This window comes from Gossypium hirsutum, chromosome A03 (assembly GCF_007990345.1).
Source record: "Gossypium hirsutum isolate 1008001.06 chromosome A03, Gossypium_hirsutum_v2.1, whole genome shotgun sequence".
Classification (NCBI taxonomy): domain Eukaryota; kingdom Viridiplantae; phylum Streptophyta; class Magnoliopsida; order Malvales; family Malvaceae; genus Gossypium; species Gossypium hirsutum.
The window spans coordinates 16,977,371-17,049,459 of NC_053426.1; the positions used below are offsets into that span (position 1 = coordinate 16,977,371).

Here is a 72,089-nt window from a genome sequence, read left to right on the forward strand (position 1 = left end):
AGTGCCAAAAATATGTATGTAAAATTTCAGATCAATCAGAAAACGTTTACCCACTCAAATGAATTTTTTTCGAAAATTTTTCTGGGTAAAACTGCTGTTTGTAATTTAAAAAATAGAGATCAGTTTAGAAATCAACCAAGAACACCCAAAACGCCCAAAATCTGATACCAAATGATACGGGGTTGCGCGCGGACCAAGATCGAGTTGCTAAGTCACGGGAAACTCCTACGAAAACTCTAAACAATCAAATCCAAAACGAAATAGAAAAATTAAAAGATTAGAACTTTGAATTTCCAGATCTGAAATAAAATCCCCAAATCAGCAAAGAATCAAATTGAGAATAGAAATAAGTGTTAGGGTTCTTGAAACCCTCAAGGAGATTGTGATTTTGCCCAATTGAACACCAAGATAGTTTTCCCCAAATTTCGACAATCTAATTTCACCTAAAAAGAGTATGGAAAAACCCTAGAAATTGGGGATTTTTGGGCTGATTCCTTAAGATAGAAAAATGCTGAAAACACAATAAGAACAGAAAATAGATTAGATAATGATTCAGCACAAGTAGAAATAAAGAAAGAATTGACAGTAAGAAATTAAAAGATAAGTCCTAAGAAGCCTTAAAATCTCAAAAGATCTCACAACTCCCTTCAAACGGCTCTAATCTCCCCTCCAAAGAATATCAATGGCAAGAAGAAGGTTGAAGATGGCTCCCACAATCAAAAGATTGTTAAAACAACTTCTAAAGAAAACTCAAGAGAGAAATCTTGGAGAAAACTCAAAGAAAATTCTGCTCTCAACAAATCTGAAATTTTAATAATAATGATAAGTGTTTAACAAGGTGGACAGCCATGCCTTTAAATAGGCCTTATAACTAGTCCTAATCTAATTAGAAAACTAAAATAAAAAAACTCCTAATTATTTTAATATGGAAATTCGGTCAAAGGTCATTTTATCTGGGACTCTTGGACTGAATATTGACATAAAAATTTAAACTAAGTAAATAAATAAATAAATAAATAAAAATAAAAATAAAACTTTACAACTTGGGCCACTTTGACAATTTGGCCTGATTTTCAACTAAGTATGGATGGATTTCTTGATTGGGCTGGGAATTTGCTTATTGGGCCTCGCCTTCAAGAATTTGGGCTTTTGTGACTCGTATCATTCCCCCCTTCCTCAAAAAGATTCGTCCTCGAATCTGAAAAATCAAATGAACTCGACTTTCCTCTATCGAACGGGACTAATGGCAATTGAGTCCACTGAAAAGAATAGCCATGAGATAGTAAATAGCAACGGAAATAAGCTTGTAGTCCAATCATAAGCATAATAGAACAGGTATAACGCATGTGAATGGACAGATTCAGATTACCATGCAAACAATCTAATTTACTCACCACTGCCTCGTCAAATATTTGAAACAAAGATGGACATGTTTTAAGGCATTCAGTCGTCTCACATTGTTCCCACAAACCATAAATAAATTGCGAGTAATAAATCAAATGGTAAACATAATCGTCACAAGTAGGTATTTGAAAAGATTCACATGGTTCACAGAGTTGCATAATCATACCATGCATTAATCGACGGTCTATAGATTCACTCACACATGCATTATCAAAAACAAGAATCTTTTTATCAACCATCAAAACAGATAGATCATCAATAAATAAAATAGGACAGTCAAGCACGTTTCGATCTAAGTGTTCATCAACACGATCTTTATCACTATCCGAGGAGTACAAAACTGTTTCAAAGGTTTCAAGCATCTTACCTCGATAAGCAGAAGAATGAGGGTCGATTTTACCTTTTTCATTTAAAACAAACCTTCGCTCATCGGGGGCATAGTGTAGTCGAATCTTCGTTGTTGAGTTAACGTTTGTCAAATGGAACTCAAACTTCATGTACAACCACATAAACTGTTTAAGGCACGAATATAAATTGAAAACAAATTTGGAAAATTTCGTTACCTTATTCTCCAAAACAGATTTGGACAAATTCAAGGATTTTACACAAGGTAAATCAAGAGAATAACAAATCACGCTTCTTTTCGTAATGACTTTATCAACCACAATCGAAGAGTAACAATTAATCGGATCAAAATGAGGGGATCTTTTAAGAACTAAGTCACCAAAAGTTTTATCAATAATTTTCAAATCTGCACTGGACTCGGTTTCTAAAATTTCCTTACCTCGCTTACCTTCGGGATCATGTAGTGTGATTTCATCTTTGCCTAAGTTGATCGTATGAAAGCGTCTTTCATTTGAGAGGTATTGAAGTTGAAAGTTATCTTTCGATCTTTCGGGAACCTGAAAAGTAGCAACACAAGAAAAATTCATATCTTGGTTAGTGGAAACATTCCTCACTACCCTTTCCACGTCTTTTTCTTTTGTTTCTTTTTCTAATTCATTTTCTCTTCTTTCTTCAATTTCTTTTTCACTCTCAATCTCTTTTTGCCCTTTTTCATTCTCTTTTTCTTTTTCCTCACTTGTTTTAACAGAATTTTTCAGTTTGATTTGGTCCTCATGGACTTGTTTCAGAGTGAGCGGCACTAAGGTGAGTTTCTTTCCTTGATGCTTGAAAGAATACCTATTGGTACGACCATCGTGAGTGACTTTTCGATCCAGTTGCCACGGTTCTCCTAGCAACAAATGGCAGGCTTGAATAGGCATTACGTCGCACACAACTTCGTCTTGATACTTACCGATAGAAAAGGCGATGCGCACTTGTTGAGTGACCCTAAATTGGCCTTCGTTGCTAAGCCCTTGTAGTTGATAAGGTTGTGGATGCTTGGTAGTGGTTAAGCAAAGCTTTTCCACCATCGTCGTGCTGGCTATGTTCGAGCAACTTTCACCATCAATAATAACTCTACAAAGCTTACCTTGTACGTGGCAGCGAGTATGAAAGAGATGTTCTCGTTGCTGCTCGCTCTTTGGTTTTGCCAAAGATGATTGTCCATGATCATGACAATCATCATCCATTCTAGGGACACGTTGAGGGTTGCACCTATGGGGCTGGTTATCCCTATCTTCCTTAATTTGATCTCGATATTGATGTTTTTGATTCACTCGTACCTCATTCAAAGTAGTATTCAATGCTTGAAGTGTAACATTTATTTGTGTGATTGCAGCAGTATGTCTGTCTAACTGTTGTTGGACTTTCATAAGTGCATCATTATTATCACCTTTAGACATCTTCAAAACCTGTAAAAAATAAACACTCAACACTCAAAAATAAAAGTTAGCAAACCTCACCATTAATCACTCAAAAAGAAAAATCAAATTCTCAATGAGGTCGAATTCAATCTTGTGAGTTCTTTATCAGAGTTTATATCAACCAATTAGAGAGTGTGAACCAAACTACCAAAGAATCCTAATTTGCACTAGGATGCCAAAAACTGACGAGAAACCAAGTGATTCGTGTTGCACCGAGGAAGGATTGTGCACACGTTTAAATCCTACTAACACAAGAAACAAGAAGGTGTTAGATATTTTAAAAGGATAATAAAAAGCAAACAAATGAAAATCTACAGCTAAGAATCAATAAAAATTGCTGAAAACAGAAAACCCGAAAAACTGCGGAGTAACTTGACAACTTCGTTCGAGGTGTTCCCGATCTCCAAAAGTCACGAAATTAAATCTGGAATGTATTCAAATATTGAATTTTTGATCTGGAAAATTTGGGCACCAAATTCAACCCGCTGAATATTTTTTTAATTTTTTATTGGATTTCGTCTTTTTTCAATTTTTTGACTTTTTCGACTTATTTTTTTGTGGGAAATATTTTTGTATATTCAATAACAGTGCCAAAAATATGTATGTAAAATTTCAGATCAATCAGAAAACGTTTACCCACTCAAATGAATTTTTTTCGAAAATTTTTCTGGGTAAAACTGCTGTTTGTAATTTAAAAAATAGAGATCAGTTTAGAAATCAACCAAGAACACCCAAAACGCCCAAAATCTGATACCAAATGATACGGGGTTGCGCGCGGACCAAGATCGAGTTGCTAAGTCACGGGAAACTCCTACGAAAACCCTAAACAATCAGATCCGAAACGAAATAGAAAAATTAAAAGATTAGAACTTTGAATTTCCAGATCTGAAATAAAATCCCCAAATCAGCAAAGAATCAAATTGAGAATAGAAATAAGTGTTAGGGTTCTTGAAACCCTCAAGGAGATTGTGATTCTGCCCAATTGAACACCAAGATAGTTTTCCCCAAATTTCGACAATCTAATTTCACCTAAAAAGAGTATGGAAAAACCCTAGAAATTGGGGATTTTTGGGCTGATTCCTTAAGATAGAAAAATGCTGAAAACACAATAAGAACAGAAAATAGATTAGATAATGATTCAGCACAAGTAGAAATAAAGAAAGAATTGACAGTAAGAAATTAAAAGATAAGTCCTAAGAAGCCTTGAAATCTCAAAAGATCTCACAACTCCCTTCAAACGGCTCTAATCTCCCCTCCAAAGAATATCAATGGCAAGAAGAAGGTTGAAGATGGCTCCCACAATCAAAAGATTGTTAAAACAACTTCTAAAGAAAACTCAAGAGAGAAATCTTGGAGAAAACTCAAAGAAAATTCTGCTCTCAACAAATCTGAAATTTTAATAATAATGATAAGTGTTTAACAAGGTGGACAGCCATGCCTTTAAATAGGCCTTATAACTAGTCCTAATCTAATTAGAAAACTAAAATAAAAAAAACTCCTAATTATTTTAATATGAAAATTCGGTCAAAGGTCATTTTATCTGGGACTCTTGGACTGAATATTGACATAAAAATTTAAACTAAGTAAATAAATAAATAAATAAATAAAAATAAAAATAAAACTTTACAACTTGGGCCACTTTGACAATTTGGCCTGATTTTCAACTAAGTATGGATGGATTTCTTGATTGGGCTGGGAATTTGCTTATTGGGCCTCGCCTTCAAGAATTTGGGCTTTTGTGACTCGTATCATTCCCCCCTTCCTCAAAAAAGATTCGTCCTCGAATCTGAAAAATCAAATGAACTCGACTTTCCTCTATCGAACGGGACTAATGGCAATTGAGTCCACTGAAAAGAATAGCCATGAGATAGTAAATAGCAACGGAAATAAGCTTGTAGTCCAATCATAAGCATAATAGAACAGGTATAACGCATGTGAATGGACAGATTCAGATTACCATGCAAACAATCTAATTTACTCACCACTGCCTCGTCAAATATTTGAAACAAAGATGGACATGTTTTAAGGCATTCAGTCGTCTCACATTGTTCCCACAAACCATAAATAAATTGCGAGTAATAAATCAAATGGTAAACATAATCGTCACAAGTAGGTATTTGAAAAGATTCACATGGTTCACAGAGTTGCATAATCATACCATGCATTAATCGACGGTCTATAGATTCACTCACACATGCATTATCAAAAACAAGAATCTTTTTATCGACCATCAAAACAGATAGATCATCAATAAATAAAATAGGACAGTCAAGCACGTTTCGATCTAAGTGTTCATCAACACGATCTTTATCACTATCCGAGGAGTACAAAACTGTTTCAAAGGTTTCAAGCATCTTACCTCGATAAGCAGAAGAATGAGGGTCAATTTTACCTTTTTCATTTAAAACAAACCTTCGCTCATCGGGGGCATAGTGTAGTCGAATCTTCGTTGTTGAGTTAACGTTTGTCAAATGGAACTCAAACTTCATGTACAACCACATAAACTGTTTAAGGCACGAATATAAATTGAAAACAAATTTGGAAAATTTCGTTACCTTATTCTCCAAAACAGATTTGGACAAATTCAAGGATTTTACACAAGGTAAATCAAGAGAATAACAAATCACGCTTCTTTTCGTAATGACTTTATCAACCACAATCGAAGAGTAACAATTAATCGGATCAAAATGAGGGGATCTTTTAAGAACTAAGTCACCAAAAGTTTTATCAATAATTTTCAAATCTGCACTGGACTCGGTTTCTAAAATTTCCTTACCTCGCTTACCTTCGGGATCATGTAGTGTGATTTCATCTTTGCCTAAGTTGATCGTATGAAAGCGTCTTTCATTTGAGAGGTATTGAAGTTGAAAGTTATCTTTCGATCTTTCGGGAACCTGAAAAGTAGCAACACAAGAAAAATTCATATCTTGGTTAGTGGAAACATTCCTCACTACCCTTTCCACGTCTTTTTCTTTTGTTTCTTTTTCTAATTCATTTTCTCTTCTTTCTTCAATTTCTTTTTCACTCTCAATCTCTTTTTGCTCTTTTTCATTCTCTTTTTCTTTTTCCTCACTTGTTTTAACAGAATTTTTCAGTTTGATTTGGTCCTCATGGACTTGTTCCAGAGTGAGCGGCACTAAGGTGAGTTTCTTTCCTTGATGCTTGAAAGAATACCTATTGGTACGACCATCGTGAGTGACTTTTCGATCCAGTTGCCACGGTTCTCCTAGCAACAAATGGCAGGCTTGAATAGGCATTACGTCGCACACAACTTCGTCTTGATACTTACCGATAGAAAAGGCGATGCGCACTTGTTGAGTGACCCTAAATTGGCCTTCGTTGCTAAGCCCTTGTAGTTGATAAGGTTGTGGATGCTTGGTAGTGGTTAAGCAAAGCTTTTCCACCATCGTCGTGCTGGCTATGTTCGAGCAACTTTCACCATCAATAATAACTCTACAAAGCTTACCTTGTACGTGGCAGCGAGTATGAAAGAGATGTTCTCGTTGCTGCTCGCTCTTTGGTTTTGCCAAAGATGATTGTCCATGATCATGACAATCATCATCCATTCTAGGGACACGTTGAGGGTTGCACCTATGGGGCTGGTTATCCCTATCTTCCTTAATTTGATCTCGATATTGATGTTTTTGATTCACTCGTACCTCATTCAAAGTAGTATTCAATGCTTGAAGTGTAGCATTTATTTGTGTGATTGCAGCAGTATGTCTGTCTAACTGTTGTTGGACTTTCATAAGTGCATCATTATTATCACCTTTAGACATCTTCAAAACCTGTAAAAAATAAACACTCAACACTCAAAAATAAAAGTTAGCAAACCTCACCATTAATCACTCAAAAAGAAAAATCAAATTCTCAATGAGGTCGAATTCAATCTTGTGAGTTCTTTATCAGAGTTTATATCAACCAATTAGAGAGTGTGAACCAAACTACCAAAGAATCCTAATTTGCACTAGGATGCCAAAAACTGACGAGACACCAAGTGATTCGTGTTGCACCGAGGAAGGATTGTGCACACGTTTAAATCCTACTAACACAAGAAACAAGAAGGTGTTAGATATTTTAAAAGGATAATAAAAAGCAAACAAATGAAAATCTACAGCTAAGAATCAATAAAAATTGCTGAAAACAGAAAACCCGAAAAACTGCGGAGTAACTTGACAACTTCGTTCGAGGTGTTCCCGATCTCCAAAAGTCACGAAATTAAATCTGGAATGTATTCAAATATTGAATTTTTGATCTGGAAAATTTGGGCACCAAATTCAACCCGCTGAATATTTTTTTAATTTTTTATTGGATTTCGTCTTTTTTCAATTTTTTGACTTTTTCGACTTATTTTTTTGTGGGAAATATTTTTGTATATTCAATAACAGTGCCAAAAATATGTATGTAAAATTTCAGATCAATCAGAAAACGTTTACCCACTCAAATGAATTTTTTTCGAAAATTTTTCTGGGTAAAACTGCTGTTTGTAATTTAAAAAATAGAGATCAGTTTAGAAATCAACCAAGAACACCCAAAACGCCCAAAATCTGATACCAAATGATACGGGGTTGCGCGCGGACCAAGATCGAGTTGCTAAGTCACGGGAAACTCCTACGAAAACTCTAAACAATCAAATCCGAAACGAAATAGAAAAATTAAAAGATTAGAACTTTGAATTTCCAGATCTGAAATAAAATCCCCAAATCAGCAAAGAATCAAATTGAGAATAGAAATAAGTGTTAGGGTTCTTGAAACCCTCAAGGAGATTGTGATTTTGCCCAATTGAACACCAAGATAGTTTTCCCCAAATTTCGACAATCTAATTTCACCTAAAAAGAGTATGGAAAAACCCTAGAAATTGGGGATTTTTGGGCTGATTCCTTAAGATAGAAAAATGCTGAAAACACAATAAGAACAGAAAATAGATTAGATAATGATTCAGCACAAGTAGAAATAAAGAAAGAATTGACAGTAAGAAATTAAAAGATAAGTCCTAAGAAGCCTTGAAATCTCGAAAGATCTCACAACTCCCTTCAAACGGCTCTAATCTCCCCTCCAAAGAATATCAATGGCAAGAAGAAGGTTGAAGATGGCTCCCACAATCAAAAGATTGTTAAAACAACTTCTAAAGAAAACTCAAGAGAGAAATCTTGGAGAAAACTCAAAGAAAATTCTGCTCTCAACAAATCTGAAATTTTAATAATAATGATAAGTGTTTAACAAGGTGGACAGCCATGCCTTTAAATAGGCCTTATAACTAGTCCTAATCTAATTAGAAAACTAAAATAAAAAAACTCCTAATTATTTTAATATGAAATTCGGTCAAAGGTCATTTTATCTGGGACTCTTGGACTGAATATTGACATAAAAATTTAAACTAAGTAAATAAATAAATAAATAAATAAAAATAAAAATAAAACTTTACAACTTGGGCCACTTTGACAATTTGGCCTGATTTTCAACTAAGTATGGATGGATTTCTTGATTGGGCTGGGAATTTGCTTATTGGGCCTCGCCTTCAAGAATTTGGGCTTTTGTGACTCGTATCATTCCCCCCTTCCTCAAAAAAGATTCGTCCTCGAATCTGAAAAATCAAATGAACTCGACTTTCCTCTATCGAACGGGACTAATGGCAATTGAGTCCACTGAAAAGAATAGCCATGAGATAGTAAATAGCAACGGAAATAAGCTTGTAGTCCAATCATAAGCATAATAGAACAGGTATAACGCATGTGAATGGACAGATTCAGATTACCATGCAAACAATCTAATTTACTCACCACTGCCTCGTCAAATATTTGAAACAAAGATGGACATGTTTTAAGGCATTCAGTCGTCTCACATTGTTCCCACAAACCATAAATAAATTGCTAGTAATAAATCAAATGGTAAACATAATCGTCACAAGTAGGTATTTGAAAAGATTCACATGGTTCACAGAGTTGCATAATCATACCATGCATTAATCGACGGTCTATAGATTCACTCACACATGCATTATCAAAAACAAGAATCTTTTTATCAACCATCAAAACAGATAGATCATCAATAAATAAAATAGGACAGTCAAGCACGTTTCGATCTAAGTGTTCATCAACACGATCTTTATCACTATCCGAGGAGTACAAAACTGTTTCAAAGGTTTCAAGCATCTTACCTCGATAAGCAGAAGAATGAGGGTCGATTTTACCTTTTTCATTTAAAACAAACCTTCGCTCATCGGGGGCATAGTGTAGTCGAATCTTCGTTGTTGAGTTAACGTTTGTCAAATGGAACTCAAACTTCATGTACAACCACATAAACTGTTTAAGGCACGAATATAAATTGAAAACAAATTTGGAAAATTTCGTTACCTTATTCTCCAAAACAGATTTGGACAAATTCAAGGATTTTACACAAGGTAAATCAAGAGAATAACAAATCACGCTTCTTTTCGTAATGACTTTATCAACCACAATCGAAGAGTAACAATTAATCGGATCAAAATGAGGGGATCTTTTAAGAACTAAGTCACCAAAAGTTTTATCAATAATTTTCAAATCTGCACTGGACTCGGTTTCTAAAATTTCCTTACCTCGCTTACCTTCGGGATCATGTAGTGTGATTTCATCTTTGCCTAAGTTGATCGTATGAAAGCGTCTTTCATTTGAGAGGTATTGAAGTTGAAAGTTATCTTTCGATCTTTCGGGAACCTGAAAAGTAGCAACACAAGAAAAATTCATATCTTGGTTAGTGGAAACACTCCTCACTACCCTTTCCACGTCTTTTTCTTTTGTTTCTTTTTCTAATTCATTTTCTCTTCTTTCTTCAATTTCTTTTTCACTCTCAATCTCTTTTTGCTCTTTTTCATTCTCTTTTTCTTTTTCCTCACTTGTTTTAATAGAATTTTTCAGTTTGATTTGGTCCTCATGGACTTGTTCCAGAGTGAGCGGCACTAAGGTGAGTTTCTTTCCTTGATGCTTGAAAGAATACCTATTGGTACGACCATCGTGAGTGACTTTTCGATCCAGTTGCCACGGTTCTCCTAGCAACAAATGGCAGGCTTGAATAGGCATTACGTCGCACACAACTTCGTCTTGATACTTACCGATAGAAAAGGCGATGCGCACTTGTTGAGTGACCCTAAATTGGCCTTCGTTGCTAAGCCCTTGTAGTTGATAAGGTTGTGGATGCTTGGTAGTGGTTAAGCAAAGCTTTTCCACCATCGTCGTGCTGGCTATGTTCGAGCAACTTTCACCATCAATAATAACTCTACAAAGCTTACCTTGTACGTGGCAGCGAGTATGAAAGAGATGTTCTCGTTGCTGCTCGCTCTTTGGTTTTGCCAAAGATGATTGTCCATGATCATGACAATCATCATCCATTCTAGGGACACGTTGAGGGTTGCACCTATGGGGCTGGTTATCCCTATCTTCCTTAATTTGATCTCGATATTGATGTTTTTGATTCACTCGTACCTCATTCAAAGTAGTATTCAATGCTTGAAGTGTAGCATTTATTTGTGTGATTGCAGCAGTATGTCTGTCTAACTGTTGTTGGACTTTCATAAGTGCATCATTATTATCACCTTTAGACATCTTCAAAACCTGTAAAAAATAAACACTCAACACTCAAAAATAAAAGTTAGCAAACCTCACCATTAATCACTCAAAAAGAAAAATCAAATTCTCAATGAGGTCGAATTCAATCTTGTGAGTTCTTTATCAGAGTTTATATCAACCAATTAGAGAGTGTGAACCAAACTACCAAAGAATCCTAATTTGCACTAGGATGCCAAAAACTGACGAGACACCAAGTGATTCGTGTTGCACCGAGGAAGGATTGTGCACACGTTTAAATCCTACTAACACAAGAAACAAGAAGGTGTTAGATATTTTAAAAGGATAATAAAAAGCAAACAAATGAAAATCTACAGCTAAGAATCAATAAAAATTGCTGAAAACAGAAAACCCGAAAAACTGCGGAGTAACTTGACAACTTCGTTCGAGATGTTCCCGATCTCCAAAAGTCACGAAATTAAATCTGGAATGTATTCAAATATTGAATTTTTGATCTGGAAAATTTGGGCACCAAATTCAACCCGCTGAATATTTTTTTAATTTTTTATTGGATTTCGTCTTTTTTCAATTTTTTGACTTTTTCGACTTATTTTTTTGTGGGAAATATTTTTGTATATTCAATAACAGTGCCAAAAATATGTATGTAAAATTTCAGATCAATCAGAAAACGTTTACCCACTCAAATGAATTTTTTTCGAAAATTTTTCTGGGTAAAACTGCTGTTTGTAATTTAAAAAATAGAGATCAGTTTAGAAATCAACCAAGAACACCCAAAACGCCCAAAATCTGATACCAAATGATACGGGGTTGCGCGCGGACCAAGATCGAGTTGCTAAGTCACGGGAAACTCCTACGAAAACCCTAAACAATCAGATCCGAAACGAAATAGAAAAATTAAAAGATTAGAACTTTGAATTTCCAGATCTGAAATAAAATCCCCAAATCAGCAAAGAATCAAATTGAGAATAGAAATAAGTGTTAGGGTTCTTGAAACCCTCAAGGAGATTGTGATTCTGCCCAATTGAACACCAAGATAGTTTTCCCCAAATTTCGACAATCTAATTTCACCTAAAAAGAGTATGGAAAAACCCTAGAAATTGGGGATTTTTGGGCTGATTCCTTAAGATAGAAAAATGCTGAAAACACAATAAGAACAGAAAATAGATTAGATAATGATTCAGCACAAGTAGAAATAAAGAAAGAATTGACAGTAAGAAATTAAAAGATAAGTCCTAAGAAGCCTTGAAATCTCGAAAGATCTCACAACTCCCTTCAAACGGCTCTAATCTCCCCTCCAAAGAATATCAATGGCAAGAAGAAGGTTGAAGATGGCTCCCACAATCAAAAGATTGTTAAAACAACTTCTAAAGAAAACTCAAGAGAGAAATCTTGGAGAAAACTCAAAGAAAATTCTGCTCTCAACAAATCTGAAATTTTAATAATAATGATAAGTGTTTAACAAGGTGGACAGCCATGCCTTTAAATAGGCCTTATAACTAGTCCTAATCTAATTAGAAAACTAAAATAAAAAAACTCCTAATTATTTTAATATGAAAATTCGGTCAAAGGTCATTTTATCTGGGACTCTTGGACTGAATATTGACATAAAAATTTAAACTAAGTAAATAAATAAATAAATAAATAAAAATAAAATAAAACTTTACAACTTGGGCCACTTTGACAATTTGGCCTGATTTTCAACTAAGTATGGATGGATTTCTTGATTGGGCTGGGAATTTGCTTATTGGGCCTCGCCTTCAAGAATTTGGGCTTTTGTGACTCGTATCACTTTGGTTGTCCACCTTTTTCTGAAAAATTTTTATTTGTTGTTTGCGGCTTCCCATGAAGTTTCCAGCATCTTTCTTTAGTGTGACGGGCCTTTTTATAGTAGATGCACCATACAGAATCCCTGTTAATAGGCTTTGTATGTTCTTTCTATCTATTATCTTCACTATTTGGCTGCTCCAGGCCAAATCTCCTCTCACTTACAGCTTTTGTAACCAAGGCTGAACTATCCACTTAACTGTTCTCAACCATAACTCCTCTTCTTCCTTCCTCAGCACGAACAATTGCAATTGTCTCATTTAGTGATGGTAGTTCCTCTTTTCCAAGTACTTGAACTCTTACTGCATCAAACTCAACATTTAGTACAGCAAGAAAATCATAAATTCGATCCTTTTCAACGAACCTTTTCAGGAGTGCTGCATCTTCACTGCACTTCATCTGAATGCAGTGGTAATGATCCATCTCTCGCCATAAACTTTGCAACAGATTGGAATACTCCGTGATTAATCGACTTCCTTGCTTGGTAGATGAAATCTTAGTCTTGATTTCATAGATTTGAGCAGCATCTCAAACTTTAGAATAAGTCTGTTTCACAGCTTCCCATATTTCTTTGGATGTGTTAAGAAACATGCATGTATCACTGATTTCTGGCATCATAGAGTTCCATAACCAAGACATTACCATAGAGTCTTGTTCATCCCAAGCATCAAACTTAGGATCTCCTTCTTTAGGTCCAGTTCTGAGTAAGTGACTCAGTTTTCCTCTTCCCTTCAAGAACGTACAAACCAGTTGAGACCACTTCAAGTAATTTTTCCCATTTAGCCTGTAGGCTACTTGGATGTTCTGAAACTCACTTGTTGGGTTTGAGTTGTTCGCAGAAACTTCTGAGACATCCCCAGTGTTACTGATCTTGACAGTTTCAGTCATGTTTCGTTTGAACAAATTTTACAGGCTTGAAGGCTGGTTGGAATCAGGAAAAAAATCGCCACACAAAGAAAAAAAATCCCAAAAATTGGGCTAAAAAAGCTCTGATACCATGTTAAAAACAGGCTATTTCAATTATATTTTTCACAAGAAATTACATAAATATTTATAGACATAGTGAGCCTAACTTAGGAAACTTTACACTAGGAAACATACTAATTCCAGGGATGCTATACCTAAAAACAGCCTTAAAGTTAGGATAAAATATTTACAGAATCCTATTTGATACACTCAAATATTCCTTAATTAGGAAACTGAAATCTGACAATTTTCTTTTAATTTAAATGCATGAAACAGTAACAAATCTAAATTTCCTTGTACTCCAAATATTTAGATACACTAGTCATACCATAGCATCAGTGACCAGACACATGTTTACACCTTATTTTATTATTATCTACTTGCAGGAAGCATCGATATTCAGATACACCTTTGGCATATTTACAAACACATGGTCCAGTAAAATTGTTTGAATCCCAACTTATGACCCACAATGACCATCGAACATACGAGCAAACATTGAATTAACTTTTCCAGCTATCCCTTTTTTTGCTTCACCAGCAGACAACACATACTCCACATTCCTAACAATTTTCTATTCAACAATACTGCTATACAAAGTTAACATTTCCCATCTTTCATCATGGATAAAAGCACAAAGAATCCAACATGCTAACCATAAAATGACATCAATAAGAAAGTCAACACTTTCAGGTCCTCTTATGTTCTATCTATAGATATCATTTTAAATTTCAATGCATCAAATACTAGTGCCACAATTATTTCATAGATACTTTCAATAATCAGCCCTAAAAAATTCAATCAAACAATGCAAACAGTTATGAAGGGCTCAATAGAATAGAATAAATCAACAACACAAACCCAACAATCCAACATATTTTACAATCATAAACTGAAAACGTGTTACCCCAAACATAGTAGAATCTAAACAAAAAACACACGAAGCATGGGTCAAGACTAGTTACAACCGACATTTGAACAAAACCCAAAATAAATTTAGGAAAATTTCATCAATAAATTAAATAAACAACGCAATACACCACATTCCCGTATTTCACTGGCTATGCGCCTTTAAACGAAGCTGTCTCCTCGCCATAATGCTTTGTTGTATCCCTCACCACATCTTTGTTTACTATTGTCTCAATTCGTTTTCACCAAAGTTCCTTTTCCGCTTCAAAATTTCCTCCCAAATCACTATTTTTGCAACTAATTTCTCTTCTCCCAAATTGAAATGTTTAGGGTAATTTTTTCCACCAATTCAATAAAATTAAAAAAATTATTTCGATCCCAATAGCAGTAGGGGTTTAATTTTATAGGTTTTGTCGCTTTCTTCATTTGGCTTTACCGTTTAATCTTTACACCATGTTTGGTTGGGTGTATTGGCATAGCCAATACACCCCTAATCGGTGGGTCCCGCTTAATCCCTCTCTAATACTTTGTTTGGTTCAGTGTATTGCTATTACAGGTCTAATATACTACTGATCTAATCCCCAAAATCTATCGTTTTCTAATCCCTTCCTTGAGCTCAGATTAGGTGCTGCTTCAATTTTGGTCCCTGTTTAACCCTCCCGATTCATGCTTCTGTTTTACCCAAAATCCACGTTCTGTTTTCCTTCTACCTTTGGGACGATAGAAATCAGAGACAGAACAGGGTGAAAAAAGGGCTCATGTTATTGCCCTAATCTCAACCCCCGAAAAAACCAAATAAAAAACCAAACCAAAACTGAGAAACAAAAGACTTTGTCAAATGATGACGTGACCATCATCCATTCATCCCCCATTCCAGATCCCCACTACTTCATCACCCCTCCTAACTCATCGCTCAATTTCTTCTTCTTCTTCTTTTCAAATTTTTTACAAAATTCTCCCAATTCTACATCTGGGTTTTTGTTTTTGAAAGATGGGTATGGGTATCTATTATAATGGGGGAATCATGAATCAATTTTGAGATTCCGTGAGTGGTGGGAATTTGGGTTTTTTTTTCTCTGCTTAGTTTATATAAATTTTTTTAGAAGTGATAAATTGATCATCAATAAAGAAACAATAATTAATAGTTTAATACTAATAATTAAAAAAAATGGGGAATGTGAATGGAAGAGAAGATGGGAATAATAGCCCATCAGGGATTGAAGAAGAAGAAACAAGGGCTAACAGTGCTCTTGAAGCTATGGCGGCACCTATGGGTCACTCACCTCCACAAAGTCCCACATCAACACATTCTCCTCTCATGTTTACTCCTCAGGTACTCAATTACTTTTATTTTCTTACATTTTTCTGCTTGGGATTTTGATTTCGTGGAATATGATTTGATTTTCTTGCATGGGAATCTGGTTTCGAACGCATAATATCAAGATAAAAGAATGATTATGAAAGTGAATTTTTAATTAGTAGTTCATTTGTTTATTGGTTCATAGCTACTAGCAAAACTGTTTTTCCCAATTAATGCGAAGTATCTGTAAATTTTCAATAAATATTGTGAGTTTCTATTTAAAACAATGTAAAGAAAAAAGAAAACTTATAAATGGATCAATGTGTTGTAAATTTAGAGGCTTCAAGATTTTCTTGTAAGTAATGAATCAAAGCTCTTACATTGTAGAATGAGTTTGATTTTGATTCATCATTTTCGCTTAAACTTGAGTATTAAACTTAGAGGTTTAAAAATTTTCATGTAAATAATGAATCAAAGCTCTTACATTGTAGCAGGAGTTTGTTTTTGATCTGTAATTTTCGCATAAACTCGAGTATTTAACTTAGTGGTTGGTGCCTGATTCAATGAAATTAAAGTTCGCACAATTTGCAAAAAATTATAGTTTAGAAACTATTTTGTATATAGAGTTTTCATTTTTAAGAATACATAGTTTAAATCTTCAGTTTTGGCTTTTTATGTTTCTTCAAGATTCAATGAAATTGGAAAGTCACAAATGAAAATTGGAGACTATTATGTATTAGGGATTCAAGCCTAGTTTGTATTTAATTCCTTTGATAAATTCATGTTTTTTTTTTCGTGTTGCAATTTTGGTGGAAAGTCTTAGTGTGATCCCTTTGTTTATTGGTTAGTTATAATGCTTGTTTCATTTAACTTTTGCAAGACAAGGAATGTTCTTATTAGTCCCTCCAAATGCTTCATAGCCTTCCCACCATTTCTGCATGTAATAATCCCGCATTTCTTTGTCTCGGACTCCTTTATTCTGAGCTCCCCTTTCTATTTCTAAATCCAGAAACCCTTTTCTCCTTGTAATCCAAATCCTGCCCTAAATCTCTTTTAAGCCTAACCCCATACACGTTGCATGGCCAGATTTCTTGAATCTGTTATTTTATTAGATTTCTAGTTTCGGTCTGTTTCAGGATTTTTCTCGTTGTTCATGTGTTGTTGATTTCTCTGAAAAAGCCTACAATTTTGTCCACCGTGTCTTCTTTCAACACAGGTTCCAGTTGTTCCTTTACAAAGACCTGATGAGATGCACGGATCAAGCCCATCGTGGATGCAGTCTGCAATTGGATACGAAGATGGCTGCACCGAGAAGGGAATTCCAACAATGATTACATGGGGCTATGGTGGCAAAGAAGTAGCCGTTGAGGGATCATGGGATAATTGGAAGACAAGGTTCTCGATATTCACTACTTCCCTATGTTTTTTTTATATCGAAAGAAAAATAGTTAGCTCTTTATGAACTGCGACATTTAACACGTGTTTGCTATCTTAATCAGAATCCCTTTGCAGAGATGTGGAAAAGACTTCACTATTATGAAAGTGTTACCATCAGGTGTTTACCAGTATAGGTTCATTGTCGATGGACAATGGAGGTATGCCCCTGACTTGCCATGGGCTCAAGACGGCACAGGCAATGCTAACAACATTTTGGACTTGCAGGTAAATTTATTGTCTTTATCTTGGTATGGTATTCGTAGTTTTAGGATTTCCAACTATTTGTTTTCATTGAATACGAGAGCTTTCTGTAAATATATATCTGTTCCTGTCTTCCATTCTTCTGCTTAGGAATATTCAGCTCGGAATAAATTCATTCCTTGGTGGTATTTCCTATTGATGCATTGTAACACGTACTTGTTTATCAAGCTATCATTGCCGTTACGGTTAATGTTCATGCATTGCTAAGCATCAAAGCATTTTGTTCCTTGTGTGATCTAAAGTGCCGATTTCCACTTGGCTATAGCATCCGGTTTTCGTACTTTCTATTATATTTTGCTATATTCATTGTGGAAGTGGCAAACCGTAGATGCATGGGACTACTACTATGCATTCTTGCTTGTATTACCGTCTTTGGTCAAAGTACTTGAGAGGTCTCTGTATTACAAGGGCTATGGGCAAGCCAGGTCTTGTGGAGATATATGCCAAAGAAGACAGTTTCATCTTTACAGTTGAATCCACTGGTGCGATCAAAGCTTCTCAGTTGGTTCTTAATGCTATAGAAATCTTGAAACAGAAGCTGGATGCAGTTCGCCTGTCTGAGGATACTGTGGAAGCTGATGATCAGTTTGGTGAACTAGGTGCCCATATGCAAGGAGGATGATCTGCTTGTAATTAAGAACTAGCCATTGACATTTGTAGGTTTCAGAAAAGGCGTGTTTACATCTAACTAACTACCTTTTGTTTAAAACTCTTGAGATATTTTGGGTAGAACAGACTACTTGTTTTCCTCGATGAAAATTGTCAGCTATATGCCATCTGTTTTAAACTTAAAAGCCAGCAAAGCATGGACTGGCAAATCTTACTTGTTTTGAATCGATACAGTTGAAACTAAATTTTACTTAATTTATGTAAATCTTGGCGGTCCAAGAATTCTCTTATCAACTTAAACATGAAACAAGCCAAAATAATACAATGACACGTTTAATAATCGTCTTCCTTGGCACGTATGTTTGGAACTCGGATTGAGTGTTTATGCAGATTATAATTCTCAAGTTATATTTTGATTTTAGTAAATTCATATAAGAACATTTTATTATTAAGAATTTTATGAAATTATATATCATTATTAAATTATATTTAATATTAATTATTTTAAATTGTATAAATTCATATAAGAAAATTTATTATCAAGAATTTTATGAAATTATATATTATTATTAAATTATATGTAATAATAATTATTTTAAATTATACAAATTCATATAAGATAATTTATTAGTTATAATTATTTTAAATTTTATTAAATCATATATTTTAATTAAAATATATTTAATATTAATTATTTCAAATTATCTTTTATAGTATCATATATTATGATTTGAGTAAATTCATATAAGAATATTAATTATTAAGAATTTTATTAATTATATATTTTAATTATAATATATTTAATAATAATTATGTTAATTTATATTTTATAGTATCATATATTATGATTCGAGTAAATTCATATAAGAATATTGATTATTAAGAATTTTATTAAATTATATATTTTAATTAAAATATATTTAATAATAATTATGTTTAAATATGATTAAATTATTTATTATTGATAATAATATTATTAAAATTTAAATAACAATAACAATAATCATTTACCAAAACAAATTTATGCTAAGGGTATTCTAGTCATTTTAGTTTTTTCCATTATGCTATTACACCTCTATTCCATTCAACCAAACACAAGATTACTATTACGCCTCTATTCCATTACATTCAACCAAACAGTGGATTAGCTATTACACCTCTAATCCAATACACCTCTAATCCCAATACACCTCTAATCCAATACAGCGAACCAAACGCACCCTTAGGGGTTGTTAAAGCATTGTTATTACACACTGAGTTTGTAATTCTTTAATTATGTGGAAAAAAATTAATTACTTGTATTACATAGTTAACAATCCATTAGTGAGAAAACAAAGGAGTGATCAGTTGGAGTAATTATATTAACAATTATGATAAAAAATATTAAAGTGATTAAAATAAGATAAATTCAATTTTAGAGTGATTAATTCAGGGAAAATCCTATAGTTTAAGGGTAAAAGGATAAAAATTGAAGGGTTAAACTGATAAAAAAATAATGTTCTACAGAAATTTTACCTTATCTAAAGATGATTTGGTATTAGAATTTCATCTCATATTTTGAATTTTTAACACTTTTGAAATCGAAACATGAAAATGTCATTCAAGAATCTTGTGATATTCTTTGAACTAAACATGTTTTATAACCTTAATAATTGGTATCCATAGCTTAGATGCATTTTGGTTGGTGTTATCCAGAACAAAACAAAATCAGATCAAATTATCATACAAGTATAAAGGTGTTTGTATTTTCTTTAATTTTATAACACATGAAAAAAAAAAACAATTTAACTCTTGAAAACTCGTCAATATGGTTATCTTAATCTTAGTATCTAAACTATGCTCTTTTTCTCATTTTAGTATCTATACTTTTTTTATCACAAATAATACCTAAACTATTTTTATCTTTAGTTGGTACCTCTATTAGCTCAATAGTTATTCAAATTATTAAGTTTATATATTTTAAAAAAAATTTACCAATTAAAAAATTTTATGTTATATATATCTTTTTATTTTTATATTTTCTTTCTTTCTTCGTCCTATTATGTTGAGTTTCTTCTACGTGTAAACATTTGAACTTCATGTTTTAATTAAAGTTTGTAAAATTGAATAGAAGGTCAAATCGATTACACCACCAATTGTATATTTGGCCTATTTGTCTGATTCAATTAAATACATTATAAAAAATCCATAAAAATTAAAAATATATATTTTAAAAATAAATAAAACCAATTTAATCAATTTTTTACCTCACCTCAGTTCAATTGGTCTGTATGAGCCAACCAATTCAACCCCTATCTTCATATTAGTACCTTGATTCCCAAACCAATAGGTCCAACCGACTAAACCAATTTAATCAAAAGTAACTTTTTCGATTCTATCAAGTCAAACAAGCAACATTTGAAAACAAAATCAATCGTCAAGAGTACAAATTTCGGTCATTGTCAAACATTATAACAATTTAACAAATATAACATTTTGATGTAAAATGGTCAACAAAAGAATAATTAATATAATTTAAGTATTAATTTGTGAATCGTACTTTTTTTAAAAAAATAAGCATAACGGTTTAACTTAATAGAGGTAACAACTTGGGAAAAAAATAATTTAAGTATCACTTGCTACTAAACTTTAAGTACAAAAAAAATATATTTTTTTTCTTGAATATGGTGCATTTGTGAAAATCTAGCGTAAAGTAAGTGCGAGGTCGTATAGAAAACAGGATGTTTTTTAGAGGTATCTTCCGATTCCAAAGCATACGAGCAGTTGGGGACAAATATCGAAATTCTAGGAGCCGAAGTCGAACCTGGAAAGCTCTACCTAGGGGCAATCATTGTTTATCAAATCTCATACAACACAATTATGTTGGTATGATATTCTAAAACTAAGTTTTAATCCTAAAACAATTGATAAAATTTCGTATCATCATCTAACGATGAAATAATCAAAATTCTGAAATGAACATATACACAAACAAACAAACATACCCCAAGATCAATCAACCATTTTTATTTGATAGACAAATGGGTCATGTGACTACACTTTCTACTAATTAAAGCTGGGAACTTTGTTGAACATGAGAGCAAAAGATAATAACTAAAACATGATACAGAACACGACACGAAACTTGACATGAAAAAATATCTAACATAAACAAATATAATACGCATGTGTCAATTTATATAACAAGTTATTAACATATCAATATTTGCATTACGCATATAAAACTTTAAACATGATTATAACACATGGAAATACACGAGCACAACACAAGTCCAAGTGTAATTTCTGATGCACCATACATTTGTACCCATTACTGCAGATTTATATTTCAAATACTAACATAAATCTGCTTAGACATAAATGCAAAATGACTACAGCACGAAATATATTCGGAAATTGAGAGGGAGGGGATGGTAGCTACTAATTGGGTAATTAAAACAAAAATTCATAAAAATCACCATGTAATGTAATGTAACCTCATCAACATCAGGATGAAAATAAAATTTGACTATATCATCAATAGTTGAATGAAAGACCCTAATTGCCCTGATGCTGATCTATACAAAACCATCTTTCAACTATTGGGGGAAACAATCTTTGGAAGGAACCCAAACCACCCATCTAAATCTACCACTTTTCTTTTTTGAATCTAATAACTTCCACTCACACCCCCCCCCCAACAATTCACGTATCCTCCTAAAAACTGGGCATTCCTCTTTGCACTATTAATGCTATTTGCTCCTTCAATGCCATTCATCGTCACCCAATTGTATTAACTGAACCGAACCCAAAGCCACCTTATTGGGAAAGAAAATGAATTTGGAGGCATAAGGGCATAAGTACCTAAAAAAGACAAGACTAACTTCATGCTCTTCCGTTTGTCCAATTTCCTCAATTTCCAAGAATATCTACTTGTTACATCATTTCTTCCCTCAAAAACACCACTTTCTCCTACAAAAACACATTTTATCCTGAAACTCTTCCTTTTATATCAGATCTCAAGATTTTCTTAACAAACCAAAACTTCTCAAACTTTCTTTGATATCAATTTTGCATGTTTATACGGTATAAACAGCATTGGTGTAAGCTGAAATGTGACTATGAACATCTTACCACCAAAAGCAATCAGATGCCAAACCCTCGTTAAGAAGTTCAAGGCTATCTGGTGTATCAAATGTCGTAACAAGATCCAACCATTTTTTTAATTTACAGCTTCAAAGAATAGAACCTGAGGTTGCAAGTGCCCCCGCTCACACATTGTAATGACATCAGCCCAGCTACCAATTACCTGGACATCAAATATCAGATTGTAACACCACAAACAACAGGATACACTGGATGACATCATAAAATACCACAATATTACCTTGACAATTTTGTCATCGTACATAATCCATCTTTCACGATCATGACTATAGGCAAAACAGTGATAGTGTTGCCCGTAATAGCAAACCTGACAATTTCAGAAGATATATGAAAAACGCAACAAACAGACCTAACAAACAATGTTCAAAGGTCACCTCTTTCTGCATATTAAATTTGTACTAAATGTAAAACTCAAATAGATTTTTTTTTTTTGGGTGGGTTGGGGGGGGGGGAATACACAAACATACCACTGAGACTAGATTATGCTTGTTTTTCGGATGAAGACCGCGATAAAGGACACTAATATCTATTTCAGTGTTTAAGGCAGCAAGTGTTGCTGCTATGTCATCAGCATTTTCACAGGTATTCTGCCATCCAAGAACTGCAAGAACAAAAATGACAATGGTTTTGTAAGTATAAATCACCGAGTATGAGTGGCTAAGTATAAATCCACTTAAGACCTCTAAGCACAACCTGTCGCGAAAACAGATGGTGAATTTGAGAGAATGTGGTGGATATAGTTGAGCTTCCCACAGCCACCAGCCTCTGCATCACATGCTAACTGATGGTTCATCTCCACAAGATTTAAAAGCTCACCAAAGGAACTTTCTGCACACATAACCTGAATGAAACCAAAACTTGTTACAAAGAACCAAGAAAAATAAACTTGTTCAGGAATTTGTGAACTAAATTATTTTCTAAAGGATGATACCTTCATTGTTCGCAGTGCACTGGCATTTATATTATGAAAGAAAGTAGTGTATTTCAAATGTCTGGACTCCAGACCACAACTGTAGCAGTTCATTCGCTCAAATATATCCATCCCGAAAAGGGAATGCACTATACAATCATTGTTTGCACAATCCCAGGAGCCAGTGCAGTGGCTGTCCCCAGAGTCAGCATCACAATCGCTCGAACCAGAAGTAAAAGAGCGATGAAGGCAATCAAATATTACAGCCAATACTTCAGAAGCATCATTCATCTGAGCCTGTAATTGCTACTATTCATGTCAAAACTTTCCAACATAGGATCCATCTAAAATCATAACTATTGGTAAGAGATAAATAACAATTAAGTAGCTTCACTTTTTGTCCAACTCATTTCCCTTTTTCTGTGTGAGTTTCAAGAATATCCTCATTCAGAAAGCCAAGTCGTAAGATAAAAAACTGAACCTACCTCTTGGAAAAAGTTACTATCTGGATACAAGTTGCTAAGAGCTATTCTAAGTGATGTAGGGGCAACAGGTTCTTTCCGTGCATCAGTAGATGCAATGTTCAGGGCAATGAAAATTTCATATAGTGAACAGACAACACATGGATCTCCCACATGAACATGATCTGGTGTCGATCTCCGCAAGAATTCATCACGAAACCGTCTCAAGTGCCATAAAGACTGATGTTATGCAAAAGGCAGAAAGCAATTTAACAAGAGAAGATTATATATAAAGTGAAGTTCAGAACAGTATGGCAAAAAAGACCATTTCACTCATACGAGAAAAAACCAACCTGTATTATAACATTCAGAAAACAATTATATTCACCAACTTCATTCTGGAGGCCAGTACCAAACACAACAGTTTCATTCAAAGCTTCATTGGAGACACCATTTGGTGAGACAATATGATTGTTTACTTGCAAAGGTACTCTTTGCGCTTGGTATGTGTCTGAAAAATAAGATAAATACAAGGTTATAAAGCTGCTGAACTAGCCAAGATATTCAATGAAACTGAAAACTAGGAACTTGACACCAAGTAACAGTTTGCCAGTTTCCCAGCCCAACTGCAATAAATAAAGAACAACGTTATAGAACTGAATAGAAATTACAGAAATTAATATGCAACAAAATTGCAACTTTAGGCAAAACTAATACAAGTCCAATTCATATAAATGGAACTTATTTCAATATGTACTGAAGCATCAATGTGAAAATATATGGGCAACTACATGATAGACTACCGAAAACACATTTATACATTACTCACAAGGGTTGAGCCAAAACAACCTAGTTAAATACTGATGCATAACTAAACAGAACTCATCGTAAAAAGTTATAGTGCATTAGACAATCAGATAGAGGACTCCAATACTTAACCCTTCGTACAAATACCCAGAAAAAAGAACTCACCCAAGTCAGTCACAACATAAACTGCAGAAAAGCAATACATAATGATGCAAAATGTTCCTTAAATAGATAAAGCCAAAATCTCTTTTTGCCGCTAAAAAATTCATAGGTGAAATCATTTTAAGTTTGTTCATAAGATGCTACCGAGAAGATGGTTGCCCAAGAAAAATCCAGATATACACTACAATTGTTCTTTTATGTTCAAGAAGTAAAACTGACTTGTTTCAAGACACCCAATGCCACACATAATGCTAGGAAGTGTAGCACAACCATAAGAAGCATGTATAAGTAAACCCAGCAAGAACATTACCAAGGCTTTGGCGAACTGCCTTCTTAAGGTCAGCTTGGAACCTTTCTTCATCATCTTCCTGAGCTTGCAGTTGTCCTAAAGTCTTTGTATTGCCTTCTCCAGAGATGGAAACAACTGGTTTCACAAAGTACCAATGTCAATTTAGTTCCTATAATATGACAAAATCTGAAAAACAACCTACCATAACAAGGACATAATGCTATTGAAAGACCCGATAGTGATATCCAATAAAATTTTCATGAGCATTAATTTAGACAAGACTCAAAGTGTCATGTTATTGAAAGATAGAATTGCATTGCACACATAAACACATTAAATAACATGAGCAGATCAACATCGAGACAAATATCATGAAAATCCAGTTCTGCTTCAATTTTGAAGACACCCATGTGGCAGTAAAATAGGAGGAAGTCAATTAATCTCTCCTTTTCCTGTCACTATAAATGATGTGAGAAAGGAAGCACAACTGACCACCGCCACAGTTTAAATCTAAACCATCTTTCAATTATCATAGAACCATTTGTCTAATACATCCCAAGTCCTAACAAGTAAAATATAACATCATTCTTCTAGCACAACAAAGCACAAAGTAAATTTAATATTCTAGTACTTGGAACTGCGTAAACATCAGCACAGAGTTAAGCAATGTAAAATATGACATTCTAGCACAACAAAACACAAAGTAAATTTTACCGGGGACACCATCGACATATCTAACTTGCTCTTCTACATGGACATGAGAACTTCCAACTTGAATACTTTCCTTTTCAGAAGATGCTACTGGAGACTTTCCATCAAGAAATTTGTTGGAACTCTTATGTCGTCTACCCTTTCTTCCTGTCCGTCTTTCACTAGGCAAAAGACCATCCTCTGAGACTGAACCATTAGATAGTCCTGCATAATATGAAAAGATGAGATCTCCCAGGTTTGATGGTGATAATTAGCCTATTCACAAACTTTACTATATCGCCAACCTTGTTTAAATTTATTATGAGTTACTGGCACAACTGAACCATTGGCATTGCTCACTGGTATGCTATTCCAATTGTTTACAACCCCGTTCCTTGGTGCCAAATGTTCCTGAAAAGAAAGTTTATATGGTTTTCTAAATATCTCATATTCTCATTATGGTTCCTCTAAAAAGAAAAGCATAAAGCACGTCTCAACATAACAGCATTGAACAACTTCCATCTCATCATGTTAAAGGAAGAGTGTTTACCTGAATATCTAGATCACCTACTTCCAAGTAAGCATCACGCAAACTATCTGGTGCATTCTTTGCATATGCTTGATTGGTTTTTTTATTTTGCTTGGCAAGGTGCTTCTGTTTAGCCTCATTCTCAATCCGTCTTTGATACTCCAAAGTCTCTTCAAGCTTTCTTTCCTCTGCTTCGAGCTCAATTTTTCGTCTCAATTCCTCTTCTTGTTGTTTCAAGTCATCACTATTCACAGAAACAACTTCAGAATCTAGATGATCACCATCAGAAGCAACTGCCAAAGAACTGCAAGAAAACACACATGAAAATGCACATTAGTAGTAGACTACGCCAAAAAGTATTAATAACAGTTATGTGAAGGCAGAAAACTTCAAAATCATAAACAAGAATCTCTAAATTCAAACAGGAGGAAAACATACACTTGCTCAGCAGTCTCATCAGTAAGTATATGCAGCTCATTTCCACCAGAAACCTGAAACAGTAAGAAAACATTAGACCTGCACAATAGAATATTACCTTAGGTAACTACCAGATGAACTATCAAAAACAAAAAAAGGAAAAACAAGTAACCTTTGAGTCCTTGGATTTTCGGAACTCCTTGTTCTTTTTCTTATCCTTGCTTTTATCCTGTGAATGTTTGGAATTATCATTTCCCCCTCGAATACTCTTCTTAGAGTCACGCGCAAGCTCTGCTAAAAAAGCTTCTCTTGCAGCATCAGACTTCTCAGTGGCATCTTTCTCGGCCAGATCCTCCAAGTGTACCTAATATAAAAATAATTAATAAAACATATAAAGTAAAAGCAATATCAAGATATATACATTTTGTCTAGAAGAGACAGAACATCAAATGAAAACTTTTACTGGTTTATTACATACCCTCAAGTATGATTTCACTAAAGGCAACAACACTGATTGGAAATCATGCGCAGACACAGGCTCAAGTTTGACTTCCAACTGCTGCATCCCAGTAACATTTCGCATAATTCGTGCATCAATTTTGCTAAGCTGCAAAAAAAATGGAACAGTTAAGAATGGCAATTTAAGAATCAATTCTTTATATTGAAAGTTGCACATAAAGTAAAAGACCGACCTCAACTGATAATTGTTCCTTCTGTCTCTGAATGGCAACCTCTATGCAGGTGTCCACTTGATGCAGATAATCCTTAGCTCCCCAGTCATCATCTTCACCAGATTCCAAGTCACATAACTGAGAAGTCAAACCAGCATAAGTATCCCCGTAGCCAAATTGATTGACATTCAGTGCTTCTGCTTCTTTTAAAATATTTGATATAGCATCCAACTCAAATCTGCCGCTGAGGAACATAACATCACTTTCATTCTCAACAAGTTCTTCTCTTCGCTTCCTAAGGACAGATTCATAGCTTCTATGAACAAATTCAGTGGAAGTCTCTCTCTTCTTACCTTCTTCAAGACAGAGATCCTCCACAGCCTGCAGTGCTTCCTCATAGCTTATATGATCACATTTTCTCTCACAAAGGCTCTGTAGGTGATAAAATTCCTTCTCCAGCATCTGAAGCATTTCAAGTCCTTGCTGCGTTTTCTCTTCTTTCATGCGTATCCATGATGCCAATTGATCCCCACTTGAGGGGCCTGCAAATATCCAGGACAGCAGAGCATCAGCATCCCGTAAAACCCCATTTCCATTGCTACCATTAGCATTGCCTTGAGTAGCATCTTCTATTGCTGCATCAGGCAATAAATGTTCATCCAGGAGTAGACAGGAAGCATCTGCACTAAGAATAATCTTCTCTTTAACCTCAAGAACCTCAGCAGCACCATTCACATCATCCATAGTAGCAGTCTTCTCAGAATATCTAGCCAGACCACAAGAATGAGATATATCCTGCAATAATTTGAGGATTTTTCTAAGTTGTGTAGCTCCTAAAAAACGAATGCACATGGGACTCTGATCTACACCGTAATTCAGAAGCTGAGAACCAGAAACCATACTCTGCAACTCATCCATTGTGAACTGTATCACCTTGTTAAGATGGCCAGCAGCAAGGTAGTTATGTCTAATAAGCAGTTCAAAAGTAGCACGGATTCTTTCAAGCAGCTTGGCACGCTCAGCATCATCCACTGTCGGCCAACTATTCATAAGGGGATATGCTACAGAACCCTGGTTTCCATCGCATTCTTTGCATTCAATGTTATGAACTTTGTCACAATCATTGCCCTTAAAACTACCACAATTGTAGGGATCCCTAAAATTTTCCTTATCACTCACATCTTTGAGGCAATCATCACTATCTTCATTACGGTTCCGTGAGTAAAAATCATGAGAAAACTCCGGCTCACCAAATTTAGGCTGGTTGTCAATCATTTTAACTGCAGCAGAAATATCCAGGGGATCCCAAGAACAGTTAAGGAGCATCTCTATCCACTCTTTATCAACACTTTGTGGCAGAACAGTCTGCATTTTAGGGATGAGGTTCCCCATATGTTCCTGAACAACATGCTGCATGTGAGACTCTGAATCCGCAAACTTCTCACTACATCTACAACAAACCCAAAACTTAAAAGTCTTATTAACCTCAGCAAATGCTAAAGCCTCTGATAAGACCTCGCTCGCCAACCCATCTTTCAACAAACCAAAATATGCTTTGAGATCACTAACCCTAATCTTAAGCAAATCTTTCTTCGAATCAACACTCATTGAATTCCAAAACGATCGAACCCAATCTCTCCTTTCAGCTGTAGAACTATTCTTCCTCCTCCTATCTGCTCCTCCCCTTTGTCCACCTCCGGAAGTAAAATCCAGTCCGTTCCTCTCTCCCTCACCCTGCAACACTGGAGAAGAAGAGGCTGCGTCAGATTTCTGCTGCTGCAACAATCTAGCAGCAGCAACTCTAACCTCAATCTCTTTCCTTCTTTCTTCTGGCGTCTTTGTAGCTTTCTTAATCTCGTTAGGTCTTCTCGCTTGTACTAACCTAACCTCCATAGGATCCTCGGGTAGTCTCCTAAGCGGAATGACCCTATACTTCTCTTCTCCACTCCCTAAATTCTTCATCCAATTAGAAATTGAAGCGATATTCGATTTCTGTATCAATGACTTCAGCTCACTCTGCACATGCAAAATTCTTGCCTCCGCGGTTGATATTTTCTGTTGACTCTCTTCTTGCAAGCTTTCTTTGGCGGGATCCACCGGATTCTCAATGGCCAATGCGCGTTCACATGCTTGAATCACCACTTCATACTCTTTCGCATCGTTGGCTAATTCGTACAGTAAATTAGCATAAAAATGAGCAAATTCGATCGAGTTCGGAGACAATTCCACAGCTTTTTTGGCCGAATCGATAGCGTTCTTCAAATGCCGCTGCTTGGCGTTAGAGTCATCGATGATGGATGCCACTTTCACGCAGACCGTGCCTTGAACGCGGTGGATTAGCGCCGCATGAACCGAGTTCTCATGACGAGTACACGAATCTTTCATCAACCGAAGCGCTTTGGTATGATTGCCACGTCGGAGTGCCGTTAGGGCTCGTTCACACTCCCCTTAACCGCCGCATAGGACGACGGCGAGGAAGAGGGAGAACCATAATCGGATTCAAGTGGAAGCGCCAATACATCGATCTTCGCATTATTGGGAGTCAGCTCGGGCGCTTGTTTTGATCTTGGAGCAACGTTTTTCTTCCTGTGCCCCATCTACTCTAATCTCAATCACATTAACATGCATAAATCTCTGTTTTTCAGCAAATTAATTGGAGATTTGAATAGAGTGATGGAGGAGAAACGGGAAGAAGATCGGCCGAAATCCCAGCGTCGATCAGACTCTGATGACGGACTAAAGGGAAAAATAGAATCGCTTCGTCTTCTTCTGCTGCTCCTTGTTACTTTGGTGCTTGTGAAATAAATAATAGAGGCTGAGGCTTTTTTTCTTTTTTTTTTTTGAGAAATTTAATTTGGATCTAAAAGTTAGATGTACTTATATAGCTGGGGGTATTTAGGACGTGCATTTGTGTTTGATTGTTGCTATTCCTTATTATTTTTATTATTATTATTTATAACTATGTTTCGAATCGAGGGTATTCATAGAATAGGTGAATATCAATTATTATTTATATTTTTCAAAAAAATTAAATAATTTGTCATGAAATATGTTCCATTTGCATTAGCGGAGATAAAAATTTTGAGCTCATAATTAAAGGATGAGATTAACAACCACCACATCACATCTCATTGTTAAGGTTCAATTATTTTAATTTCATAAAATCAATGTTTAAATAAAATACATTCAAATCAATAAAGTGTTGGATTCAATGATAAGATACATTGCATTCTTAAAGAAAGACAATAAATTTAAACTTTAAAAACTATGTTGGAAACTATGAATCTCGAACCTTGATCATAATAATTTTTTTTAGAGTATCTCAATACCGATGAGTATCAAGTTTGGTAAGTTTGACTTAAGGACCTCGACATCTATGAATGTCGAGTTTGGCTTTACTCTATCGATGCCAGTGTAATTATTTGACTATTTTTTCTTACATATTTGTTTTTTCTTTCTTTCTTTCTTTCTTATTATATATACAGTCAACCCTCGTTGTATCAGCCTTGTTTGTCTATCAAAATTTTATCTGTTATAGAGAGATGGTTGTTATACACCTATAATATCATGCTGTTACATAAAGAAGTGTTGTAAGTCTACCATAAGTTTGATATTATGAATTCCCATCCAATGAATAAATTGAGAATTATGTTCAAAAAAGAAACAAAGTGAGAATCAAATCAACAAAATTAAAAAGATGTATAACAGATGCATGCATTATTATTTTTATGCATCTTTTAGTTTACATTCTTTCACATAACTAATTATGAAGTTCATATATCTAACATGTTCAATTAATCAACATAAGTTATCAAATCAAATTGATTAATTTATCATGATTTGTTAATTCAAGTAATCAATTTATACGGTTGTGTTATTCCAAATTCATAATAGAATATTCAATTATGGAACTTAATAGTATATTGAATTGATATCTTTAACTCCACTCATTGAAGATTATTGAGGCAATGTGTGTTGTATTGAGTTAACTAGCACTCGACAGTGCCCACTACAGTCTACTACTGAGATAGTGGAGTTAGTTGTCATATTTAAGTTGGCAAACTAAATCTTTGGACGAGTTATTGTGATGATATTTTGAAGATACTATGGTACATTTATAGGAACCAATCCATGGCTAGTGAAGATTAGATTGGATTCAAATAAATTTAAGACAACCCTTGTTTTGTAGACAATCGGTCGGGATTGTGATGCTAATTTTGGAAGGTCATATCTTCATCAGATTATGCTTTTATTGGTTATATTGTACTAGATTTTTTAAAGGAGTTATTGTTTATTCATTTAGTTTCTATGTTAACAAGTTGAGATTGATATATGTTAGAGAGGTTTGTCTAGGTTATATAAGAGAGCGTATTGAGAGCACTTGATTTTGTTCATTGAGGAACTGTTTTGTGTAAGAGTGCAAACCGAATTGTAAACTTTTAGTGTTTATTACCTAAATCCTCAATGGGAGAATTTAGAGGTGAGTGTTCTAGTCTTTAGGAGCAAAGGTGAGATCTCTATACTTAGAAGTGATAAAGTGTGATTCACTTGTTGTATTGTGGACTAAATATAGTGGAATTACTCACTGAGCTAGACTCCGTAAATGCAAGGAAATTGAACTGCATAAACAAACATTGGTCTTCTTTGTGTTTATGTTTACACATTTTTATGTAGTGCCAACCCGTATTGACTACTATAGTCAAACACTTCCATTAATTGTTGTGTTATTTAGTAAACATCAATTGTAGGTAGCAATAAATGTTATTTCATTTAATAAAATATTATTAATAGATTTTTTTTCATGTGAAATTTAATCATTTTAATGAAATAATATTTTAATTAAGATCATTTTTATTTAACAAATTGTAAGTAATAGGCTTGCTTATATGAAAATAACTATAATTTTACTTAAAATATTGGATAATGTAGGTGATAAACCCGATTAAAAATGAACAAAGTGAAGAAAATAAGAATCGAAAAGATTAAACACGCAAATTTTACGTGGACAAACTCCTCTAGAGATGATAAAAAGCCTCGAGCAAAATAAGATTTCACTATAATAAAGGAGAGTGCAAAAGATGGAGAGAATTAAAAGAAAAAACTCGAAGCCCCATAAGAAAAAAAAAACCTTCGAAACAAAAAACAAAATTCTCTCAATCTAAATATTTTTTGTTGTGTAAAACCAAAAGTGTAACAGTCCAGTTTAGACCCTAGTCGGAATAGTGGTTTTGGGACCACAAATCCTAGTCAGAAAAATATTTAAATATTATTTTCTGTGATTATAATATGTGAATTGGCATGTGTGAAAGTTTCGTATGAAAATTTAATTGTTTGTGTGCTTAATTTGATAAAAGAAGCAAATCGCGTAAAATGTAAAAGTGGCCTTCTATTTGAAAAAGTGCTAATTTGCTATGTTTTATTAAATGTGGGGTCCTTATATTTTTATTTAACCATTAGCTTAATGGATGGACATAAATGGCCTTATGTTTATTGATTAAATGGTTTTATAACAAAGGGTAAAATTGCTATTTAGTTAATATGATGATTAAAATAAAACAAAAGCTTAAAATTTGATTCATTATCCATCTTATGGCCGATTATATCAAAGAAAAGAAAAGAAAAAGAGTTGTTTAGGGTTTAGCACTTCTAATCTTTGATTAAGGTATGTTTCTGATCGGTTTTTGACAATTTTTACGTTTTTGTGATTGTTGCTTAATGTTCTATCAAGCCCAAGTCTCAATTGCTAATTTTTTTGATGATTTTGAAATATGCCATTGATGAAATTGTGAGATTTGTGATGTTAGTTGTTGGAAAATAAAAGATATGTGTTGGGTTAGTATATTTTGTCTTAGAATTTTTGATGAATTTGAGTAAAATGGGCTAAATTATAAATATGAGATTTTGAGGGACTAAAATGTGAAATAAATGAAACATATGGGTTTATATGAATACTATGAGAATTCAGCCTAACATGAGTATTTGGAAATTTGTATATTTTATGATTTTTGAGATTAGGGGCTAAAGTGCAAAAATGTAAAAATGTGAGGGCTAATTTGTAAATTGCCCTAAATGTGTGTTTTTCGATTGATTTGAATGATTTGGTGAATAAAAGAGTTAAATTTGAATTTATATAGATCAAGAACTGAAGAAGATAAAATTAGATCAGGAAAAGTCGAAAGTCGTCGAGTAGCCGATTTCGTCTTTCCGAATCCGTACGAGGTAAGTCTATATACAAATAAATGTGCTTTGATTTGAATTTTTATCGGTTATATGCTATTGTACTATGATGAATGAATATATGAGTTGAGAAAAATGAGACATCCGAGAAAGTATCGACAAAGTTCCGATGTCCGAAAAGCCTAGTTTGAACTTTAGGAATAGTTAGGATACATATGTCATGACATAAGATCCGATATGTGTTATCGTGTAAGACCACGTCTGGGATGTTGGCATCGACTTATGATTTACATGTAAGACCAACATTGGCATTGTATTTGATTTCGTGTAAGACCCTGTCTGGGACAGTGGCATCGATATTTGATTACATGTAAGACCATGTCTGGGACATTGGCATTGTATGAGCTTTCCGAGCTATCCGCGTATCCTTATAATTCTGAACGATTCAACGGGTATTCTGAGAAAATAGATGACTATGTGAATTTGTATCTAACTCAGGTACGTTTGAATTGTATACCATGTTTGAGAATGAGAAGTAAGTATATGTACCTTGGTGAATATATGATATAAGTATGAGTTGCTATGAGAATGAGTTATGATATGTATATGTGAATTATGTTCGAATTAAATAAAGAGATATATGGCTAAGTGAATGTATTTTTGCCTTAAATTATATGAATGAATTGATGTTATTTGTTAAGTTTATTTGTATATGGCTTACTAAGCTTTTGAAAGCTTACTTTATGTGTTTTTCAACTGTTTTATAGATATTGAAGCTACTAAGAGCTCGGGGATTGTCAATGACCATCGCCACACTATCGAACTCTATTTTGGTATCTTTTGAAAATGTATATATTGAAGTATGACATGTATAGGCTAGAGGATTTTGATTATGTTTTGTGATGTGTATATCTAGCTATGTAATATGGCTTGGTTATGGATGAGATTATGAATGAATTTGGTATATGCTTGTGTTCATAAATGGTATGTTTTGATGTGTTTTAATGGCCTAGTGAAATGGTCAATTTGGTAAGGTTTTGGCATGTGAATGAATGAGGTGAATTGAAGTTATGAAACATATGATTTAATATGACTTTGGCTTATGATTTGATATGATTGAGTATAGTTTATAAGCTTGAATTTGGTTGATAATAATATGGCATGAATGATGTATGTTTTGGTATTGAAATTGGCTAAAATTATAGTGCAAATGTGTTTGGTTTGATGCTTGTAGGTTTGACCCAAATTGGGTGGCAAATTGGCTTTTCAGATGGCCTATTTTTGTCCACATGGCAAAGACACGGGCGTATGTCTCAGCCGTGTGTGACATACGGTCATGTTACACGTCCGTGTGTCCCTTGGGGTACCCTACGATTTTAAGTCAGTCTTGAACACGACCAAGGCTCACAAGCATGTGGCTAGCCGTATGACCCAAGTCAGTTTTGACCATGGCCAAGGCACTCTTGTGGTTGTGTGATTAAGTCAGTATGTATGTGATGCGTGATATTCGTGACAGGTTTTAAAAATTTATAAATGAATCGTTCTTGAGACTAACTTATTATCACGATTAAGGCAAGTGTACCTATCGAACAGTAGTATAGTTTAGCAAGACCGGATTGTCGAACCCAAAGGAACCACGAGTACTAGTATTTACTTCCTTTTTATTATCTAGCCTAAAAATCAAGAGGTTTGGTTATCTAAACTAATTACTAAACTAAGAATGCACAGAAAGAAAATTTGGGGAAAATACTTTTTAGAAAATTCGATTGATTAAGACAATACCTAAGGAAAAATCCACCTAGACTTCACTTGTTATTTGACTCTGAATCAGGCGATTTATTCATTTGACTTGATCCATAGAAATTCATAAGTTATATTATTATCTCTCTCGAGACTAATAACGTCTAACTCTAGGTTAAATAATTGAAATCTCTTTCTAATTAACACCCTAGAATTGCATTAACTCGATCTATGGATTCCCTTATTAGGTTTCACCCTAATCCGGCAAAATCTTGTCACCCTATCTTTAGGCGCGCAATCAACTCTGCTTAATTACGAAAAATTTACTCTTAGACAGGGTCTATTCCTCCTCTGAATAAGAGCGTTAACTTGAATCAATATCCTGGAATATTAAAACAAGAATTAAGAACACATAATTAAGAACAAATCAAATATTTATCATACAATTCAAATAATAATAACAAGATCCATCTTAGGTTTCATTCCCCTTAGGTATTTAGGGGTTTTAGTTCATACTTATGAAGGAAAACATCTCAAAAGCATAAAGATAACAAAACATAAGAAAACCCAATACTCCTGAAGGAACTTGAAGGGATATCTTCAGTCTTGATGATGAATCCGGCTTCTGAGATGGATCAATCGGCTTTCCTTGAGTAATTCCTTGCTTCCTACTCTGCGTCCCCCTCTTAAGTGCCTTCTTCGGTGTTAAATAGGCTTTAGAATGCCTAAGAGCGCCCAAAATTGGCCTTTTCTGAATACGGTTATACTTGGGCTCGGTAGGGACACACCCGTGTGACACGCCCGCGTGCGATTACTCCAGCCCGTGGTCAAGGCTGTTGAACAGGCACGGGCGTGTAGTATACCCGTGTAAGTCGTGCTTCAATCCTGCCAAAGGGACACGTCGTGTGACACGCGTGTGTGAGAAAGTCTAGGCCGTGTTGATTTCCCATATGGGTCTATTTTCTCCGTTTTTGGCCCGTTTCTCACTCTTTTTACTCTCCTATGCTCACCTAAGTATAAAACATGAAATTAAAGGATTAGGAGCATCGAATTTACCAATTCTAAGGAGAAACCATCCATAAATGTGCTAAGCATGGGATAAAAATATGTATAAATTACGGTTTATCAGTATGCCCTGATTTGACACGGTCTAGATACACGGGCGTGTCTAATACCGTGTGAGGCATACGGCCTGTTCACACAGGCATGTGACCTCTGTAACTTAGAAAGTTTGTTTAAGTTTCAGAAATTTTTTTATGTGTTCGGTTTAGTCCCGACCCCTTTTTAAAGCATGTTTAAGGTCTCGTTGACCTATGTAAGGGACTCTGTAATGATTTATGATTATGTGTGAATGGTGTTTGTGAATTATTTGTGAAATGTTCCGATTTTTTCGGTAACACCTTTAACCCTAGTCCGACGATGGATACGGGTTAGAGTTGTTACAAAAAGTAACTAATGCGTATTTACAGGCTGAAATTCATAGAATATATGACTATAAAAACTCTAGTTAATCAAAGTTTAAGTGGAAAACTAGAAATAGAGTTTAATTGGGAGAAGAAAAGCCAAAATAAACTTTAGTCAAAATAAGAGGCATTCTCCTACAAATCACCACCTTGACTCGTATTTGAACCAACTCCCTTGTCGAGCCCTGTTACGGGCTTAACTGATTCTTCGTTGGATACTTACCAATTTTAAACAACTCTCGAACTTTGAAACTGGAAGGCTCTTTATCAACATGTCGGTCGGATTGTGTTTTGTGCCAACTTTAGGAATTTGAAGATTCCCTTGAATGATCACCTCTCAAACAAAAAAGATAACGAATGTCTATATGCTTTGTTCTGTCGTGATGCATTTGATCTTTAGTGAGATGTATGGCACTTTGACTATCATAATATATGATAGTTGTCCCTTTAACCAAATTGGTTATTTTACTACTTTTATAATTTCCATGTATTCTACTTCAGTAGTCTACAAAGCCATTATAACTTGAATTGTTGCTTTCCAACTAATGGCACAATTCTCAAAAGCAAAAAAGTAACTTGTGAGAGACCTTCATCGATCTAGGTCTCTTGCATAATCAAAATCAACATATTCGATTAAACCCTTTTAAGTTCTTCCTAACTCTAAGCACATGTTAGAATTAACCCGTAAATATTTAAAAATCTACTTAACTGCATGCCAGTGTAACTTACTAGAAACACAAAATTATATAGACTTTCAGCACATTTTGAGCTCTAATTCATGCAATTTCGTAGTAATTTTTGTCTAAATTCTTACTTTAATTATAAAATAATTAATTTGTACTTGAATTATTAACATATTTAATTTTAATTATTTTTATAGTAAAATTTCAAAAATTTGGTTTATTTTCGACAGTTTTGCACAAAAAGTAAAAATTGGCTCGGCAGTCACCTCTAAAGGCTTAAACCGTTGGGGGTAATTTTATGCATCAAGTGAATCAAGAGCAAGAATAATTAATTTACCAGAAACGGATGGTCCAAAAATATTTATTAAACATACTTTATATTTAATTTTGATCCAACATTAACTGGGTTAAAAATTAATATAAAGTCTGAAGGAGAAATGAGACCTAATTGTGCTAAGTAAAGAAGATTGATCCACCAAACAAAATTGGCAGTCCAAAATCGTCCATATAGCTAACCCAATCAGTTGATTTTAGCTGATTTTTACACTTGCCAAACAACCCTCGAACTTCTCTTAAATGCCATTCAACCCCCTCCACTTTTCATGCATTTTACTTTTTACCCCAAGCTAAAAATAGCAAGTTTGAATCACTCAAACTTGCTCAATGCATGGCTGACCAAGGGAGAGGGAGTGGTTGATATTTATTTGCTATTTTTAGCAGCAATTCCCATCTATAAATACCCCTTCTCCCTGCCTCATTTCACACACCACAACTTTCCACACATCTCTCTGTCTCATTCACTTTCTCTCTTCCTTTCCCTTATTTGTTTTCCCATTTTTCTTGTTTCATTCCCTTGCCGATTTCTCTCTTGAAAAATATCTTTCATCCACCTTGGAGTAGCAATATTCAAGTTTTTGTGAATACCTTGAATCGATAGAACAAGCAGAGAAGGAGAGGAGCGCACTAGTCTAACTTCATAGAAATACTAGATTTGCTTTCTAGTTCCCTTCTCTTTAATTTTCTTGTTTATGTTGTGACCATGGACATGGATATTTGTTGTGTTGTTATTCTTGATTTAATTAAAATGACTTAAATTTAGATTGATTATATTTTGTCCACTTAAATTATTATAATTGTGTTTGTGTTGTTATTAGGCCTTGGTAGTTTGTTCAATTAAATAAAATCATGCCTATGTTATACTTGCATTATAATTGTAAGGTAACAAATGAATTAATTATTAATCATATTGAAATTGTAATTAATTGACAAAGTATTTAATTGATGCGTGTCTAATATTCTAAGGTAGCTAAAGGTTAAATTAGCGATGGTATTAAACGGTACATTAGCCTTGCATAACTTGCAAGATTATTGTGATTAAATTGTTTTAATATAGGATTATGTTGTTACTTCACTTAATCTTATACTTGCTTATGAAAATTGATTAATTGTTTGAATTAGCATTGAAAAATGTTCTAGAGATTTGTTAATTTAGTAAGTACGTATGAGCAATAGTTAGCAAATTACCAAGTTGTCGTGAAAATATTCGTAACAACATGAACATGAGTTTAGTAATTCTAAGTTAAAGAATGTAATTGATCTAACACAATTATGTCATCTTAATTAAAACCATCTTTTGAAATCGTGCCTTGAAATTTTTATTTTTATTTTATTTTACTTAGTTAAATTTTAGTTTTTAATCACTTCCTCAAAATCAAAATATTTTTAATCACCAAAGTGTTTGATTTACATTTCATAAATATTTTTTTCTTTCACAATGCTTGTGGGTATAATAACTCAACATTTACTTGTCATTTTATTACTTGATATGATTGTGTACACTTGCACATTTCCGTTGTTCCAAGTTTTTGGTGGCGTTGCTGGGGATTGTTTTAAAAAAACACTATTTGTGAAATTGTTAATTTTGCATTTTGGTTTATTTTTCTGTTCAATTCTAATCTAATTTCTTTTTTGTGATTATTTAAGGTGTTTATGAGCATTGATCGAATTATCGACTTACTCCCTGTAGATCATGAAATTGAAAGGACATTTCGACAAAGAAGAAGAGAAACAGTTTAGAGAAGGACCAAAGAGATGAACTTTGAAAATCAGAATCAAGGAAACGAAGCAAATCATGCTCAAAATCCTATCCTTATTGTTGATGATAGAGATAAAGCCTTAAGATAGTATGTCGTGCCATTGTTTCACGAGCTTAATCTTGGTATTACGTAGCCCAAAATCAAGGCACAACAATTCGAGTTGAAGGTAGTCATGTTCCATATGCTTCAAACAGTGGGTCAATTCAGTGGAATGCCTACTGAAGATCCTCACCTTCATCTAAGATTGTTCATGGATGTGAGTGATTCCTTCAAGTTAGCCGGGGTAACCAAAGATGCATTACGATTAAAGTTGTTCCCATATTCACTAAGAGACAGAGCTCGAGCCTGATTGAACTCATTGTCACTAGATTCCATTACCACATGAAAAGAGTTAGAAGAAAGATTCCTTATAAAGTATTTCCCACCTAGAAAGAATGCTAAGTTGTGGAATGAGGTCACTACCTTCCAACAGATGGATGACGAGTCCTTGTATGAGGCATGAGAAAGGTTTAAAGAATTGTTATGAAAGTGCCCTCATCATGGAATCTTACATTGCACCCAACTAGAGACATTCTATAATGGTTTCAATGCTCATACGAGAATGGTAGTAGAACTCCTTTCTAAGTCTTATAACAAGGCTTATGAAATCATCGAAAGGATTGCCAACAATAATTATCAATGGCCAACCAATTGAGCAGCGCGAGGAAGATGAGCCGCTGGAGTACATGAAATGGATGCTCTCACTTCACTTGCATCTCAGGTATCCTCAATACCCTCAATGCTTAAAAACTTTACACTAATGAGTTTAATAATTTTACAGCTTAGCCATCGAATCAATTCAAAAATGTAGCCTATGTTTATTGTGGGAAAGGGCACTTGTTTGAAGAATGTCCATTAAACCCATAATCTGTTTATTGCATGGGTAACCAGAACCATAACCAAAACCGGGGTAGGCAGTGATCGCAATCCAATTTTTATAACCCATCTTGGCGAAACCACCCTAATTTTTGTTGGAGTAACCAAGGGGCTGGACCTAGTAACACTAATGCACAACCTAGACCAACCCAACTATTGCGTGTAAAATGATATACGATTTGTACAAGTATACATGTTAGTTCAAGTAATAAAGTGATGAGTGAGAATCATTCTCATGAGGATTAGATTGAGGCATAAAAGTGGTTAGGTTATTATAATAAAATGCAATTAATGCTATGGAAAAATCAATGATAAATATGTAGTGGCAATTAGTGGAGTAATGATGTAAGAAATACGTGGAATTAATGAATAACTGAAAATGCTATGGCAAAAGTGAAAGCATAAATGTAATGACAATAATGAGAGTGATTATCCAAATAAAATGTAAATAAAGAAACAAACAACTAAATATGTTGGGATAAAGATACTACAACAAAGATTAAGGATAAAGTGATGTTGATTCGGAAGGTTGGGATTACCCAGAATCGACCCCGACTTTCAATAATGCCTTGGCAAAATAATATCTACTTTACTGCATATAAGAGATCTAAAATGGTTTGCCTCTTACGAGGACAAAACCTAAAGTTACCTTGCCTGTGTCTAGATGTTTTTTAGATATCTTGCATGGGTTCCTTCTATATGATCATGACTCTATGTCTAAAGTCGACTACAAGTGTCGATCGAATACTTGCACATTCCATTTAATTTTAATCCAACCAACCCAACTGTTTTAGAATTAGGATTAGATTATAGCATGTGAATAGCCTTCTATGTGTAGAGATCATTGCATTTTATTTAAGAAATAAAAACAATCAAATGAAATAGTAAAGTAAATTAGATATATACGACATCTATAAAAAAAATTAAGGTTTAATAGAAAGTAATCACAACATTAAGAGATTTGGCTCATGGGTTGGGAAATAAAATTCCAAACCAAAATATTATCTAACATTGCGTTCAACTACTTCAATTCAATCTTTCGAAAGAACACTAATGGAAATAACAAAAGAACTTTGGGAAGCAACTTTCGCTTGCCCAGTCCATACTTCGACAGCACAGCATCCTATGATGGCTAAGAAGGACTGCCTTAGACTTCTTATCCTTTGCACAGCTGAACCCTTATTCACGCTTAAAGATCTCTCTCTCTTTTTCTTCGTCATTTATGAGGTCCCTTTAATTGGTTTTTATAGATATATTAGGCTAGGGTTGACTAACAGCTCATGATTATTTTCTCCTCTTTTATGGGGTTTATCTGGTACAAATTTGAATTTGAATCTAAATTGGGACTGTTGTGCGAAAAATGTTGATTTGGTCTTCCCGGCATTGCGACGACATCCGTGCTGGCAAACTATCTGCACTTTGCCCTAAAAAACTTCACTCATTTATTTCCTTGTTCCAAAACATGTTCCTGCCACATCAACACAAAAAACTCCACCACAAGTGATTAAAAGCACCTAATTCCACCACAGTCCAAGTCTTAATGCCATATTAAAAATGCTAACTAAAATGTCCAAAAAATGCAACAAAATGTACTTAAGTACAAGCAATTACCTAGGCCTAAAGGCATGAAATATAACTCTTTTCAAATGTTATCACACCCCTAAACCTGAGTTATTGCTTCTCCTAAAGTAAAATACATCTAAATGCATGAAAGCACCCATCTTACCTTGGCAAAATATACTTTCTTATACTGCCTAGCTATTCGAAAAACAATTTATACCTCTATTTTCAGCCATATTCTCTTTCCTAAAATTGATTCAATTGTCGAAGGTTTGTTCAGCAAAGGTAGTATAAAAATTTCTCTCTAAAAACAAAATTTCCTAAGTACCCAGGCATTCTCTCTTTCGTTCTATAGCAAATATCTTTTTTATTTACTTAGTTCATTTGTTACTGTAACATCCCGAAATAGGGCCTAGTCGAAATAGTGGTTTTGGGACCACAAATCTGACATCAAAATATTTATTTTATGGTTATTATGAGGCCTAGAATATGAGTATATGCATTTGTTAAAGTTTCATGAAGAAATTCTAAGTATATGATGTCCAATTGGAAATTAGGGACTAAATTGAATAAATTGAAAAACTTGGTTTCTAGAAGAAATTTGTATGAAATTGCTTTAGATTATGAATTAGAAGGTCTTGGAGAGCAATTTTCCCAAATTCTAAATTTTTGGACAAAAATGGGCTTGCATGGATGAAATTTTAAAGAAAGGGCATAAAGGATTTTGGCCATTAAGCATTTTAATGAAATAAAAAGAGAAAAATGGAGCAAAAATATGCTCATCTTCTTCCCATAGCTGCCGAAATTTGGAGGACACCATACCGAGGGTTTTTTCAATTTTCAAGCTCAATAGTAAGTGCTCCCAAGCCCAATTTTTCATGTTCTTTGTATTTTTGAAATCCCGGTAGCTTGATCTCTCCATTTCCACCCCTATTTCATGCTAGGGTTCATGCTTAAAAATTTATCCATGCATGATTTGATTGTGTTTTGATGGACTATGGAGGAATATGAAAGATTAATGTGCGTTAAACATCTTTTTCTAGTTGATTTTCATGAGAAACCCTTATAAGGACCATTTTGCAAAAGATGTAAATGTGTGGTAGAAATGAGAAAATAATGGATAATGTGGGCTACCATAAGAAGGAAAAGTGTTCAGCTAGGCTTGGCTAAGATAGAAAGTGTATGTGTTTCATTATCCGAGCCTAGGGACTAAATCATAAAAATGTGAAAGGTTAGGGGCAAAACGGTCATTTGGACCAGGGGTAGATATTAAACTTGAAATGCATAATGTAGTGTATTAATGAGTTAATTTTGCTGTTATAGACCCGAGGAACAAATTCTGGAGGTCAATCGTGGTAAACGCAAGGTTTCGGAATAACCGAAAATACCAGGTAAGTTCGGATAACTTAAAGTAAACCCCTAATATACATAATTGTATGATTTATGAATGCATGATATTTGCATTTATTGATGGTACGAAAATGCATGAAATGCACTTTTGGTAAGGACTTGTTGATAACTGTCTCGGTTGAGGTTAAAAAGGGAATTCGATGGATAAACCATGTTTTACATGTGAACTGAGATCCTGCATGTGTTGTAGTAAGGATTTAGCCCGGACGGGTAATCCGTGATCTCAAATATGGAAAGCAACCTAGCCCGGACGGGTGTTCCTTAAATGATCGAGCCTCCCGAAGAATATATGTGCATTGGATTTAGCCCGGATGGGTAATCTGAATTGGGTCTGAATTTAGCTTGGACTGGTAATTTAGACCCGAACTCATTAAGGGTGTTTGTCGCTATAAAGGATTTAGCCTAGACTGGTAATCCTAACATCACCTTACGAGTTCATATAATGGGGGATTTAACCTGGACTGGTAATCCCGCCATATGATGTGAGGTTCGTGGGAGTGCATAAATGTGAAATGATCATTCATAAGAACTGACGGATAATGGGTACTCCATCGAGATTTCCTAGAAACTCAACGGGATAATATGATGTATGTTAACAAGATGATGAATGATGAGCTCATCTATATAAATTACATGATGCTTTGTTATGTGACTAACTCATTGATTGAGTGCATGTGATAGGAAATCATTTCATAATGGATGATTTCATGATTTAGATATGGATGTATGCTAATTACTCGGTAAGTTTCTGGTTATTCGAGCTTACTAAGCATGTAAATGGTTACCCCTCTCTTTTTCCCTGTCTCATAGAGCTCGAGGACTCGAAAAGATTGGAGGAAAATTGGAGAGTCAACACACTTTCAACTAAACAAGCTTTGGTATAAAGACTCTGTTTATTTTGTTAAATGGCATGTATAGTATTTTTGAGTATTTTTTATATGTGTCATTTGATTTGCCAAGTTAAGGCATGTAGAAATATTTTTATCTCTTTGTATATGGCCATGAAAATTTGCTTAATTTAAGTAGGTTATGACCTACAATTTTATGCATTGTTTTAATTACTAATGATGGGTTGCTATCAATTGACAATGAGTTACATGAATAAGCCAATTTCGGATGGATTAATGTAACATGGGAACCCATGACACTAAAGAGGAAATAACCATTTATGTATGAAACCAATGATATGAGGTTTTCAAACAACTATCTTCATTAAGATTATTTACAAGCGTAAAATTATGTTTTCTCTCAAACTTGGTAACCACTAGGCACAAGTAGTAGAAAGGGGTGACTAAAGGCTTGGAAAATAGCCTATTAGAGTCCACATGGTTGGACATACGGGCGTGTGTCTAGGCCGTGTGTGACACACGGTTTTCTTCCATGGGCATGTGCTATGGTTGTGTGTCTCCTGCACTCAAAATTTTAGCTCAAAGTCATACATAGGTAAGCCATACAGGCGTGCGCCATGGCCGTGTTAAAATGACAGTGTTGTCCACGGGCAGGCAGCACGGGTGTGTTCCATGGCCGTGTTGATAAGTCAATGTTGCCCACAGTTGAAGGGCATGGGCGTGCCCCAAGATACACGGGCTTGTGAGTCTACATGGCCCACCTACACAGGCGTGTGACACTTCATGATAAAGAAAATCTTCCGAGAAGCCCAATGTTTATCAAACGTGTCTGAATTTGTCCCGCATTGCCTTTCGATATGTTATAGGTCTCGAAGGCCTATACAAGGGACGAGATGTTCATGATTGAAAGGTTTTAAATTCAAATGAAATTTTGTGACCCAAGTTTCGATATGTTATAGGTCTCGAAGGCCTATACAAGGGACGAGATGTTCATGATTGAAAGGTTTTAAATTCAAATGAAATTTTGTGACCCAAGTTAGTACACTGAAAGTGTAAAGTTTCGGTAATGCCTTAAGCCCTGTCCGGTGTTGGATACAGGTTAGGGGTGTTACAGTTACCTAAATAGAAGTCATTGGCTTTAAGTCTATATCAAAATATGTTATTTTTAATATATTAATTCTTCTATTTTTTTTAAACAGTAAAGTACATTATTATTATTTTTATTATTATTAAGGGATTTAGCATGTCACAAAATTCTTTGACTTGATATTCACGATGGAGCATACAGCGAATTGTTAAGTACTGTAACACCCCTTACTCGTATCCGATGCCAGGATAGGGTTCGAGGTATTACCGGACTTAACATTTACAAACATGCAAAACCGAGTCACAAAATTTCTTCCAAAATTAAAACTTTTCACACATGCATTTTGTCCCTTATACAGGCCTTCGAAGCCTAAAACATGCATTGGGGTGGTTCGGAACTAAACCGAGAACTTTAGAAAGTTTTGGGAACACTTAGAGAAATTTTCATGAAATAGGGTCACACGCTCGTGTGGACACAGGGATACGCCTGTGTGTCTCCAACACGCCCGTGTCCTCAAGCCATGTAACTCTCTGTTTATGACGTCAACAAAACAAATTTAACCACATGGCCAGGCCACAAACCCGTGTGCTAGGCTGTTTCCTCCACACGGTTAAGACTCATGGCCGTGTCTTTGCCCGTGTGGCTAGTCCTTAAGTTATTTTCCAAGCCCTTTTTATTACCATTCATCCCTCACATCTTTACACATATCAATGATATACATCATGGCATCAGTTTAATGATTTAACATACTTCACTAAGGTATATTCTTAACTGTAACATGCTATCATTCACTTATTACACGTATTCATATAATATCAAACCTAGTCACAACAATTCTATATTTATTGACCTTATCGTTTGATGACCACTTTTACCAAACTTTCATAACCATCAATTTATCAAGTAGCTTCAATCAACATCAAGTATTCATGTTCAAACATTATCAACTTATTTTCATATTATACATTTACCACCTGGCTATGACTATTTCGATCGGTCAAGAAGCACCCATCGTGCATATATGTCATAATACCAACCATATACATCCCACAAGCATAAACATATCATCGCATCACAAGCATTAGAACTCATCATGGATAATTAGGCTTACAAGCCACAATCATTATAAGCCACATCTCATGACTATATACAATGAATCAATATAAGCCAATACATATGGCTAGTCATAACAACATCTATCATAAAACTAAGTCCCTATACATGCCACTCACTTGAAGACATTAAGATTCATCAATACTCCAAAGGAGGTAGCTGGATAGTGTGAGGTTGCCTCCGACAATCTCAAACCCTGAGCTAACCTGTCAACACTAAAGAAATGGAAAGGAAGGAGTAAGCTTAAAGATTAGTAAGTCCATACGAAAATAATAAGCAAATTATCAAATGATTCCATAGAAGTATAATCATAATTACACTTTTACTTATTTTCTGGTCATACTGTTTTCTTGAGTCATAGTTACTAAATTATTTATATTTGGAGCTACGGAACTCCAAATTAAGATCTGTAAAATTTTCCTAAAACTAAACTCATATATATTTTTACCATAAAATTTCTAGAATTTTTGGTCTAGCCAATAAGTACAGTTTATTCTTTAAAATTACCCCTATTCTACTGCTTGACAGCTTCGACCTTTCTTTACTAAAAATCGATTATCTCATAGTACGGGTTTCGATTAATGTATGCTCCATCCATCTTGTTTATTCCGATTTAGTCCATAATATCATTCATTCCCAATCTATGCCTGAATATCATTTTCCTTGATCTATAATATCACATTTAGCTTAATAATTTGTCACATTATTCATATGGGTCCAAAAAATATATTTTTATAAATTTGCATTTTGACCCCTAAACTTTCACATATTTTCACTTTTACCCTAATGCTCGTAAAATGATTTTTATCCAATTTCCTTACATTTTAATCCTAGAAAAATCATTTTCATAACTATAGCAGTCCCCAATTTCCACTAAAACACACTTTTATGACAAATTTTATAACTTTTACAATCTAGTCCTTTTAAGCATTTTCACAGAAAATTACTTAGCAAAAGTCGTTTATTTAACAACCAACATTCATTTTCTACCATTAGCCATCAAAACATATGCATATCACTCATGGGTAAATTTTTAAACATGAACCCTAGCTCAAAATAATGGTAGAAATAGATAGATCTTGTTACAAGGATTTCAAAAAACGTAAAAGTCATTAAAAACAGGGCTAGAATGGACTTACAATCGAACTTGGAAGCTTGAAAAACCCTAGTTATGTCTTCTCCATGCAAGTTTCGGCCATGGGGTAGAAGATGGACAAAAATTGAATTTTTATTTTATTTTTAATTCTTTTTAATTACTAATGGCCAAAATGCCCCTAACTTAAAAATATTCTATTTCACCTATTTCATGTCCATTTTTGTCCAAAAAATTAACCAATGGTCTAGTTACAATTTAAGGGCCTCCAATTTAAAATTTCATAACAATTAGACACCTCTAAGATGTAGAACTCAACTTTTGCACTTTTCACAATTTAGTCATTTTGACCAAATTGAGTGCCCAAACGTCAAAATTTTCGAACGAAATTTTCTCGAAATCATCCCGTTAAATTTTAGACCATAAAAATAGAGTAAAAAAATTTATTGTGTCAAATTTTTGGTCCCGAAACCATTGTTCCGACTAGGCCCTAATTCGGGATGTTACAACTCTTCCCCCCTTTCGGGATTTTCATCCCCGAAAATCTTACCAGAAGAGTGGTTCGGGTTTTCACATAAATTCCATTATCTCTAATCATTGCTAAAGAAATTTTACTCAGGCTATGCTAAATACTTAGCTCTTTAATTTCTCATACTAAAGTCATGAGTAATTCTTCGCTATACGACACATTAACTGAATCTTAATCTCCATTAGAGAATTCATGTACACAAGGGTCGAATCCATACCGTCATAGAACATATATACACATCATACTTGAATCCTCTCAGATTCAAATGGCGTAGCCAGCCCGATCATCATGGCCTTAAGTTCTCTATCATTTTATACAGCCTGATAGTTTGCTAATTCAACCTCTGGTCGTCATTAAAATTCAGAGCCTCATTTAGCTTTTTCAATAATTCACGATATAAATCCCGGATCTCAATTCGATTAACAAAAACTAGCATTTTAAGAAATTCAACAATCTCAAAGATACTTAATCCCATAGGTTTGATGAGCGGAAATTCAGTACTTACCTTCATGATTTGTAGATTCATTAATTACTTAACAACAAGTCTCATGACATCTTTCTCTTTCAAAAATAGGAATAATTCTGATATGAAATCTATAGTAATCTCATTCTCATTTCCATTCAATTAACTCCACTGGCAAAAATCGTTCTGACATCACCTGATATTCAACTTTAACCCTGATAACATTTTATGTATCAAACACAAAGATCAAAAATGTCGAGTTCCAAACTTGAACACCAATACATTACTCCGTGAGCTTCCTTGCAAACTCTCTGTATAAGCTCTGGACTTTTTACCCAAGCACTTGTAACCACATTTTCCTTTTCTCAAAGATCATACAACAACAATTTCAGATCATCTACGCTATCTCAAACTCAAATCTTTTTATGAAAGTAGATACATTAATCTATCACATTGCCTTTTTGTCCTAAAACATATCACAATCCGTTTAACGACACATCACAGAAAAATCAAGAATTTCTTGCCCGATGTAGGCTAAACCAAGTCTAATGTTCTGATTAACAATGTTCTCGTCTGTTCTAAGCTTTACTAACATGCAATGGACCGTTCAACTTTCACAAGGCGATAACTTTATCATTCATAGAAACTTTAAATCATACCAAAGTATGCTAGGAAATATACACTTTTCATTCTGACTATCCGTCTTTTACCCATAAAGAAATGAAATTTTATTCCCAGACATAAATATCTTATTTAATCTTTCAAATAATAACTAACACCGATTGAACAACCAAGTCGGTCTCAATCATCAATAAATGACATTTCAAGAAATCCTCTCTTCGAGTCGATAGAATGATTCAACATGTAATCATTCAAAGTTCATTTATCATGCTAATCAAAAACCATTTCAAATGTATTAACTCAAGTAACAAAGATATCTCAACTGAAGGCATCAACTTCGATTAACTTACTTAAGAAAAGAAATCCACCATGCAAATTGTAACTAGCAATTTCACCACTTATGCCTTTGCCGATGTCAAAACCTTACACAAAGTTTAAAGAAATATGAATACTAGAATCATCACGTTACTACTATCAACCCAGAGGCATAATCATAATTGACATAGTCATCATAGGCCAAAGTATACACTTTAGATACAAGTCATGATTAATAATTTTATGAATAAAGACGACAAGAAGACCAAAATAAAGAAATCCAAGACAGAAAAATCCAAGATGAAGAAATCCAAGATATAGAAATCCAATATGTAATACCTACCAATAGATCGAGAGCAGAACTCTAAGAAAATATGAAAAATCTCGATAATTCCTCAGAAAAAGAAGTCCAAAAGAATACATCATTCAAACCTATGAAAATAAATGCAACAAGGATAATATACCTTCCCATATATGTATCGAACAGAACACCAATTAGAAGAAATAGAATTATAACATCATGTGCAATTTCTTATAAAATCACAACAGACATAATATAACAGAATACTAGAGAGAAATAGAGCAGTACCGATTATAAACCAATTGGGTTATCAATGCTTTTGTCTAATGTCAAGATTAGAAAACATCCTCGTGTGGTAATAATTTATCCGAAGATAGATAGCCTTAGTAACACTTCTGAGAACAAATAAACTCATAGAGCACCCGAAAAGAGACAATCATAACCTGCTCACTAAAATTACCATATTCAGATATCTTACATTTCAAAATTTATTCCTCCAACTATTTCTGCCATCACAACTCCCATATTATGATTCTCATTGAAGAAGATTCAGTTAATGATTTCTCGACATCGCACTTTACTAGTTCTGTCTTTACTTATCAATCCAATTGAATCTCTGATCATATTTATAATCACTCTACAGCTGAACTCTTTGGTCTCATACTTGTGAGCTTATTCAACACTGATCTTAAAAAATCCTTTACAAAACACCACTCTGGTAAAGGAGGTGGGGTCGTAAGGTCCCTAACTTGTCTCTCATACACATACATATAACACTATTTCATCATCATAGTAACATTTTCACAAACATATCATCCACTTATGGCAAATTATTATTCACACCTGTATGGCACGAACCTTCCAATTATCTTATTTAAACTAGTGCATTTATGCATGCATTCTATGGATTTTGAATAACTTTACTTATCATCTTCATTTACTCAAAAAAGTCATACACATGACATCACATGGGTGCCAAACAAACATGAATAAGCATATCACAATCTAAACTTTCATCTTGTACATCATTATATACATATCATTACAATCATGTAACTCAATTTAATGAATTTAGCACATTTACTTAAACTATACGAGTTTGCCGATTATAATTATCCAGACAAGTATACATGAACATTTGTTCCATCAATAAGGTTGGTCAGTTACCCAAATACATACATTCGGTAGAGCAAATTGATCATATATATCATAGAACTATCAACTGAACATAGATAAGCTTATCATAATGTATTCCTTTAACTCATTTAAAGATATCATTGCAATCCATTAACATTCAATGTTCAATCGGGACAATGACATTTTATCCGTATCATGTTATTGTGAACGTTTTATTCATACCTTCATGAATTTGTATTTGTCACATTCTCTTAATCAAGTAAATCAAGTGCACAACATCATATGAATATCAAACAAGCATAGGTACTCATCACAACATGAACTTTCATCTCACATGTTATCATGTACATATCATGAACTTTTATTCATACTTTTCTGAGTTTAGGCTCATCATAACTATAATTTACTAAAATACTTTTGCATCACATTTAACATGGTCGGTGTAGGTCAGTTCGAGAGTACCTCTGTCTAAACAAGATGGTTCTCATTCGCGTCGGGAGACATCACACTATCATAGATTGGTGGCATATATAGCTAGACTCTCATTCAACCTAGGTTAGTCCGAGAACCGATTCAACCATAGCTCTAATACCACTAAATGTAACATCCCTTACCCGTATTTGACGTTGGGACAGGGTTCGAGGCATTACCGAACTTAACATTCACAAACATGCAAAACTGAGTCACAAAATTTCATACAAAATTAAAACTTTTCAAACACATGCATTTTGTCCCTTATACAAGCCTTCGAAGCCTAAAACATACATTGGGGTGGTTTGGGACTAAACCGAGAACTTTAGAAAGTTTTGGAAAACTTAGAGAAATTTTAATGAAACAGGGTCACACGTCCATGTGGGCACAGGGACATGCCTGTGTGTCTCCAACACGCCCGTATCCTCAGGCCGTGTAACTCTCTGTTTATGATGTTAACAAAACAAATTTAACCGCACGGCTAAGCCACACATCCGTGTGCTAGGCCGTGTCCTCTACACGTTTGAGACACATGGCTGTGTCTTTGCCTGTGTGGCTAGTACTTAAGTTATTTTCCAAGCCCTTTTTATTACCATTAATCCCTCACATCTTTACACACATCAAATATATACATCATGGCATTAGTTTAATGATTTAACATACTTCACTAAGGTATATTCTTAACTATAACATGCTATCATTCACTTATTACACGTACTTATATAGTATCAAACCTAGTCACAACAATTCTATATTCATTGACCTTATAATTTGATGACCACTTTTACCAAACGCTCATAACCATCAATTTATCAAATAGCTTCAATCAACATCAAGTATTAATGTTCAAACATTATCAACTTATTTCCATATTATACATTTACCACATGGCTATGACTATTTCGATTGGTCAAGAAGCACCTATCATGCATATATGTCATAATACCAACCATACATATCCCACAAGCATAAACACATCATCGCATCACAAGCATTAGAACTTATCATGGATAATTAGGCTTACAAGCCACAATCATTATCAGCCACATCTCATGACTATATACAATGAATCAATATAAGCCAATACATATGGCTAGTCATAACAGCATCTATCATAAAACTAAGTCCCTATACGTGCCACTCACTTGAAGACATTAAGATTCATCAATACTCCAAAGGATGTAGCTGGATAGTGTGAGGTTGCCTCCGACAATCTCAAACCCTGAGCTAACCTGTCAACACTAAAGAAATGGAAAGGAGGGAGTAAGCTTAAAGATTAGTAAGTCCATATGAAAATAATAAGCAAATTATCAAATGATTCCATAGAAATATAATCATAATTACACTTTTACTTATTTTCTGGTCATACTGTTTTCTTGAGTCATAGTTACTAAATTATTTATATCTGGAGTTACGGAACTCCAAATTAAGATCTGTAAATTTTTCCTAAAACTAAACTCATATATATTTTTACCATAAAATTTCCAAAATTTTTTGTCTAGCCAATAAGTACAGTTTATTCTTTAAAGTTACCCCTATTCTGCTACTTGACAGCTTCGACCTTTCTTTACTAAAAATCGATTATCTCATAGTACATATTTCAATTAATGTTCCCATATATTTCTCTTGAAAATAGGGATTTAGTCATATAAATCCTAGCCTATAATCATTTTTGTACAAGTTTTAGTAATTTTCCAAATTTGAGACAAGGGAGCCCGAAATCACTCTGACCTTGTCTCACAAAAGTTCAAATATCTCATAATATGAAACTCTTTTGCTTACACCGTTTCTTCTATGTGAAAATAGATTCAATGAGCTTTAATCTCATATTTTATTCAGTCTTTAATTCAATTTCCTCAAGTTTTGGTGGATTTGCAAAGTCACACAACTGCTAATGTCCAATACTATCTTAGTGCAATATAATGGTAACTATCATAAGTTCATTTTCAACTAATCATGAACTTACCATTTCATGGATTTCATGTTCAATTCCACAAAGACATAATAACATAACCATAAAGATTATTCATCATTCAAAACCTTTTGGCTTACTTATCATATACACATATATACTTGTTCATTGTAAACTGATCTTTATCAAGGCATTACTCATAGGTTTAACATACATACCTATACTTGTTGTAAAGTATCAATAACCATACCTCTTTCATATGTCCTCCTCCGGACTTTCATCACATTTATTTCATTACCTGTTGAACACTCGGAATACTATTAGATAGGCAAAAACTTGCACCTAAGTGCCACATATAGATACGTAGCCAAAGCTACCTCATAAGATGTATACATCCATATTGAACTCGGACCAACTCAACGAGCTCGGATGCTCGCATCCATAATGAACTCAAACCAACTCGATGCTTCACATATATCACGAACTTGGATCAACTCAACAAGTTCGGATTTCTCACATATATCACGAACTCAGACCAACTCGACGAGCTCGGATTTTCTAAATTCCTAGTGACATGTCACTTGTATCCTAAACTATTCCTAAGGTTCAAACGGGGTTCTCATTGCACATAGCATCTCCATCGTACTTGCTCATAATGTCGTGGATAACGACTATAATATCATTCATGCTTACAAATTCACCATTCTCACATTCATGAAATAAACATGGCATTGCTCATAATTACATTTAGGCATTTGTCACATAATACAATCATCATATCAACTATATAAATATTCATCACATAATGTTAACACATCAATTTAAGTTCGAGCATAAACAATGATATTATTGCATTATTATTGACATACGAACTTACCTCGAATGCGAGCACTGCTATTTAGTCCAATTTAGTCCATAATCTCATTCATTCCCAATCTATGCCCGGATCTCATTTTTCTTGATCTATAATATCATATTTAGCTTAATAATTAGTCACACTATTCAAATAGGCCAAAAAATCATATTTTTACAAATTCGCATTTTGACCCCTAAACTTTTACATATTTGCACTTTTTCCTCAAGGATCGTAAAATGATTTTTATCCAATTTCCTTGCATTTTAAGCCTAGACGAATCATTTTCATAACTATGGAAGTCCCCAATTTCCAATAAAACACACTTTTATGACAAATTTTATAACTTTTACAGTCTAGTCCTTTTAAGCATTTTCACCGAAAATCACTTAGCAAAAGTCATTTATTTAACACCCAACATTCATTTTCTACCATTAGACATCAAAAAACATTCATATCACTCATGGGTAAATTTTTAAACATGAACCCTAGCTCAAAATAATGGTAGAAATAGATAGATCTTGTTACGAGGATTTCAAAAACATAAAAATCTTTAAAAACGGGGCTAGAACAGACTTACAATTGAGCTTGGAATCTTGAAAACCCTAGCTATGTCTTCTCCATGCAAGTTTCGGCCATGGGGTAGAAGATGGACAAAAATTGGCTTTTAATTTTTTTAATTTATTTTAATTACTAAATGACCAAAATGCCCCTAACTTAAAAATATTCTATTTCACCTATTTCATGTCCATTTTTGTCCAACAAATTAACCAATGGTCTAATTACCAATTTAAGGGCCTTCAATTTAAATTTCATAACAATTAAACACCTCTAACATGTAGAACTCTACTTTTGCACTTTTTACAATTTAGTCATTTTGACCAAATTGAGTACCCCGAATGTCAAAATTTTTGAACGAAATTTTCACAAAATCATCCCGTGAAATTGTAGACCATAAAAATGTAATAAAAAATTTTACTATGTCAAATTTGTGGTCCTGAAACCACTGTTCCGACTAGGTCCTAATTCAAGATGTTACAAGTACTCAATCATGTCACAATTTAAACTAAAAGTCCCTCATAAAGCGAAGGCTTTTAACTAAAAATGATGGATGGAGCATACAACTACCTCCTTAGCTACTAAATCATCTGCTATAGTGGAATGCCCCTTAAAGTTATACCATACACTCTTACTTAGGCCTTCCTTTCTAATCAACAACATGATGGAGCAAACAAAGTGATGCTGACCTACTTAGCAACTCTAAGCATTGGTGTGCATATTTATTTAAACAAAATGACGTGGCAATTTACTAATGTTTGGTTTCAAAAATCCCTAAGGGCATTAAAAAGATATTTATTATATTTCAAAAAACCAAAAAAAAAACCATAGAATATAGGACACCCCACTTTAAGAAATCAATTTCCAAGTAACTTAGCCTAAGCTAACTTCAACCAATCCATTGTTACCTGTTCTAGATATATCGAAAAAAATTTATGATCATCACCAAACATCATAAAGAAAAACTGTACTTTTTATAGACAATGTAGTATTCCAATAGTTATTATGCCATGACAAAATATCCTATATACCAAAATGAACAAACAAAATGCAACCTAGATGTACAATACATCCTCAAACTTAAGGGATACATTGTCCTCAATGCATGTAAAATCATGAGCAGTATATAAAAAGTATGAATATGCATGCAAACAAGAAAAAAATTATGCAATGCATAAGGGAAAAACAAAACTTAACCTCATAGGACTTAAACGTTGGCACTTCATTCAATTCTTTCTCGTGGACTTACGGGCACTAACTTTGTATCGCATTTTCCTTTTCCTTAGGTCGATTATGTCACCTTCTTTGTTGGTCTCCATTAGTTCATCGATCAATTGATTGATTGTTTGATCTTGTGCAGTCATGGACATGGGTGAAGAATTCGGTTCAGGACTTTTACCTTTTTCAGTGGTAGCAGCTGGTGCAGTGGTAGGGACACTTGTTTCTTCTTTTTTTTCTTCTACTTCCTTCTCTTGGTTGATAGAGGCCGACTTCTCTAATTCCTCCTCAAAAAATTTTGCTTCATCTGTAGTGACTCCTTCAGTCACGAGGTCAGTTCTGGCAACGGGTGGAACTAGCTCTTTTCTACACTTTATAGACGAGAGCAAAGTAGCTGGGAAAGTAGAAATTTCTGGCATGGGTCTCGAATTTTTTTCTGAAGTGATCTTTTTAATGCCAAATCCCTATCCTTCACATACGATCAATACCTAGCTTGGTGTTCATTGTTTTGTTCTAACTCTTCTATCATCTAGTATTGTTACACCTTAAATAGAGACAACTCCTGTTCTAACTATTTTAGGGAAGTCAAGATTTTTTGGTCATAAGAGGTGGGAGATATTGCTATGGGAATATGTGTGGTAGGGGAAGCTTGACTGTGCTGGGATGCTGCAGCAAACTCAATTCCTAGTAGCTTGGCAAAAATTGTTCACGTAATCCCAACTTTATTGGGGATAACGTCCTCAGCATCATCTAAAGGCACATTCGCTGTCTTACATAGGGTAGAAATAAGGGAAGGAAAATTCAAACTCCTGGCATTCTTATTAGTACACCAATGGACCTCTTGGAAGATAATCTTCCCTACATTTATCTGTCTTCCTTATAGAATAGAATGTAACAACAACATTCTTTCTTTCGAAACAATCATGTTACGCATAGACGGCATAAGAAGACTCCTTAAAAAGTGGTACAACACCTTCCCAATTGGTTTTAATGCAACTCTTTCAACCGTGTAACACTCCTAGCTTGAAATAATCCACTGTGTTCCTTCAACGTATAAATCCTTTAATACTCTTGCCAACCCCTCTTGTGTAATGTTCTCAGTAAATTCAGAATTCTCATCTCTAACCTCCTCGATGCCAAACTGGGAATTAATATAGTCTTCATTGAATGGCACAGATTTACCCCACACATAAATGAAGGGAGAATTTGGGGAATCTACATGAGCATAAAACTCTCTAACTACTTTACCCAAAACATCCCCTCGGTGTAGACGAAATCAGCTTCAGTTACACTTTTTCAAAATTGATGATATCAATTCATCGTATCCCATGTTAGGTTCATTCTTCAGCAAAAATCCCTGTTCAAAATAAAATGGCCGCTTTAGAATATTAGTGGAATTCCTTGTGGCTGCGGCAACATTGAAGAAAATCTTTGGTTGTGAGGTGCCAGTATGCGAATATTTTGCTGCTTTAGAAGTACTCCATACACTAGCCATGAAAAAAAGGTCAGGGAAACATGAAAGGAAAATAATGGAGAAAAAAATAATAGTAGAGAGGTTGAAGACGAGAGAACTGTAAAAATGTGAACTTTGTGAGAAGTGGGAATCATGAACCAATTGAAGAAAAAAAAGGGGGATAATGATAGCAGCTTTTAAGGAATGGGAAACACGAGGGAGAAAGGTTATGACATGGAGGAAAAGTTAAAAACTAATAAGACTTTTGGAGGGGAATGAAATAACGGAGCTTCATATTGTGGGCCTCATACTTTGGGATTCCCAATATTCACTAATGCACTGCCTAAAAATCTTTCCTTTGGAATTTTATAACTAGGCAACTCTTTTATTAACACTTCTTAATTCAATATGCCATGGTATAACGCTTCTTTGTAATGCTACAACAACTGTTGCTCTGTATACACTATCAAATCTTGCTCTCTTTTTTTTTATTCTACTCCTGTTCATAATAATAAAAACAGAAATGAAATTGTATTAAAAATAAAGAGAATTAAAATAAAAATAATAATGGGAAATAAAACGGAAACACTACTTATTAACGAAAACAAAAATTCAAACATCACGAAGGCTAACGCTTTGCTTGTCACACTCTATAGAAGCACCCTAGTAATGCTTCAAGCGTTGTCCATTAACCTTGAATGTAGCCCTTGTTCTTAAGTTTTTAACAACAACAGCACCGTGTGGATACACTTGAATTACTTCAAAAGGTTTTGACCATCGACATTTTAACTTACCAGAAAATAATTTGAGCCTTGAATTGAACAATAATACCTGCTATATAGGTTCAAATGGCCATGGTAAAATTCTGGCATCATGCCATTACTTGGTCTTTTCCTTATACAAATAAGCATTCTCATATGCTTGTGTTCAAAACTCTTCCATCTCATTCAATTCTAGCAATCTCTTGCCACCAGCAATAGCCCAATCCATGTTCAGCTTCTTAATTGCCCAAAATGCTTTATGCTCAAGATCAACAAGTAAATGGCATGGCTTACCCTAAACAAGTTCAAAAGGTGACATCCCTAGTGGTGTTTTAAATGCAGTTTGGTAGGCCTATAAATCTTCATCCAATCTAGTAGACCAATCCTTTGAAGATGGATTTACCACTTTTTCCAAAATTTATTTAATTTCTCTATCAGAAATTTCAGCTTGGCCATTTTGTCTGAGGGTGATATGCCGTGGCAATTCTATGTTTCACCCCATACCTGCGCAAGGTATTGGCCGTCAGTTTGCAATCAAAATGGGATCCCTTGTCACTGATAATGGCTCTTGGTGTACCAAATCGTGTGAAAATGTTCTTATACAAAAATTTCAATACTGACTTAGCATCATTATAGGCTAGGGCTATTGCTTCTACCCACTTAGAAACATATTCTACTACCAAAAGTTTGTATAGCTTGCCCACGGATGGTGGAAATGGACCTACAAAGTCTATTTCTTATATATCAAATAGTTCAATCTCCAATATACTTTGCAACAACATTTTTTGTCTCCTAGACACATTTCCTGTTCTTTGACAACGGTCACATGACTTATAAAATTCATAAACATCTTTAAATAAACTTGGCCAATAGAATCCTGACTAGAGTACCTTGGCAGCTGTTTTCATCCCTCCAGAATGTCCTCTAAAAACTTGTCGTGTAAAATGATATACAATTTGTGCATGTATACACATCAGTTCAAATAATAAAGTGATGAGTGAATATTGTTCCCATGAGGATAGGATCAAGGCACAAAGTGGTCAAGTTATTATAATAAAATACGATTAATGCTATGCCAAAGTCAATGATACTGAGGATAGGATCAAGGCACAAAGTGGTCAAGTTATTATAATAAAATACGATTAATGCAATGCCAAAGTTAATGATACATTTGTAGTGGCAATTAGTGGAGTAATGATATAAATGATACGTGGTATTAATGAATAACTAGAAATGCTATGACAAAAGTGAAAGTAGAAATGTAATGGCAATAACGAGAGTGATTATCCAAATAGAATGTAAATAAAGAAATAAACAACTAAATATGCTACGGAAAAGATGTTACAATAAAGAATAAGGATAGAGTGATGTTGATTCGGAAGGTTGGGATTACCTAGAATCGACCCTGATTGTCAATAATGCCTTGGTAAAATCGTATCTACGATATTTCATAGAAGAGATCTAAAATGGCTACCTCTCGCGAGGACAAAACCTCAAGTTACCTTACCCATGTCTAGAGGCTTTTTTAGATATCTTGCACGGGTTTCTTCTGTATAATCGTGACTCTATGTCTAGAGTTGGCTACAAGTGTCGATTGAATACTTGTACATTCCATTTAATTTTAATCCAACCAACCCAACTATTTCAGAATTAAAATCAATTTATAACATGTGAACAACCTTCTATGTCTAGAGATCGTTGCATTTTATTTAAGAAATAATAATAATAAAATGAAATAGTAAAGTAAATTAGTTTTATACGACATCCATAAAACAGTTAAGGTTTCATCGAAAGTAATCCCAACCCTAAGAGATCTAGCTCATGGGCTGGAAAATAAAATTCCAAACCAAAGTATTATCCAACATTGCATTCAACTACTTCAATTCAATCTTCAAAAGAAAACTGATGGAAATAGGGAAAGAACTTCGGGAAGCAGCTTTCGTTTGCCTAGTCAACACTTCGACAGCACAACGTCGTATGATGGCTAAGAAGAATTGCCTTTGACTTCCTGTCTTTGCGCAGCTGAACCCTGCTTCACGCCTAAAGATCTCTATCTCCTTTTCACTTAATTTGTGAGGTCCCCTTCATCGATTTTTATAGATAGATGAGGCTAGAGTCAGTTAATAGCTCGTGATTATCTTATCTTCTTTTAGGGGGTTTATTTGGTACAAGTTTGAATTTGAATTTGAACTGGGATTACTGTACGAAAAATGTTGACTTGGTATTCTCGGCATTGCCACAGCATCCGTGCTGACAAACTATCTGCGTTTTGCCTTGACAAAACTTGACTTATTTATTTCCTCATTCCAAAACTTGTTCCTGCCACACCAACACAGGAAAACTCCAATATAAGGGATTAAAGCACCTAATTCCAGCATAGAATGCCATATTAACAATGCAAACTAAAACGTCCTAAAGATGCAACAAAATGAACTTAAGTACAAGTAATTAGCTAGGTCTAAAGGTATGAAATATAACTTTTTTCAGGAGTTATCGCCAACCACCTGTATTTACCTAACAAGTTCAAAAACAACCTCAAGCTAAACCTTCCAATGGTTTGGAAAACCTGTTGAAGGCATACATAACAAAAAAGTATCCCTTAATCCAAAGCCAAGCAGCCAAATTGAAAAACCTTGAAAACCAAATGGGCTAGATTGTAACTGAACTCAGGAGCCAACCACAAGGCACCTTGCCTAGTGATACAAAGTATCCAAGAATTCAGGGAAAGAGTATTGTAAAGCATTGATATTGAGGAGTGGAAAATTGTTAGAGCCTTATACCGTCAAAGTTGAAGAAGAGAAAGTTGATGCTCGAGATAAAGAGGAAGTTTAACCAAGTATTAAAACTCCAATTTCAACATAACCAAAATTTGCAAAATCTAATAAGGTAACTTCAAAACTAGTCAATTCTGACAAACTAACAACTTTGTTAGATGCAAAAGTGCCACAGAAGAAGAATCATCCAGTTCTAGTAAAGAATCCTTCACCACCCTACGCTCAAGGACTTCAGAAGCAGGAATAGGAAGTCTAGTTCAAGAAGTTCCTAGATGTATCCAATCAACTTCAAATCAATATTTTGTTGGTAGAAACACTTGAATAGATGCCAAACTATGTCAAATTCATAAAGTAAATCCTGTCTAACAAACGAAGACTTGAAGAATTTGGGATGGTAGCTCTAACGAAGGAATGCAGTGCATATTTACAAGATAAACTACCCCTAAAGATGAAGGACCCTAGATGTTTTACCATACCTTGCAACATTAGAGCAAATTATTGTGGTAAGATATTATATGATTTGTGTGCAAGCATTAACTTGATGCCTATGTCTATATTTAGAAAGTTGGGGATAGATGAAGTTAGACCTATTATGGTTACACTTCAGTTAGCAAATAGATCTTAAGGACATTTGGAAGGAAAAATCGAGGATGTACTGGTACGTGTAGACAAATTTATTTTTCCTGCTGGCTTTGTTATCTTAGACTTTAAAGTAGATAAAGAGGTGTCAATCATCTTAAGAAAGCATTTCCTAGCAACTGGAAGGACTCTTATTGATATGGAAAAGGCTGAGCTTACCATGCGTGTTTAGGACGATCAGATAACTTTTAATATTTTTAAGTATATGCGATTTTCTGACATAGTTGATGATTGTTTTGCAGTATTTGAGTTAGAAGATTTAGCTATAGAATGGGAAATCAACTTTGTGGAGGACCCATTGGAACAAGTTTGATGTCAGACCCTTCAAGTGATGAAGAGGGAGTGGAAACTTAGCTTTGCTAGAAGCTAATCAGAAGGGATTTAATCCACAATCCCGTTTTGAATCTTTGGAATTAGAAAGTAAAGATTATGTTCAACCAAAAGTGTCAATCGAGGAGCCACTTAAATTGGAACTAAAGGTACATCTCTCACACTTAAAATATGGTTATTTAGGTAATGCTTCGACTTTGCTTGTGATTATTTCAGCACTACTAACTAAAGAACATAAAGAGAAACTTATTATATTGTTGAAAAAATTCAAGAAAGCTATCGGATGGACCATAACCGTTATCTGTGGTATTAGCCGATCCGTGTGCGTGCATAAAATTATCCTAAAAGATGGCGAAAAAGGGACGATTGATAGACAACAGAGATTGAACCCCATTATGAAGGACGTGGTAAAGATAGAAATCATAAAATGGTTAGATATAGGTATAATTTATCCTATATTAGACAGTTCATGGGTAAGTCCAGTTTAGTGCTTGCCAAAGAAAGGAGGTATTGCGGTGATAGAGAACAAAGATAACAAGTTAATACCAACCAGAATAGTTACGGGATGGAGAATTTGCATAAATTACCAAAAACTGAATAAGGCGACTAGGAAAGATCACTATTCTTTACTGTTCTTAGATCAAATGTTGGATAGACTGGTGGGGCAAGACTATTACTATTTTCTGAATGGACGCTCAGGGTACAATCAGATCACAGTAGCACTGGAGCATCAACATAAAAGAACATTCACATGCTCGTATGGTACATTTGCATTTAGATGTATGCCATTTGGTTTATGTAATGCACCTACTACATTTCAAAGATGGATGATGTCTATTTTCACTGACATGGTTGAAAAGTATTTGGAAGTTTTTATTGACAATGTTTTAGTGTTTGGAGACATTTATGATGACTGCTTCGCCAATCTAGCTAAGGTACTAAGATTGTGCGAAGAAACAAACCTAGTACTCAACTGGAAAAAGTGCCATTTCATGGTACGGGAAGGTATTATTTTGGGGCATCGAATATCGAGACAAGGGATCAAGGTAGATAAAGCCAAGGTAGATTTCATTGAGAAACTCCTACCTCCAGCATCTATAAAAGGTGTTAGGAGCTTTTTGGGACTTGTCAGATTCTATCGAAGATTTATCAAAGACTTCTCCAAAATTGCTAAAGCCTTATGCAAATTATTGGAGAAGGACATAACATTCAACTTTGATAAAGAATGTTTGAAAGCTTTTAAATATCTGAAGAATCTTTTAGTTTTGACACCAATTATCATCACACCGGATTGGGATTTTCCATTTAAGTTAATGTGTGATGCAAGTGACTTTGCGGTAGGAGCTATGATGGGCCAGTGAAGGAACAAGGTTTTTCATCCCATTTACTATGCAAGTTGGACTCTGACGGGAGCTCAGCTAAATTATACGATAACAGAGAAAGAGTTACTTACTATTGTTTTCATTTTTGACAAGTTTCGATCTTATCTTGTAGTTACCAAATTGACTGTCTATACGGATCATTCGACAATTAAATACTTACTCGTTAAGAAAGATGCTAAGTCGAGATTGATTCGATGGGTACTTCTACTTCAAGAGTTTGATCTAGAAATTCAAGATTGAAAAGGGATAGAAAACCAGGTAGCAGATTACTTTTCTCAATTGGAACCACAAAAAGGAGCTTCTTTACTTACAACCATCCAAGAGGCATTCCCAGACGAGCACATACTCAAAGTAAATCATGTCCACAATACCCTTTGGTTTGTTGATTTTGCTAACTATTTAGCTTGTGGTTTGATACCGATTGATAAGACGTATCAACAAAAGGAAAATTTTCTATATGATGTGAAATACTATTTTTGGGAAGAACCATACTTGTTCAAAAAGTGCATAGATCAAATGATCAGGAGATGCATGACAGAAGATGAGATATATAAGATTTTATATTATTGTCACACAGTTCCGAGTGGCAAACACTTTAGTGGTTCACGTATTATGGCCAAAGTATTGCAAGTTAGATTCTTTTGGCCAACACTATTCAAAGATATGTATGCCTACGTAAAAAGTTGTGACTGATGCCAGAGGGTTAAAAATGTCACAAACAGAAATGAGATGCCCCAAACAAACATTATTGAGGTAGAATTATTTGATGTTTGGGGTATTGACTTTCTTGGTCCGTTCCCTTATTTTGGCCATAAGTATATATTTGTAACAGTAGACTACGTATCTAAGTGGGTTGAGGATCTTCTTGATGCACCTTTGTTGTGATAAAAACAATTTCCCAAAATGTCTCTCTAAAAATTTACATCCCTAAAATTTGCTTTGCTGCTCCTAAATCCTTCATCTCGAACTTAGAGTTAAGCATGGTTTTAAGGCAATAAATATCAGATGGATTCTTAGCCGCAATTAACATATCATCAACATAAAACAAGAAATATATAAAAGAATCATCATCAAGATATTGTAGATAAACACAATTGTCATACTTACTTCGAGAAAAATCAATACTCAACATGAAGGAGTCAAACTTTTTATAACACTGCCAAGGAGACTGCTTCAAACTGTACAAAGACTTTTGTAAAAGACAAACATGATCTTTTTTACCTTCAACTTTGAAGCCTTCTGGTTGTTGCATGTAGATGTCCTCCTCAAGGTCACCATGAAGGAAAGTAGTCTTTACATCTAACTGCTCTAACTTAAGATTAATTGATGCAACAAGGGCCAAAAGCACCTGAATGGACTTATATTTCATAATGGGAAAGAAAACATCATGAAAATCAATTCCCTCCACTTGATTGTAGCCCTTTTTGCAACCAGTCTTGCATTGTTCCTAGTGTTGTTAGAACCCGAACCTTCCTTCCTTTTAAACACCCATTTGCTATCAATGTTTTTTTTACTAATGAGTGGTTTAACTAGCCTCTAAGTCTCATTCTTTTGAAGTGATTCCATCTGTTCTTCCATTACGACGAGCCATTTTTTAAAATTAGATGCTTGAATTGCCTTATAATAACATGAAGGATTAGTTGAATCATGCTCTTGACAACATTTAAAACATAAGCCACTAGATTTCCTTCACAGTATTTCTATGGTGGTTGGATTTCTTGCCTTTTCCTATCATGAGCCAACTTATAATTAGTTAACTAAGATGGTGAGGGTACCTAAGGGTCGGATGGAGCCCCAAAAAGATCCAAAATGGCTTCAATCTTGCAAAAATAAGAATTTTGTCATGTTGTCGCGATGTCATGTTACTCTTTGTCGGGACGAGACCTTTATTCGTTCCATCATTGCAGCATTGGGCATTTTCTCATTGGGACATCACCCCCTTTTTGGCTTTTGACTCCACCTTGCTCAAGACACTTTGGTTTTTGGTGTTTTTAAAAGTAATAGTGCCATTTTCTGATCAAAACATGATAGATTCATCAAACGTAACATCTCTGCTAATAATTGGGAGGAGATCGATTTACCGTTCAATGCTCGATGAGGAGATCGATTTACCAAATAACTTGCCAGCTTTACAGCCTCAGCAAAAAATTCCTTTCCTGAGCCTGCATTAGAAAGCATGCATTGAGCCTTTTCCAGCAATGTTCTATTCATTCTTTCTGCTATGGAATCCAAATAATGATTCAATATCTTTCAATTCCTTCTTGTTCATAAAAATCATGAAACTTTGATGAACCGAAATCAATACCATTATTTGTTCTCAACCATTTCATAAAGTTTTCGTTTGTTTTTCTAACAGTGTCTTCCACTATTTGAAGATTTTGAAGATTCGATTTTCTATTTCAAAAAATAAATCCAAACTTTTGTGGAGTGATCATAAATAATAGCTAGGAAATATTTATTATCTCCTTTTGAGATGTTAGAATATGGACCCTATAAATCAGAATGAATATAATCTAGAGTCCCATTTTTTTGTGTATTGCTGAATTAAAATTGACTTGGGTTTGTTTCTCGAAAATGCAATGCTCACAGAAACCTAACTTACCAGCTCTAGTGTCTTTGAGAAGACCTCATTGCACAAGACTATCATACCTTTCTCACTCTTATGACTCAATCCCATGTGTAAAAGTTTGGTTCAATTGAAATCAGTAGAGAAAGAATCACGTCATGCCATCATGACGTCAAGTTGATTCTCGTCACGATGTGGTACTGATTTTAACTTTTCTTCGATAATTGCAGTTGTCCCAGTAACTGTTGACCCTTGTAGAATGTGTAGACTGTCCTTTTTTGTCCTCTCATCCCAACAAGAACCCTACGAGAAACTTTTAAGCCATTACTGCCCTTTTTTGTCCACTCATTACAACAAGAACCTTATGATAAACTTTTAAGCCATTTAACTCAATGACTATCCTGCAAATGTTAGAATCCATAATTCCCAGTGAGATAAGATTTTTCTTTAAATCAGGAACATACCTAATATTTGACAGTGTCCGAATAATTTTATTGTACACCCTAATTTGCACTGTTCTGATTTTATATTTTTGCATGGAGAGTTATTCCCTATTAACACAACTCCACCTTCAACTGAACTTTACGTGGAGAACTAATCCCTATTGGGACATATGTGATAGGAAAACCTTGAATCTATGATCCATGTGGAAGTAAGATGAGAGCTAGTTGACACCAACAAGAAATCATCACCTCTATCCTTGACTACACTAGCATCAGCAACTTCAGATTTCTGTTTATTTTTCTCGTCATTTTTGGCATCCTTTTTGATTTTATTTTGATGTTTCCAACATTCTGCCTTAACATGACCCACATTTTTACAATATCCATAATATTTATCACGATTTCTAGATTTGGACCTTGCTTTAGACTTGTTTTGATATGTTTTTTTGGTTTGTTGTTTGCCTCTTACAACTAGAACTGAGGCTTGCCCATCTGATTTTTTCTTTGGGCCTAACTTATTATCGAGTTTATCCTTGCTTATAAGGTTCCCCTTCACATCCTTGAACGAGAGATGACCTCTGCCATAAACCAAAGTTTCCTTGAAAGTTTTATAAGAAGAGGGCAAAGAGCATCACAACAACACAGCTTGATCCTCGTCACTAATCTCTATTTTGAGATTCTTTAAGTCATTAATAAGGGTATCGCACTCACTAATATGAGTTCTAATGGACCCACCTTATGCCATTCTAAACGTCTATAGACGTTGTTTTAATACTAACTTGTTGGAAGAGATTTCATCATATAAGGCTTCTAGTTTCTTCTATAACGTAAACATTGTTTTCTCCATCAGAACCTCCTGTAACACATTATTTGTGAGGTATAATTGAATAGCGGATAGAGTGGAACGATGAAAATTTGAAAGTGTAAAAAATTGCAACAAGTAGTAAAGTGACAAGTAAATGTTGAATTATTGTACCCACAAGGACTGTGTAAGAAAAATATTTATGAAATGTAAATAAAAAACTTTGGTGATTAAAAATATTTTGATTTTGAGGAAGTGATTAAAAACTAAAATTTAACCAAGTAAAATAAAATAAAATAAAATAAAAATTTCAAATGCATGATTTCAAAAGATGATTTTAATCAAGATGACATAATTGTGTTAGATAAATTACATTCATTAACTTAGAATTACTAAACTCATGTTCATGTTGTTACGAATATTTTCACGACAACTTGGTAATCTACTAACTATTGCTCATACGTACTTACTAAATTAACGAATCTCTTGAACATTTTTCAATGGCAATTCAAACAATTAATCAATCGTCATAAGCACATAAAAGATTAAGTGAGGTAACAATATATTTCTATATTGAAACAATTTAATCACAATAATCTTTCAAGTTATGCAAGGCTGATGTACCGTTTAATATCGTTGCTAATTTAACCTTCAGTTACCTTAGAAGATTAAACATGCACCAATTAAGTAATGTGTCAATTAATTATAATTTCAATACGTTTAATAATAAATTCATTCACTACCTTACATTTTATAATGCGAGTATAACATAGGTATGATTTTATTTAATTGAATAACTTACCAAGGCCTATAACAAAATAAACATGATTTTAATAATTAAAGTGGACAGAATGCAATCAATCTAACACAATTAATTTAAGCCATTTTAATAGAAAAAGAAAAAACAAAACAAAACAATTATCCATATTCATGATTATAACATAAACAAGAAAATTAAAGAGAAGGGAACTAGAAAGGAAATCCAAGATTTCTCTAAAGCTAGACTAGTGTGCTCCTCTTTTTCTCTGCTCATTCTGTTGAACTGAGGCTTCCATGAATAATTGAATGATGCTATTCCAAGGTGGAAGAAGGCTCTTTTCAAGAGGAAAGGGAAATGGACAAAGAAAAAGGGAAAATAAAGAAGAGAAAGTGAGTGTGAGAGAGAGATGTGTGGGAATGAAGACGTGTTGAATGAAGTAGAAAAAAGGGGTATTTATAGGTGGAAGTGGCTGCTTAAAATAGAAAATTATTAGCAGCCATACACTCCCCTTTGCTGCCACACATGGAGCAAAGTTTGAATGTTTCAAACTTTGCGAAATTTAGCTTGGGCAAATCTTCAAAGGCACAAAAAATGGAAGGTTTGAATAGAGTTTAAGGAAAATTTAAGGGCTATTTTGCAAGCATAAAAATTAACAAAATTCAGCTAATTGCGTCAGCTTGTTGGATGGTTTTGGGCTGCCAATTTGCATGCAGGATTAGTCTTCAATGCTTAGCACACTGGACCACTTTCTCCTTCAGGCTTTATATTAATTTTTATCCCAATTAACTTTGGATAAGAATTAAATATAAAGTACATAAAATAATCATCATTTGGACCTTCCTCGGCTGGAAAAATATTTAGCCTTGCTCTTGGTTCACTTAATGCAAAAATTTCTCCAACGGTTCAAGCCTTTCAAGGTGTCGGTCGAGCCAATTTTCACCTTTTGTGCAAAACTGTCGAAAATAAACCAAATTTGTGAAATTTTATTATAAAAATAATTAAAATTTAATATGTTAATAATTTAAGTGCAAATTAATTATTTTATAATTAAAATGTGAATTTTGACAAAATTTACTATGAAACTACATGAATTGAGCTCAAAAGGTGCTGAAACAGTCTATATATTTGTGTGTTTCCATAGAGCCTTCTCATCAAGCTCTCCCTATTCTAGTTGATCTATATCTATAGGCTTTTTCCTTGTAACGACCTTTTTTAGACTGTTTTGAACCAGTATTGTCGTCATCCGAACTTGCCAAAAACTAAAATTTACAATTTCGTCGAACTTCTCAATGTTGAACCTTGACGCTGCCATCTCTGAATGAGTTGATTGCGGAAATTAAAATAGCTTTGATACCAATTCGTAGGGGATAAACTCGATTAATCAATAAACAAAGTGAAGAAAATAAGAATTAAAAATATCGAACACACAAATTTTACATGGAAAAACTCTAGAGAGGATAAAAAACCATGACAAAAGGAGATTTCACTATAATAAAGGAGAGTACAAAAGATTGAGAGAACTAAAACAAAAACTTGATGCCCTACAAGAAACAAAACCCTTCGAAACAAAGAACAAAATTCTCTCAATCTAATTTTTTTGTGTAAAACTAGAGTAACTAAAACCTATTTAGAAGATGAAATTCATAGCATATATGACTACAAAAACTCTAGGTTAATCAGAGTTTAAGAGGGAAACTAAAAATAAAGTTTTACTAGGAGAAGAAAAACCAAAATAAACTTTGGTCAAAATAAGAGGCATTCTCCCACAAATAATATGTTGTTATGGAGAACTAATTTAATAAATAATGTACTTCATAACTCTGGTTGTTGCTTTTATAAGTAAAAATATATTATAGAAGGTTAAAATAAAATATAAAAAATTGGTTCTATTAGAATCTTAGTTGTTATAGCAAAATATTATTATAGCGAGTGACTATTATAGAGAAAGCTAACTATATAACACAAGACTTTAACTATAAAGCTCTGTTATGGTATTTTCTGAATGAATGAAACTCCCCAAAAGCTTGAGAAAAATATTGAGAGCTTGGCTCCATTTCTAAATGAAAGCATAAGCACATAAAAAGCTTAAAATGCTACAGAGGTTGTTGGAAATTTTCAAATTTTACCAATCCAAAATAAAAGAAATAAAAAATTAATTTCACTCCAAATGGAAATATTTCATTCTTGCAAAGAATAGGTGAAATTTGTAAGTACAGATTGTTTGATCTTTGACTTTAATTGTTGTTTGTCTTTAATAGAACTGTTTAGGCTGACCATAATATTAGTTCAATGGCCTAAATAGTCAAATCTTAAACCAATTATAGAGGACTTTTTTGTTTATGCATTTCGAGACAATATTAGTGTCACTTACGGCCATAGCTAAAAGATAGATGTCGAAGACGTATATTTTGTTAGGATTTTGTACTTTTGGTGTAGTCATTTTCACATTTATGTGCATTTGTCCTCAGTTGTTTATTATATGTAAAGAAATTGTTAGAAATATATAGCAGCTCATTAATTACCAAAGGTATATAAGTTGCATAATAAACATTGTTTTGTTATACAAAAGATAACCTATATTAATAAGTGATCTAAATTAAGTTCGTACTCTATGGAATCATTGTGAGGAACTGATTCATGTTAGAACTATTATGTTGTTTATAAGTACAAATAGGAGATAACTTGTTTTAACTATCAAAACATAATTGACTCCTAAGATAGAGGTATAAATGTGATTGTCTGGACCGATAATATATTGGATTAAACCAAGATAAATTATCCTAAATCTATTTATGAATTAATTCACTTTCGACGTTCATTGTGCAATTACCTTAATCTTGTGTAAGTGAAGTCTTATGTATGCATGACTTGCATAATTTGATATATTGAATACATATGCGTCTCAAAGTAGTAAAGAAAATATTGATGCGCTAGGTATTTAACTTATACACGATGTAACTTCACTTATAAATAGTGGAATAACTTATAACACCTGGATATCTCTAGAAGCCAAAATTTAAGGAAAGTTAGGATTAAATTGACTGGATTGGAGAACTGTCAGGCTCCACCAAAACATTTTGAAAATTTTAGTGGCTGAATTGTGATTTGGTGGATCTCAATTCTGGTTTGGTTAGGATGAAACTAGTTGGTTCCATAGTGGGAGACATAATGATTAGCAGTATAAAGGACTAAGGAGGCTGTGCCAACTTTGGCTATATATATGCTTGTGGAGAGGAAAGATTTCTCATGAATCTAGCTTATAACCTCCTTATCATCTATAAAGTCATCTTCGGTTGGTCCGAAGAAGATGAAGAGGAGGTCCGAGAAAGCTTTGCATGAGGTGGTGAATGTGAGACTCAAAGTCTGGGAAACCAAGAATTTGATAAATTTGTAAGCCTAAGCCTCCCTGTACTCATGGATTAGAGAAAAAATAAGTAAGAATTCCCAAAAAATTTTATGGGTTCTTGGTTTTTAAGGTTTGAATACCTTTTGTTTAATTCATAAATGGTTGTCATGCTTAGCTGTTAAGACGAATAAGGCTCTAGCATTTGGACAAGCTAAGCTGTAAAGGATAAATGAAGCAAGGTGAGTCTTTGCACCTGACATATAAGTAATTTTGATGTTGTGTTGTTTTTTAAACCACATTCGTGGCTGCTTGACTCAAACAATGGTTGTGCATGATTATGGAGGTTAAGTAAGCCGAGCATGCATATGTTTGTAATTATATTTCTTAGTGTTACATGGTTGCGAATTAATGAATAGATGCATGATGAAATGTGTGTGATAGACATGAATATAGTGTCAGTGGAGTATGGATATATTTTACCTTAATTGGGTAGATGAAGTTAGGAATATCGATAGATCGGAGGAATCGGCAGATTGTTAAGGGAATACAGGAAAGTATGGTTGTGCTGTGGAATGATATCATTTGGCTCGCTAGAATAAAACTGTGACAATAGTTATCGATTGGTCTTTAGGGGTGAGACCGTGATGACGATTTATAGGTTCCATAGAGCAACACCGTGATAACAGTTTGTAGGCTCTATGGGACGACATCATGACAATGATACATAAGTCCTATGGGGCGACAGGGCAGGGTAAGGGAGGTTAGAGAATGACGCACTCAAAGAGTAACGTGAACAGATGAGTACGGCGTGTCTAAGAACACGGGAAAACTAGATAGCCCAAGGATTCACCAATATGAAGATAAGAAAGGCAAGTAGGAACAGCTAAAAATGTTAACAAGGGGTAGATGAGGGATAACTACGTAAAGGTATGAGTGCACGAAATTTTAGTGAGTAAATCGAAAGTGGGGGTGATAGTGGAATGATTAAGCAAAACCTAAGTCTAAAGGTCTGCAAGTAAGGGTTAGCCAGAAACGGGACAAACCTCAGGGGTTAACAGAAGAAGAAGGTCGCCAATGGCTACCTTGGACGAACAGTTCGTCGAGAAGTAGT

At 34.3% G+C, this 72,089-nt stretch overlaps 1 protein-coding gene and 2 non-coding genes across 3 annotated transcripts; 1 reads left to right on the forward strand and 2 right to left on the reverse strand.

The window, feature by feature from the left end:
- Positions 1–15,186: 15,186 nt before the first annotated feature.
- LOC107944792 (SNF1-related protein kinase regulatory subunit beta-2) lies at positions 15,187–17,673 on the forward strand. Its single transcript, XM_041096566.1, has 3 exons — positions 15,187–15,803; positions 16,987–17,165; positions 17,270–17,673. Exons 1-3 carry the CDS (start codon positions 15,639–15,641, stop codon positions 17,556–17,558), a joined length of 633 nt encoding a protein of 210 aa, XP_040952500.1. The 5' UTR covers positions 15,187–15,638; the 3' UTR covers positions 17,559–17,673.
- Positions 17,674–21,506: 3,833 nt separating this feature from the next.
- Positions 21,507–30,010, reverse strand: LOC107886117 (uncharacterized). Its single transcript, XR_005915645.1, has 15 exons — positions 27,181–30,010; positions 26,967–27,095; positions 26,661–26,852; positions 26,510–26,562; positions 26,093–26,375; positions 25,848–25,953; positions 25,567–25,767; positions 24,874–24,987; positions 23,948–24,105; positions 23,619–23,834; positions 23,155–23,430; positions 22,917–23,064; positions 22,691–22,824; positions 22,444–22,530; positions 21,507–22,365 (listed from the first exon to the last, which is right to left on the reverse strand). It is a non-coding gene; the product is annotated as an uncharacterized protein (transcript).
- Positions 30,011–39,757: 9,747 nt separating this feature from the next.
- LOC121226067 (small nucleolar RNA R71) lies at positions 39,758–39,864 on the reverse strand. Its single transcript, XR_005923968.1, has one exon. It is a non-coding gene; the product is annotated as a small nucleolar RNA R71 (small nucleolar RNA).
- Between the last annotated feature and the right edge of the window lie 32,225 nt (positions 39,865–72,089).

Bases quoted from the DNA above. Each gene is read 5' to 3' on its own strand.
- LOC107944792 (XM_041096566.1), top strand. From the start codon at position 15,639: ATGGGGAATGTGAATGGAAGAGAAGATGGGAATAATAGCCCATCAGGG. The intron at 15,804-16,986 runs GTACTCAATTAC...CTTTCAACACAG, and splicing joins CTCTCATGTTTACTCCTCAG to GTTCCAGTTGTTCCTTTACA. The intron at 17,166-17,269 runs GTTCTCGATATT...TATCTTAATCAG, and splicing joins TGGGATAATTGGAAGACAAG to AATCCCTTTGCAGAGATGTG.